The 72,089-nt window shown below is 39.5% G+C and overlaps 3 protein-coding genes across 6 annotated transcripts; all 3 read left to right on the plus strand.

The window, feature by feature from the left end:
- Nucleotides 1–22,730: 22,730 nt before the first annotated feature.
- LOC115017202 (zinc finger protein 703-like) lies at nt 22,731–27,160 on the plus strand. The gene is made up of 2 exons (XM_029445471.1): nt 22,731–23,321; nt 24,314–27,160. Exons 1-2 carry the CDS (start codon nt 23,091–23,093, stop codon nt 25,829–25,831), a joined length of 1,749 nt encoding a protein of 582 aa, XP_029301331.1. The 5' UTR covers nt 22,731–23,090; the 3' UTR covers nt 25,832–27,160.
- Nucleotides 27,161–40,050: 12,890 nt separating this feature from the next.
- Nucleotides 40,051–48,386, plus strand: LOC115016674 (GRAM domain-containing protein 2B-like). Of its 2 annotated transcripts, none has more exons than XM_029444618.1 (14): nt 40,051–40,282; nt 40,625–40,738; nt 41,636–41,723; nt 41,820–41,889; nt 41,960–42,063; nt 42,136–42,231; nt 42,308–42,379; nt 44,202–44,282; nt 44,455–44,566; nt 44,901–45,020; nt 45,933–46,005; nt 46,141–46,245; nt 46,379–46,463; nt 47,471–48,386. In XM_029444618.1, the coding sequence occupies exons 1-14, from the start codon at nt 40,194–40,196 to the stop codon at nt 47,507–47,509; spliced, it is 1,248 nt and encodes a 415-aa protein (XP_029300478.1). In that variant the 5' UTR covers nt 40,051–40,193; the 3' UTR covers nt 47,510–48,386. The 2 variants fall into 2 exon arrangements, with proteins under 2 accessions (XP_029300478.1, XP_029300480.1); XM_029444620.1 differs by lacking the exon at nt 40,051–40,282 and adding an exon at nt 40,368–40,437.
- Nucleotides 48,387–51,114: 2,728 nt separating this feature from the next.
- LOC115016852 (TNF receptor-associated factor 2-like) lies at nt 51,115–57,112 on the plus strand. Of its 3 annotated transcripts, XM_029444924.1 has the most exons (12): nt 51,115–51,316; nt 51,391–51,530; nt 51,840–52,049; nt 52,666–52,765; nt 53,327–53,425; nt 53,636–53,797; nt 53,912–53,986; nt 54,610–54,684; nt 55,080–55,652; nt 56,356–56,533; nt 56,631–56,779; nt 56,865–57,112. In XM_029444924.1, the coding sequence occupies exons 3-12, from the start codon at nt 51,862–51,864 to the stop codon at nt 57,081–57,083; spliced, it is 1,818 nt and encodes a 605-aa protein (XP_029300784.1). In that variant the 5' UTR covers nt 51,115–51,316; nt 51,391–51,530; nt 51,840–51,861; the 3' UTR covers nt 57,084–57,112. The 3 variants fall into 3 exon arrangements, with proteins under 3 accessions (XP_029300784.1, XP_029300782.1, XP_029300785.1); XM_029444922.1 differs by lacking the exon at nt 51,391–51,530; XM_029444925.1 differs by lacking the exon at nt 51,391–51,530 and having other exon boundaries at nt 52,687–52,765.
- Nucleotides 57,113–72,089: the final 14,977 nt, after the last annotated feature.

The raw sequence follows: 72,089 nt of genomic DNA on the forward strand, positions 1-72,089 counted from the left end.
AGACAAGCATGCAGCGTTACATACATGAAATCTGCTACAACACCAGTTTGAGTTCATAGCTCAAAGCGAAAGTATGACACTGGCAGCAGCTTGCAGAGTGACAGAAAGCAAGAAGAACAGGAGTGGAGAAGCCTTTTGTGATTTTGAAAGCTTCTTTCATCGCAATCCTCTCTCATCAAAGCTCTTCAAACCTATTTCACCCTGCTCGCTTCTCTCCCCGATTCCTGTCTTGGAATTTCGGAGGATAACCTTTGAAGAGGAGCTCCGCAGTGAGGACAACAAGGAGGAACATCTTTCTGTCAGCGCCGCCGTGATGGGAAAGGCTTTAAGCCATGCAGCGGTTTTCTTTTAAGAGATTCCTGTAGCGTAATTAATTCAGAGTCGTCTTATCTGCTGGAATATAAAGACGGATAACGCAGACGTGGGACACTGTCAGCGTCTGTCTAGGCCGACTTGTCTATCCGTCTGTCTGAGGGTGCTGAACCGTGATTGTTTGGGCTGATTTGAGCCAGATGATCCTCATTGTCACACCCTAAACTGAATCCTCACATGAACATGCCCCGAGGGTGCAGGGAGCAATTTAAAGACTGTGGCCTGTCTCTCAACTCAAAGGGGAGGCTTCACATGATGAGCCAAGGCCTCTCACACCTTAAAGGGAGGAGGAGGCGGGTGATGGGAGAGGGAAATGTCAAAGAGGAATGAGACAACAGAAGCAAACACTCGGTGAAGATAGAATATTATAACATCTTTCTCCCTTAGTCTCAATATGAACATGTAGATACCCTATCATTAATATCTTCGACATGATTCCCCTTCATTTATATCAGCGACGATTGTGACGTGGCTCAGTGCACGTGGGTGTCGTTCTTGCAGGTGGTTGCGAGCGCTAACTAGCTAGCTTAGTTAGCAAGGTGCAGCTGTAATTCACGTTAACTGTGATTAATTAAGATGCTTATTTTGGCTCCTTTAGTGTGTTTTACTACGAGCAAACCTTTCGTGATGCTGTGCTCGCGACCAGTGGAGGAGAGAGAAAGCACGTTTAAGGCACTTCCCCACTGGCTTCACTTCTCGGACCCCGAGTTCAATGTTTACGTGCAGCACTTCAGGTTTAACATTGAACCATCAGTACAACGATTAAGAGCGGTGGAAGAAAATATAGGTAGATATGAAGACGCTTTAAAGACGTACATGTTTCGGTGCAAGTAATGGCAACATACATTATAAACGGAAGCTTTTCGGTCACGCTGAAACATTTCCGAATGCGTCTGTGGTCTGTTTTGTTGGTTGTTGCATTGAAAATAACTCAGAACTAACTTTAGCAAGCTTTAGCTTCTCAATGGTGGACGCCTCAGGCTGAATTTATACATCTACACCCGTGACGTCCTCTTTTTACTCTTATCTTTGAACACTAATACTGCGGATAAACAGTGCAGATATTAGCTGTCTGAAATGAGTCCATTCTTTCCCTCCCTCCCTCTCTCTCTCTCGCTCTCTTTGTTTTCTGTTCATTTTGCTGCCTGTGCACAAACATGTCTGCTGTCTGCCTGCCTGCCTGGCAGCCAGCAGGTTTGAGGCCTATATTTAATCACCACAAGGCTTAACTCCCTCCGTCAGTGACGGCTCATTTGACGTGGCGGCCCTGGGCTTCTCTCTCCTGTGCCAAATACAATAACTCCTCTCTTTCGTTACCCTGCTGTATGTTATAATTTCGCTATTTTTCAATGTCACGGCCGGGCCTTTTGAAGAGTTTTTATTGAATTTCCTGCTGGACCCTGCTGCCGGGGCCATTTCTTTTCACTGTCACCAAGCTTTTCTCTGTGAAACCCTGCTCTCTTGGCATTTCTTCTTCTTCCTCCTATTTAAAAACAGTAAAATTAGAGCATAATTTCATCATACATTAAGTACAGTGTTTCATTGTCACCCCCGTGAATGTAATAATTTTCAGCTCGGTGCCAAGAAAGCAGAAAATCCCCTTCAAATGTGCTATTAAAGGTTTTTTATATTATATATTTATACCTTTTGTAAAGGCAACATCTCTAGAATGAAGAGAAGCGTTGGAGGGAAACGGGTTTCTATCTTTGCATTCACTCTTGTTCTTTCATTGTTTTCTCGTTTTCAAGGACATTTAAAAATTAGGGCATCGTTTCATCATACACGGTGTTTCATTGTCCCCACCGCGAATTAAAGAAAGAGTGCTCAGCATGCAGAAACTCCTCTGCACATTTACTCTAAAAGGGTTGTAACATTAAATCCTGCAGTTTCTAGAATGAAAATCTCTCTTTGTATTTTGTATATTCTAGTTTTTCTCCATTAGAGCATCATTTCATCTTGAACTGAGCGCCCAGCATGCAGAAAATCCCCTCGCATACGTACTACTAACAGTTCTTGTTACCCATCTGTCTCCTCGGGGCAATATTATCCAACCCTCCTCAGTTACATGTGTTCACAATTCTTAAGCATTATAAATCTTCTTGCCGAGTTGTCATGAGGGTCTTGAAAGCATTAAAATGCCTGTTGTTTGACCAAATGGAAAGAGAGTATATTCAAACAATACTTCACTCTTCCTGTCTCCGAGTTCACAGAAGTTAATGCGTTTGGCAGTAGCAGATGCCGTCCTCCCTTCTGAGTTGTGTGAGAGAATGTCACCCAAGTCTAATCAAATTATGACTGTTATAGCAAATGTCAAACCTTCACTTTAAGTTTAAGCCCCTCTACTGCTGACGCTTCGTGCACTTTCCTGCTCCCTTTTCTGTTGTGATGAACCAGAGATAAGATCTCAATGAGCGCATGTGTGGGAGCTCTCTGATGATGTGCAGTGGTGGAAGAAGGGTTAAGATTCTTCACAGTGAAGATACTTTGCAAAATGTACTTAAAATATCACAGTTAAAAGTAGTTTTCCTGTTATACCTGATGTTTTTGTATTCATTTTACAGCTGCGTTTATGTGTTTTTTGCGTTTCTACTCCTGTTAGATGTTCACCGTGCTGTTTTTAACTTCTTTATATACTTTTTTTGGGAAGTTTAATCTACAGCAATGCATCATATTCTATAAGATATATGTTTGTAGCGTCGCCGCCCTGTGAGAACCACGTATCTCGTAAAATACTTTTACGATCTCAGAAGAACAGCCCTGTTTTTAAGCTTTGTCACGATGCGTTTTCCAGCTGAAGCTTTTTAAAGAGTTTATTTAGCTTAAGAAGTAGGAGAATGTTTTCAACCCATAAAGAAACGCTTGATCCTTCAGTTTATCACGAGCGCTCCGGAGATGTTTCCACTGGACAGGGAGGGTACGGGACATTTGTACGTTAAATTTGTAGCGCTTGGATAAATGTACTTAGTTACATCCCTCCACTGATAATGTGGCGATGGATCATATGGTTAAATCAGTGTGTGTGCGTCAGCTCTTGTGACCTCTTAATATCGCATCACATGTCTGATCTTATTCTTGTCTGCCATCTGAACTCCTGTCATGTGCTGCTTTTGCCAATCTGTCACACTTAATCTGAGCGGAAAGAAAAACTTAAAGAGGAGAGCCTCCAGTGCCCCGGGAACGCTTGGGGTTGGAAGGAAAGAGAAAAAAAAAAGAGCGGAGAAACAAAAGAAGAAGAAGGAGGAGAAAATCTCAACAGCGTAGCATTTCAGGGGCATGAATGGCATCAATGATTCGCTGAGGGGGATAAATGGGTTGAGAGAAAGATGAGAGAACAATGTGTCTGTTGTTCTTTAATCTGGAGTAAATCATCTGTCTCTCTCTCTGTCAGGTGTTGAGCTCTGCTCTCATCACACAATGCTTCAAGGGTTCGCCCGGTACAGTGCTGTCCTAATGATTTACTCTCTGCCTTCATCTCATCTTCCTCTTCAGCTGAGGTGGAAGAAGAAGAAGAAGAGTAAAAACACTTAGTGTAGAAAGTCCTGCATTCAAACGTAAAAGTATTGGCATCAACATATACTTTTTTCATGATATAGATGAGGTCACTTATAGAAATACTCATTATGCAGATAATGTATATTACATTATTGGATTAGAATTATAGATGCATGAATGCAATGCTTTAATGTTGCAGCTGGTAAAGGTGGAGTTATTTGTTTACTATTTATATATATTTAAACCTTTATTTGTTGATTATATTTTGCATTGTTGAATTAAATCCACAAAGTGTAGTGCAGTAAAAAGTACAGCACTTTGCTTGTAGTGGAGTAGAAGTACAAAGTAGCAGGAAATGGAAATATTCAAGGAGAGTACAAGTACTTGATACCTCAGTGTAGAAATACTTTCCTCTCCTCCACTGCTTCTCCGTCTGCTTTGGTTGCTTTCCTGAGATCTGAAGCGAAATATTTCTCAGTTTTACGCTTGTTAAATTGACGATTGTGGTTATTTTCAACAGATATTTGAGGTCTAATCATCATCCAAACATCCACGACAACAATCATCTTAACTCTTCTCACTGGTTTAGATTTGTGTCCTTGGAAGATCATGAGTCAAACATGTTAAGATTTAAGTTGTTTCAGACAGACCCGTTCCTCTAACGCCAACCATGAGCCGGCTTTGTGTTTCCATCTGCCAGATGGGACAGCTGCTCGGGGTGCAGCCGAGCTTCTCCTCCGGGTGAAAAGTTCATCTACAAAGTGCCAAAGCTACATGTGGTTACCTGAAGTTCATTACCCAGCATTTATAAAACATACACACACATGTAGGTGTTTTATCAAATCCTCTTTCTCCCAATGATGATCTTATAAGAATAGAAGTTTGTAAACTGGACCTCAGAAACTCAAATCAACTTTGCATGTAAATCCAGATGAGTGAGATTAATGGCTTTACAAACAGTTGTGAAGCAGAACACATGGTGCCGTTCCCCGGGGGCTATTGCTGCACACAGTGCGTTACTGAGCAGCTGAAGTCTGTTTTACATTTGATTTCAATTAAAGGACTTGATGATTCGACATTTTGGAAAATTTGTTATATGAGAAGATCGTTACCACTCAGTCCATTTGTCTGTACAGTTCATTTGAAGATATGGCCGCTTGGCTTAGCATAAAGACGGGAACCAACGGGGAAACGGCGCTAGCCTGGCTCTGCCTGGACAAGGGATACACCACGCCACAAACATTGTTTTTAGAGCTGCGGCGATTAGTCGAATGAAAATCATCATCGACAAATATTATGATAATCAATTCATCTTTTGAGGAATCTTTAATAGAAAGATGGCCGAGTTCCGTGTCCGTAACAGCGAGCCATTTTAGCGGCACGTAGAGAAATTGTCTCGCATGTTTTGCGTCGTCTGATCAGCTCTTTTGATTTACTTTCATAGACGCGAACGGATATCCGATCGATCGGAGCACCCTAACCGGTAGATTTTGTTGCATTTTGACAGAAGCAGCTGTTTCCCCTTGTTTCCAGTCTCTATGCTAAGCTAAGCTAAGCTAAGCTAACTAGCTGCTGCTAATACTGAACAGACAGAGCTGTATTTTCCCAAAATGTCCACGTACTCCTTTGCACATGAGGAAGTATTTCAGCATTTACAACATTGATCTAAGAAACAAAATGCCGGCTGCGTCTGAAAAGTCATATCAGTGTTTCTTCCCGTCAACCACGTTAATTCCCAACTTTACAAGGAGATGGATTTATAAACACCCTCAAATGTTTCTCTGTTCAAAACCCCCAATGAAATGTTTTATTAGAGGAGCTGAAGTTTCTACAAAAACTGAGAACATGTGGCAGGATGTGCAGCGGCTCTCTGTTCGACCTGAGCTGTTGGCATCGGCTTTAATATGTCAAATTAAAACCATGAGTGCTGTTGACAGGACACCATTGACCCTCTTGTACCATCCAACTGAGGCCATTTTCCACCCACCTTTACTGCATTTTTATGACATAATTTTCCTTCCTGACAATTTCCATCCACTTGGCGTTGAAAACGTCCGGAATCGTAACATGTTGTGACCAGATAATGGAGGGTTCACGGGGAGAAGTCAGTCAGTTCAGGCAGCAGTCGAGTTCTGTCTGTGGCACTTAATTACTTTTATTATTCTGCACTTTGCCTAATGGCTGCTGCAGCTCAGTCTGTCGCCGATCATTCGTCATGAGGATTAACACTTTTTAATGTTGTTCTGTTACAGGTGGGCTGTGTTTCTTTATTACCCTGCTCTGCTGGAGTACAAACATGTGTTTAGATGAGAGTCGATAAATATGTCCTTTGAATAAACCGTGAACTTATTGTCACTTCATACTGTCTTCTGTAAGGATAGTTTAATATATAGCACAGTCTTATTATATATATATATATATATATATATATATATATATATATATACTGTATATAAATATCTTTCTTTTTCTGTTATATTTTTATTTTGTATTATTATTATTTTATTTCATTAATAAGTCTTGATTATTTATATATATTATCTTCTTTTTTTAAATTTATTAAAAAAAAAAATTAAACATGAAAGAAAACAAAAATCAGTAAATAAATAAAATAAATAAAAATACTTTTAAGATACGATACCTCAACCACATATACATAGAAGTGATATTTACCCTTTTAATATATATGTATATACATATACACACACACCTGCCTATAGTAATCTGTACAGAAACTCCAGTCCTCAGATGAATGTAGTTAAGTAGAAGTATAAGCAGGTGTGCCTGGATGTGTGTGTGTGTGTGTGTGTGTGTGTGTGTGTGTGTGTGTGTGTGCCTGGATGTGTGTGTGTGTGTGTGTGTGTGTGTGTGTGTGTGTGTGTGTGTGGCTAGTTTAGGACCGTGTGTGTTCGCCTCTCCTGTGTGGGCGTCGATACTTCGGCCTCCTGTCGCTGAAGAACACTTCACAGAACTCCATCAAAGAGAAAACAGAGGAGCGGAGAGGGAGAAGCGAGGGAGGGTGGAGGCATCAAAGGCCCATTCTTCCCACTGTTTCCACATGCTGCAACATCCCAGTGGTAACAGCTGACAAGCCCCTCCATAAACAGTCTGCTCAGATCCTGCCAGCAGGATGCACCCATTCAAAAACATTTTGCTCCCCGGGCTTTGTTTGTTGAAGTGCTGCCCGGACAGCAGGGCAGCATGAAGGGAGAAAGAGTCAAAACAGAGAGAGCACAGGAATTAAGAAGTTCATTGTGTAGCTGTTCGGTCCACAACTTTCCTGTTTTGGTTCACTCTCACCGCTCTCATGGTGCTGTTTTCGACTTTTCTCAGCACCAAACAGCAGGCGGACACAGTTTTACCCTTTTTCCAATCAAAATAAACGCTTATTCGTAGGTTTTTTGGGGGTTGAAGCCGCTGAAAATACGCGATAGACTCCTTTTCTATTGTCAGTAGACAAGTGTGCCTTTTTCCTGATGTGTCACTATGGAAGTCACGCTTGAGCAGAGCAGCACCGTAAGCCGGGTTAGTTAACATGGAAAATGTTACGGCGGTTACTTTTTCAGTCTCTCTTTTAAACTCTCAAACCAGAGTTGTGATTGTGGGAACAGTGGAAAGACTCACAGAGAGTCTGGCGGCTTTGAAGACACTATTTTAATTGTTTTGTACGTTAATAAACGATAATAATTGTCCAAATCCCTGTCGATTTTATTTATAATATATTCACTTTTAAAGGGAAAAGGGACGAAAAGTTGTGTGTCCACCCGGGAATAAAAATGCAGAATGTAACCTGAAGACAAAAGCCGAACGTTAGTGTGTTTCATGCCTGGTGGGTACGAGGCTTTAGAGACAAGCTGGTGAACATAGTGGAGCATTTAGCAGCTGAAGAGCCAGATATTTCCCTCAGGAGTTGCTAGAGACGAAAACACGACTCCAAACGAATGATAATGTAACTGCATAACTGCTGGATGTGTAAACAAGTTCACCATATGAAGCTTAAAAGGGGGATGATACAAATCACCTGTGAGCTTCTTCATCCCTCTGCACCCTGTTTGTCCTCCTCTGCTTTCTAAACTATCGAACAAACACAAAGTCTTTTCTGTCCTCACCTCGTCTTCAATGTTGCCTCTTTGCAAAGCAACGCAGCTGAAAGAGCGGAGAGATTTGGGGCGTGCATATTTGCTGTCTGGCCCACCGATGATCTCCAGAGAGACGTACAATGTTTTCTTGTCAAAAAGACCAAAGAGAGCAGAGAGACTTCATTTCCAGATGTCTCTCCGATGAGTGTAAACACCATGAAAGTCTGCGCTTCATTTCACCCCTGTGAGTGAAAGGTGTGACTTGACTTACACTCTTCTTCCTCTCTCCACATCAAAGGTGTTATTCAAAAATGTGCTTTCCAGTTTTGAGCAATACCTCCAGTCGGTGTGTGTCAACATGTTTCTGCTGTCTTTGTTTTCATTTCTTACCCTCCTCCTGTTCCCTTGTGTGTCCTTCTTTTGTCGGGGCTTGCGTCGTGTCTTTGTTTTGCCTCGGGTTGAGCGGCTGAGCAGGAGGTGGAAGTGCATTTACTTGAGTACAATTTCAAAGAACTTGTACTTGAATATTTCCATTTTATGCAACTTTATACTTCGACTCTAGCTTTAACTACATGAAAGAGGCAAATGTTGTGCTTTGTCCTCCATTAATACACATTAACGCAGCAGTGATACTGATCCAAAAACATCAGATGTGACATTTTAACCCAGAATGACGACATTTTGCTGATACACACTTTCTACTTAAGTGAAGTTTTGAGTGCAGGACTTTCACCTGTGATGTGTTTTCACAGCGTAGTATCAGAACTTCCACTTTCTTTAACCACCAGTCCGGCGTCTCTGTGTGTTTGTGTCCCTGTCGCACTTCAAAGATCAAAAACGGCAAACATGACAGACTGAGCTGCATTCCTCTCAGGTGATGACAGCGATAATCCACAGGCAGTCTGGATTCAGCCGAGCATAGATGATAAGGTTGGAGTGACACACTGACACACACGCTGGCACACATTACCTGAAACCCTCCCATTCGCCTCAGGCCCTGTGTAGAAAAAAAATGTGGGTCATGGGTGAAGACTACACACACACACACACACACACACACACTTATATGTGACACGTCTGCAGCTCTAATCCTCCCTGTTAGACTTTGTGACAACATGATGGACAGATAGAGGGAGGATGGGGGGGAAGTGGCGTTCAATGTTAAGTGGCAGGGTGACAGCAAAATCACAGTCCTTAGGCAACACACACACACGCACACACACACACACACGGCTGTGGCAAAACAATAATCAATCAATCCCCTCAACGCGTCGCACTCTGACTGGGAGCATCTCACCAGCGCACACAGACTCACAGAAACCAGTGAAACAAATCTCCACGTAGCGGTAATTCATAGTTGTTTCTTATATACGTTAAATAAATCTATGAAAAGTGTCAACATTTTACACATTTTACACATATACACCTCAAATTACAAAAAACATATTTTTAAGGATGACTGTTGTCCTCACCCTCCTGCGAGTCACTTTCTGGAACCGGTAGCCAACTGGGAATGATAAAAACCTTTCCAGTAAAGCACCAGTGCTGCTCCCTTATACCTTGAGCACTCTCCACATGGGCTGACGGCGCCAGAGGCGACACCCCTCCCTCATTTGTCGCTCTGTCGAAAAGATGGCTGCCGCTCTGATACTGGTGCTGGTGGGGATATAAAACAGAAGGCTTTGGATCCTGCATGGAGCAGTTCTGAAACAATCGTTGCCTCTGTTCATGGGAAAAACACAGAAATGTCTTTCATTTAATCCACAGCTCGTAAATTTATCTGGAGTCCGATTCACAAGATTATAGGTCAAAACAAGGATTGATAGTTACAGTTTGTGAGGTCAACATTAAGTTTCCTACTCGCCTACAATAGCTTTTATTTTGTTCTCTCAATTATACACATGGAACAGAACTTGAAGTGGCATCATGTATTATTACCTCATGTTGACAGCTTAATGTTTCAATTTCCGTAATAAAAAAAAATGTCAGAACAGAAAGAAATGTGGAAAGGAAAAATTTGAATAGTCAAATAGGACACACACACACACACACACACACACACACACCACACATGCATAATACAACCCTCTCTTGTTGTATCTTGCCTCCCCCTCCTCCCATCAGCGCTTCTCTTCCTGCCAAATCATTTCTACCAAATCCATTTTGATACGACATCACAGCGCCCCGCAAAGTGAAGATAATCCTTGACATTTTTATCATGCACCCTCCTTTTATTTAGTCTGCGCTCTCTCTGCTTGCCTGTCTTGTTTGCTGATAAAATCTGCCAGCCGATGCAAGCCTTGGCGGATCACACATCAAAAAGGGTCCGTTTTCACTCCCGGAGGGTGACGGAGTGTCAAAATAATATCCCTCTGTGTGTGCTCTGGGTGGCAGCCTAATTTAAAAACTTCATTTGATGATTGTAGCCATTTACATGATGTTCTCTAAGCTCACTGTAATGCCTGGACCCCCCCTCTTGTTCTGATTTACTACATGACAAAAACTATACAAAAAAAGAAAATGAATGACTATAAAAGATAAAGGTCGGTGATACAGTGACACGATGTTCTGCACAGGGCGTGAGGTCGTTAACTAACTGTAGAAGCTCAATGCAGCCAAGAAAAATAAAATAATGCAACACGAAGAAGTTTGACAAGTTATTGTAACGTATGGAGGACCACAGGTGTCATTCATAAAGCATCTATTAGTTTATATCTAGCTATATCTAGTCAATAAAAGCGGGAATTAATCAATCATTTTACATCAATATATAAAAATGTTTTGTTTAAATGTGCAATAAAAAAAAATATATATTAATATGTCAAATTCAAAGATAAATAAATAACTAAATAAATGAACAGTACAGGTGTTGATAGGAAGTTGGAAGTGAATTATGTAATTTCCTTTTCATTTCATCATTTACGAGACACTCTTGGTCCTCGCCAACGGTCAAATGTGGAAAAATAATGAAAACTGGGGGTGTAATAAGATATCTGAATAGCTAGAAGTCAAAACTTTGACTTGACCATGTGTGTTTTATATTTTTAGCTTGCATCAACTCTTTTCTTTCTTTCCCTTGCGGATATTGTCTTCCATAAGTAACAAAGGAGAAATATTACAGTTGAACTCATTGATGAAATGTTCTTGTCTTTCCTCCATTTTGTCCATATAATGTTGTTTGTGCGTGAAGAGTTGTGAACTATGTGACTTATGTTGCACCACTGTGATCCTTTGAAATAGGCGATAGATTTACACAACAATAATTCTCCTTGGCTCAAGCTTCAATAAAGAGTGTGAGTGCGACTGTAACAGACTGTGACGAGGCTTAAAGAGAGGCGACATAGGGACGAAAAAAGCCAAAGATATGGCCAAAAATCCACTCGGAGCAGTTGTGACATTCTGAATGGATGATTAATCTCATCTGTACAGGTTGATAAAAAAAAAGCCCCTTTATCCAAAAAGATATATTTTAGTTTTTGCCTGCCGGGCCTCTGTTTTCCAACGTTCGGGGCTTTCCTGTAATAAGGCAGAAATCTTTCCCAACTGGTTCCTGTGGAACGAACAGCCCCGGCCAGGCAACGGTTTTGATTTTAACAGCAGCGAGCACAAACACTATAAATTTACACTCACAAGAGAGAGTTTTTTAATAGGCACTCGACTTTGCAAAGGCAATAACTCTCTCAGTCTTACTTTCTCTCTCTGAAATGCCTCCCACTGTTTGCTGAGGTAGCTGAGGCAGCTGGCAGTGCTCAGTACTCGACCTGACAAGGTGCTTTGAAATACCAATCACTGAGTTTATACAACAGGGAGGGCTTGTAAATGTGTCGAGTGGGGAAATATACAATGCCATACTTTCTGGTAAAGAAGGAGTTATGGTCTCAGCAGTGTGTATAGCTTACAGGTGATATAAAATATGCTCAATCTTATTTTGAAACCCATTCATCACGGATGACAGCGGAGGAAAGTGCTTTTAGTCCTGTTATTCTTGTGACAATCTGCGGTAACCTCTTGCCGACACTGCACACACATATATACACAAATGCACATGGATACATGAGACACTGAAAACTGAGGCTGGATGTGGCCATGCTGTAAGTCATTTACTGCACCATTTGGCAGGAAGAGAGGAGAAAACTTGCACTTTTACCCACAAAATAACACCTTAGTTTAAGTGTTTTTACCACATGTGTCAGGCTTCTCTTTGCTTGCCAGCAACCTTTGATTTTTTCTGCTGAAATGCTAGCTAAAAGACTGCGGCTAAAGCGTCTCTGGCTGACTTAAAATTAGTAAAAGAATCCCATAAAAGAGTCTTAAAAACGCACTTCATGCTACATGCTATAATGCTAACAGATGGAGGCTATTGTTGAGATGCTAATGTTCCTCTAAACGCAGTGGACGTGCCAAATCAGTACAGCTTTTGATCTAATGTAACCTGTAACCTCACAACAAAACATCACGTAAAGCTAGTTGCGCTCCTTAGCCTTGGCATGAAACACTAAGTTACTACTAAGTAACGCAAACTAGTTAGTCATGCTAACTTTTGCAGCTTATTGTTGCAGTCGTGCAATGACGGCTAAATTGAAAGAACAGATAAACTTCACGTTATTCGGATTCAGGAGTCCAACTTTTTTCCAAATATGGTTATTCCTGTCTTGTAGTTACATATTGTAAATAGTCTAAATTAGCTTTGTGCTACGTATTTGGAGTGAAACCAGAAGCAAACAGTGTATTGCTCCCTAACCTCTTACGCTCTTAGGGCGCTATGTCTTTCAGAGGCTGTATCAGGCTCAGTTTTAAAGTAAGACTGGAGGTACTGGTATCATATGAAAGGTGTCCATTGGTACCATGTCATGCTGGCTTGTTGCCTAATTGACGCTCATAAATTGGGATAACTTTCTGAGTAGTTTCCAGAAGAGGAGTGCTCGCCATCCAATTGGCGAAACATGCTGTGAAACTAAATCACAGCATGGATTTCTCTATGGTGTTCCTCAAGGTCTCAGTCTTAGGTCTTACCAAATCTGTTTAACAATGGAAATAAACCAATAAATTGCTGCAGCAACTCATAAGACATAATAAGCAATGGGGATGACCATCGTACACTTCAATCATAACGTTCTAAGCCCTCATGCACGCTAACATTTCAACATTTTAAAAGGCGCCTAACCAAAACACAATGTTTAGTTCAGATTTATGGTCTAGAAAAACTTGACACCTAGTGCTGAGCTGCATCTCAAATTATCTCCAGGTTCCCAGCTTTCAGATGATTTATACCATTTCTCTGTTGCATTTATCAGCTAGCTTTATCTCCCCCTAAAGATCCGCTGTCGTTCCCTAAAAAAGACAAAAAGTAGGTTTATGGTAGGGATGGGTGAGGTGGAAGATGTTAAATAAGATAAATCAATTGTATTAGTGTTAATATCAGATTTATTTACGTTGTTCACACATAACACATTAAAGTGGAATCTTCTTACCAGAGTTTCTCTGAGCAGAAGTTATCAATGAGTCAACACCCTACACGGATTTGAGTTACAGAGAGCCAGTGGTAGTGAAATAGCGGGAGTTGAAGAGTGGAAAAACAGTAATCCATGCTTCAAGGATATCAGGAGTAAATCTGTATTTATGATTCTGTGGAAAATCGTGTCATTATCTCACCCTCTAAAGTTCGTTGTTCATTTGGAGCTGGAGGGGAAACTGTCCTACTTCAGCAGAAATCTGAGGTCAGCGCAGAAAATATTTCACGACGTGTCAGAGCGCTCTGCACATGGTGAATAATGTTCAACATGACACCGTAATGCTTGTTCAGGTGAAAAACGGTTCCCTCTGCAACTTTCTGGGGCAGCGGTAATAATATTCCATTACGAGGGTGGGAGGTGGAGGTGGTGTGTGTGAAATATGGCGCTACTTCACATTCATGTATTCATCCTGGAGCGATAAATTAGACCCCAGACATTTCAATCTTAACTTCCTAAATAGAGCACTTTGTCATCACAAACTAAAGGAGAGGCCTGTTGGGTGATCAACAGAATAATTCATGACTTTTTGAGCATTACAAACACGGTGACGTGCATGATCTTCAGAATTAACCGTAGCACATACCGTAAATAATCACCCTACGCAACAAGAAGAGGCAACGCTGCTTTAATTTGAAGTAATTCCTCAACCCCTCCAACTCTGAACAATGCAGCTGAGCAGTAACTACATCTTTTATCTTGATCTTTGCAGTCAAATATTAAGCATTAAGATAAATTAGGCTGGTGCAGCCGGGTGATGGCCGTTGATTTACTTACACAATAATGGCCTTTTAATCGAGCTCCTTCGTAACATCAAAGCCTGACAAGTGGTTTGACAACAGCGCTTTCTCCTTCCCCTTCTGTGACTGACAGGCACAAAATGGCCGCCCTCATCCCGCTCAGTTTCCTTCAACTGTCACGACTGCACGCAAGATTGACACCGGACACCTTTTGCCGAAGGGACGTATTCTATGTCTGACAGATTTAGAAATTAAAGTGCTTATCCCTTCTGAAAACCCAGAGTTACTGCAGGGAAGTTTGATTTTATTCAGCGCAACATGTGCGCTCTTGGTTTGATTTATTTGCAAAGACAGAAATACAAATAAAGAAAGCAATCTCATTTACCACCTTCCAGTGTTGCCATAGTGTGTTAAACCACAAGTCAAGTGTTATGACAGACTTTGTCTGCTTTCCTGGCATGTCTTGAGGGAGAGCAGAGGAGGCGTGCGGTGTGTGCTGAGCGATGACAGATGTGGGACGACGGCTGAAATGCATCTTCTCCTTCTGTAATGGTGTGTTTTTGGGTAGAAATGGTTTCTGCTGACCTGTGATTATGCAGCTCTGTGCACGCAGGAACACAGCCTATGTTTGGTGTAGCTCACATTTGGGTTTCTAAATGGATGCGTGGAGTCATTCCTGACATTTACGAATGAGGGTTGTGCTGAGGGTTAAGTAAATAAAGCCATCAAAGTGGGGAGCATGCGAGGAGAGTCGCCTTCACTGCTTCCCCTCTGCTGCTCTTTTTAAATAACCAACAGGGTTTTCTATCAATGTAACTTATTGAACAGGGTGAATCAATGCGTGACATAGTTCCTGGTCCATTGCTCTGTTACAGCTAACTGCTTCTTCTTTGATTTTATAGACAGCTTCAGGATTAATGGGGATCCAGCATGAGAGCAATCGACTTCTTTGTCGCCCTTTTTTCTCATTATCAACACTGGGAATCTGTCCTGGAATACAAAATGGCTCTAAAAGGACACTTTTAACAGTGAACTGTGGGACATCGCTGGTCTTCCTTTATCAGTGCTGTGAAAAAAGTCACATTCTAGAAACGGTGTAGCTCCCCGTTAACCATTTCTCAACATATAAAATGATAATTTCCTCGAATTAAGGTCGGTGCCACGGGTATCCTAAAGAGCAACATAAACATAATACAGAAACCATATTGCCTTGCCTGTTAACATAGACCTTTAGCCCCCAAACACCTCTTCTCAATCCCTAAATGTACTCACTATTGTGCAACTTCTTAAAGCTTATTCGAAATGTCTCTCTACCACAAAGGTCTTTAATTTGATTGGTTTGTGTTATCCATCCGGACGTGTTGTTTGGTTTATCATAACTCTTTCATAAACCCTTTTGGTGTGATCTCCCAAACCATGTGAGCAAGACGGACAACAGCTTTAGATAAATCTGCGGCATAAGCTCTGACAAATGTGATAAGCCTGGCCTCCGCTTTGCATCTGTCGAAGTGTTTCAAACAGAGGGGAAATCAATGGTAAATGATTGCCGAGCTACTGTGTGGAGTGAAGGCTAGAGGGAGCAATGGAAAGGTTTGTTTAGCGCCTCCAGGGCTGTGCAGTCACAATCAATTTCCCTGCAGCAGTCAAGCAAAGGTTCACTAGATCTCTCCAACACCCTGAACACAAGCAAAAATAGAAAATACTTTTTGTAAGTGTGGATATGGAATATATATTTCTTGTAAACTTTCCATCCCGGCATCGACACGTAGGCAGTTTACAATGATAAACTGTACTTTTAGCAACAACAAAAACTCCTTAAATTGTGACGTGAGAGGCTTCACATTTCTAGACATCAACCATTTTATTGTTTTTCTGCTGAAATGTCGCTTTCACTTAATGGGGACATACATTATTTAATGCTGAACGGTTGGGGCTAAAGCTACATTTCAGCGTCCAGAGATGCTAACGTTCCTCTAAACTCTGATATAGTAGTAGTAGTGTGTGTGTGTGTGTGTGTGTGTGTGTGTGTGTGTGTGTGTGTGTGTGTGTGTGTGTGTGTGTGTGTGTGTGCGTGTTGTCTGGCCACAGCTAATCTTGCATACTACTGAGTCCTTTAGCCTAATATGTTTTGTGCTCATGTATAACTGGATGCTCAAGGACCTCTCGTGGTTTTTTGAAGGGCATTTCCTGTAAGATCTGCAAGAAAGGTTTGTCCTCAGTTTGAACCAGAGCATCTGCAGATTAATTGCACACCTGATAAGTTATGATTCACCAAAGTTAGGCACGATACGAGATGAAGAAATACCAGTTCTTGTTATCTTCGCCGCCATCTTGAGGGAGCCAGGAGGGACAACTGAGTGAGATCCAACTCTTCTTTGTGTGCGAGAAGAGAGGGAGACACACCTGGTGTTGATCTGCACCCTGAGTGCACTTTTCTGGGTTTATAATGTAACCTGTAAGCCAACAGATTAATGTTATGTAGTGCTAGTTATGCTCCTTGGCTTCTGTAGTAATGCTAGGTTACTGCTAGTAAGCTAGTTAGCCGGATATGCTAACGTGTGCTGCCTATGTTAGACCAGACAAACACAATCCTTCACGTTTTTGCTCTTGTTTTCTAGGTTGTTATAAAAAGAAAAGACACCACCCTTCTGAGTTGTACTGTAACTAATAACATGTGATTAAATCAAAGATTGTATTAAAACAATTTCGGCTTTTAAAAGCAGTAAAAACAAGGAGCATTTCTTTTCACGGTAGCCAGCAGGCAGCTTTCAGCTTTTTGGAATAAGATCCTCTCGTAAAAGCCAAATCTAGAGGGGTGTGAAAAACTATCTTTGATGTCAGATGAAATTTCACAGAAAAGCACAGTACAATCTGATTGCAGGCTGGCATCCTCTGGCAGTCTGATCTCTCCGGATCATTCCACCCACAGGGCATGCAAAATGCGTCTGTGCTACTGAGAAAGTGTGTGTGTTTGTGTGTGTGTGTGTTTGTGTGTGTTGGATGAGTAATGATTTAAATATTTGAGGGTAAGTTGATTGTACAGGTGGACAGACTTAATCATTGGACAAATTCTGTTTCACACTGCACTGTATCTGGATTAAGGGATTAAAAAGCGTGTTTAATTGCTCTCGGTGAGATGCTAATGTTAGCATGTCCGGATAACTAGCTTACTTTTTACATTAGTATCCTAGCATTGCTTCCAAATCTTAAAAAGCATATCATCCCATGTTATCTTGTTGGATTAAAGGTTAAATTAGAACAATTCAGGACCTAAACATCCACTCTGCTGCCACTATATAAGAGATTAAACCAACGTTATGAGTTCTGTCCACACCACATCCAAATGACCAACATTTAAAATGTATTTGTATGCCTCCACGCTGGCGATAGCGTACCATTCTCGTGAACGCAATATCTCAGAAACGCTTGGAGGCAATCTTCTTCAGATTTGGCACAAACATCCAGTTTGACTCGAGGATGAATTGATTTGATTTTGGTGGTCAACGGTCAACAGTCAAGTTCACTGTGACCGCACAAAGCACATTTTTGTCCAAAACTCAAGATTCACACAAATGTCTAATCGGATAAAGTGATGACACATTGGACAGACATGGATTTAAACTGCAATTTAACTGGTTGCTGGAAGCAAACAAGGAGATAAATCTAGTTATTTATAATTCTGTGCCATAAATAGCTAACCTTAAATACAAAAACAACTACTCCTCATGTAGCGAGGATGCTAACATTTAGCAATCAAGTGCATATTTAAGATGCATTTACAGGGTTCTTGTTTTAAAACAAATTAGATGGATCTGTGCAGTAATCAAAGGTTGTCTGGTAGAATTGAGAAGTCTGCTTTTGTTTACTTTAGTGTGAAATCAAAGATCTCTATTCAAATATTAGGCTACTACAGCTTTTGCCAAACTGCCACAGTTATTGTTGTAAACGGCATATTCATCATGCTGTAATGGAAAGTTTGACAGGCGTAGCAGGAGCACAGGGTTTGGCAAAGAGTGTAGACTTACATAAGGCAGGAGTGTTTCAGGAGCAGCTCTCAGTCTCATTTTTGGAATAGAAGACCAAAAGGTGCAGTAAGGACACATCCGGGGTTTCGGGCTCCATAAATGTCTTACTCTCCATTTCCACAGGATTATTAAATGACTTCAAAGAGAAGAAAGGACCCACTATCAATCACTGTGTGCATTTTAGCACAGCACAAACACCATGGCTGTCTAAGTAGAGGACTCTTTAAGAGGTTTTAGTCCATGTCTCATATGTGGTTCCATTGTTTTCCCATGTGTTGCCGCTTTGATTATGTTTTTAAGATAAGGGAACAAGAGGAAACCCGTCTCAAATTAGGCAACAACAGGAAACAGTAATCACTCACAGAGACTGTGTAACTGCTTGTTAATGACCAACTTCAAGGCCCGTCACGAGAAGTTAAAGAGAAGAGCCTTATTGTTTACTGTGGCCTTTTTCCTCAAAGTTCAACCTCCTTTTTTCTTTTCCCCCCCCCACCACAGACCTTACTGCGGCTAATATTCATCATGAAGAGATCCACACCTGTATGCTGTTTCACTTTGGATAGGAGTTTCCAAACCAAGAACCAGGAAAACCCTGTTTGCAGTTAGTGTAAAAAAGGGTTAATGTTAAACGACGGACCTACAGAGATGTATCGCCTGATGCTGCAGTTCGACTCGGCATCTTTAGCATCTTTTAGCATCTTTTAGCATCTTTAGCATCTTTCAGCTCTTTGTTTCGGTTTTCATTTTGTCCTGCAAAAAGAGTTCTGATATATCGACCGTATGTCAAGCAACAAATGGCATAAAACGTTGTGTGTTGACAAGGAAGAAGAATGCGCAGCACAAAAATAGACGATAACTCTGCCCATCATGAGTCCGACCATGTTATCGATTGAGACTATAAATAAGGCTAATCTTCAAGAGCATAAAAAGGCCTTCGGGTAACATTGCGAGAGAGCGCATTTGTCCTTGGCGAAGGTCTGAGCTCTCTGATTGCCCTTCTAGTTCATTATGTTTTTATGTGAGGGGGACTTGAACAAGCAGCCTGCTTTCTCTCTTTGTGACTTTATGTTGCAGATCGATGCATACAGACTTTAGTGTCTGTCTTTCCCCTGAACCAGCTTCTTAATCTATGGAACAATTTACTAAAACACTCTCATGTAGGGAAAGGAAACACAGATTTACAAATCTGCAAGATAATCACAGGTAAATGCTGTCATATACAGATGTATTGATGCATTTAATGTATTTGTTTTAATTGTTTATGCACTTTGTAGATCAGTGCCTGTATACCAACAACTCGTGTACTGTGCCAACACTTAATAAGGCAAACCAGCACTCCTGCTGTTTCTGTTTCCCCCCCTAAAGCCACACAAGCACTCTCCTCTACAGTGGTGCAGACTGACCTTGTTTCCTAATGAGATGGTGCACCCACTCTCTGCTTCTTATCACAAATGGGACATTGATGGATGGCTGAGAGTGGCTGTTTCTTCAGTTTAGGGCATGGCGACAGTTACTTTAACCTTTTTTTGTTTTTTTAAACAGTGCAGATTTCAGATTGTTCACGAGGCCTGTAAGGATTGTAAAAAAGGGAATTTTCAAAATAAACTGCATGTGCTTTTACATAACAGTTAATTTATTACCCTTTCCTTATATTTACATGTGAACCATTGCTTTTGAAGATTAAGGAAGACCCTGCAGGATACGTACAAATATCTGTTAGCTAATTCACATTATGCAGCCTTTTGCCCACAGGTTGTGAGGGATTAGGAATGATTTCGCACTCAATTGAGGCGGCAAAGGATTCAGAGAATCAAAGCTCTTCAGACTGAGACTATTTTGGGCTGCTGCTAATAGTTCTTGTCAGCCGTAATTTTTAAGTACTTTAACCAATTCATTGTATAATTAGGTTAACAAAATTAGCTCATTGCAAAGTCAGTCAGCAGGCGGTAATGCAATAAAGTTATTAACATTCCAGATTCATAAAACCATTAATATAGAAGCGATCTGTCTTTATCACATTCTTCTTCCTCCGGTATAAATCGCATAAATTAATAAAAGAAAATAGACTCTAGTGACATGTTCTTTATACTTTATTGATTTGTTCTTTTTTTAATGGTCGGAGCAATAGCCACAAGACAAATGATCTGTTGAACAAAACATTTTATAAAATAACAAAGTGTTTTTGAATCTGGATGCAGCATTTTAAAGAATCCCTAGGTGTGGGCTACAACATTTTTTCAGCCTATATTTGTTTACATTTTGGCAAATTGGCACCGTTAAAAGTATGCCGAATTAGCTATTAGCACTTCCTGTTTCCAATGTGCCCATGTATGTACGGACATCAATCATTGGATTACTTTGATAATGAAGAAAACTTTCAAATGTGATGATTCTCAGGCAGGTTCTGGAGTTATAAGAGATGTCTGGGGTCGCAGGGGTTCAGGAAGTGGAGTTGTTGCTCCCCAATCAGAAGGTTGATGGTTCGATCCCCGGCCTCTACGGTCAAAATGTCAAAATGTCCATGGGCAAGATGCTGAACCCCAAATTGCTCCCAATGGTGTGTGTGTGTGTGTGTGAGAGAGAGACTGTGCAAGTGACATATGAATTCTGTCTTTTTTTGTTGCAAATGTACTGAATCGCTTTGCCAGATTCTACAACTATTCAAACTACCTCTGTATCTCTTGCTTATTGTGTGTGTGTGTGTGTGTGTGTGTGTGTGTGTGTGTGTGTGTGTGTGTGTGTGTGTGTGTGTCCTAATGAGCAGGCACTTTGTATGGAAGCCTTTGTCTGAGTTACAGTGAATGGGTAAATGCAATCCATTTACCATCTTCTTTCTATGATTTTAAAGCGGATGTATAGATGTTTGTTTGCGATAATAATATAATTGGAAAGTGTAAATTCCACTGAATCTAAAACTATGTGCATCATGTCTGTGTGTTCAGATTTGACGTAGGTATGACTCAGAGAAGAACTACACATGTTGATGCGATGAAACACAAGCAGCTGAACTGGTAAACCCCTTGCGGTGTTTGCCCTGTACTCATCTACTTGTTGACAACTGGGTGAAGAATGACTCATGTGACTATATGACTTATTTCCACTGCTCACTGACTTTGTTCTCTGCACCATTACACTCACAAAAGTGCATTTTTAGTTTTAATAAGGGGTTTATGCACCGCTTCCCAGTATGCTCTTAGATCTACGTTTCATGAGCTGGAAATTATACCATCTGACATTTTCAGCAAAGTTTAGTTTCCGTTTAAACCTTTGAGTTTAGATGAACGTGTACCAAACGTCAGAGATTGAATCTTATGATTCAACGATTGCTCCTGAAACCTCGTGTGAGATCAGATCTCTTCTCTTAGTCATGGATGACAACATTTTGGGTACATATCCAACAATTAGACGCTTTTTTTTTGTTTGTGCATCTGCTGATCGACCACACGATCTAGTACAACTCTGGCTTACAGATAAATCTTTCCAGAAATTTAAACCGTATAATTGTCCAGTTTATTAATACACAAAAGATGGACAAAGATTATTTTGCCCGTTTTGGCCTTTGCATAAAATTTAAATTAATGGGTCATTTCTTTTTGGGACAGTTACTAGTTGTATAAAGATAAACACGCGTTGCCTGGCTCGACCTAGGCTCATGAACTAAATGCATGATGACAGATCATTTATGCAGAAAATCCCCACGAATAAAAATATAATAAATCTCACATTATTTTCCTCATAACAAACAAGTTCATGATACAAAGCCATCAGTATCAAAACCATCTTGTTTCATATTTAATGCTTAAATTAAACCCTTTAAACCCCAGTTATGTAAGATTTCACTGTTATATTTCTCAGAGTGCACACTGACTTAGGCTATAGTAAATACAGTGGTGCAATGTAACCACGTACATTTACTAGGTACTCGTACTTTACTTAAGTATTTCTTCCCTTTTCTGCTACTTTTACTTTTACTTTTACTTTTTGGGAGGGAAATATTGTGTGTATTCTACTTTTCTAGTTACTTTGTTGAATTAAAAAGCATAAGTTATATGATATGTTGCAGTACTTTAATCTACGCAGTAGTAAACAAAACATCTAAAAGTTGACACTAAAATACTCTTGATTTGTTAGTGATATAAATATACAAATATAATACTCTATAACACATATTACTTTTACTTTTGGTACATTTTGCTGATAATACTTCTGTACTTTTACTAAAGTATTATTTTAAATGTGGGACTTTTACTTAAGTTTGCATGCAGGACTTTTACTTGTAACCGAGTAGTTTATACTGTAGTATTTCTGCATTTACTTAAGTAAATACTCTGAATACTTCCTCCAGCACTATATCAAAGGCAGGTGGAAGGATTGTCACTCTGAGCATGCCTCGCTCCGCCTTCACGCGCGTCCCTCCCCGCCTTCACGCGCGTCCCTCCCCGCCCATCTCATCACTGATGCGGCCACCCAGCGGACACTTTGAAGTCCTGCCTGTTGTGATCAGTGAGCTGCTGAAGTCCGGACCGAAAACCCGCAGTGGGACGTTTCCTCTCCAACACTTTGGAATATATCTCGTAAACTCTGGTATTTTACGCCTTTACAGAAGGGACATTGTCACATTTGCGCACTGCTACTCACACAGAGGACTTCTTTTTGTTTGTTTTTTGGTTTGAAATTGGGAGTATAGGAGCCGTGTCGTGAAGATGAAGATGCTTCAAACGAACTGAGAGCTTTTCTCCGTCCTTCGGGACATTTGAGGACAGTGTTTTTTTTGTTTTGTGGGACGCGACCGAATGGATTACATGTATAACCTGTAAACACTTGTTTTGAAAAGTAACGCACATCCACTTAAAGCGCTGCGCCTTTATACCAATGAAATATCTCCCTTCAGGATCAGTAAGTAACCGTATCGAGCTCAGTGAGACCAGCGACCGTCCAAAGTCTCGTCCCGGTGCTGTGGTCTCTTTGTTGACCCCTCTGGACCCACTTCGGCAGGCAAAGCGGCTTCCCATCCGAGTTATCAAGATGTTGACTGCGCACACTGGACACTTGCTACACCCGGAATATTTACAGCCTCTGACCCCCGCACCAGTGAGCATTGAGGTATTTATTTGTCTTTATCACCAACTATTCCTGCACTGCAGTGTGGCGCAAAATCTAATGCACAGTCATCCACTGTGATCACTGCAAAGACAAACCCTAAAGAGAATCAAATCCAACAAACAAATGCTAAACCTTGTCATATTTCATAGGCTATGTGATCTTTAAATATATTCAAGTAATGACAACTTAGTTATATCTTTTAATTAGAGCTGGAGCGATAAGTTGATTAACTGTAGAGTCAATAATAAGCAACTTTTTTGGCAATAAAGTCATTGTTTTCACTGGTGTTCGCTGCGCTAATGTGAGGATTTGTAGCTGTTATTTGTCATTTATGATAGTTGACTTTTTATTTTGACCTTATAGACTGGGTCAGACAACAAATAAAACAATGTAGGGCTGCAATAACGATTATTTTTATTATCGATTAATCATTAAGCGTATGAAATGTCATAACGCTCACCACCACTGCCCAGAGCCCAAAGTGTGTCATCAAATGTCTTCTTTTGTTGAACCGAAAGTCCAAAATATCACAGATAAAGTGTGTTTTTGACATAGTGAAAACAGCAAATCATCTCTTTTGAGAAGCTTGAAACTCGACGAAAAACGATCGATTATTAAAATAGTTGCAGATAATTTTTCTGTCGATCAACTAATCGTTTGAGCTCTTAAAGCAGCAATGTGAAGTCGGCCCTTTGGATTCCAGGAAATCCAAATATGTTTGAAAAACATATTTGAAAATGTTCTGTCATTTTATAGACAAAACCATTTAATTAAGAAAATAATTGTCAGGTTAATCGCTAATTACTGTAATCGTTAGTTGCAGCCCAAATTCAAATTAAGTACATATTAGCAGTTTACAGGCCTACAGACTGTTGATTGGTTCATGTTGTTGCACTCTTTTTCTTTGTATGAAAACCTAATTGTCTCTGGGCACAATACAGTAAAAAAGAAAAGAAATCAAAGAGCTAATCAGAATCTATATTTTGTTGTAGCTGGATGCCAAGAAGAGCCCACTGGCCCTGCTGGCACAGACCTGCTCTCAGATTGGTAAACCAGACCCTCCGTCCTCCTCAAAGCTCGGCTCCTCCAGCAGCCAGGGGGACAAGGAGCCCAGCAGTCGGTCATCCAGCTCCAGCCTGAAGCACGGGGAGCACCGCCCCTCTCTGGAGGACAAGTGTAGCTTCAAGCCCTACAACAAAGGCAATGGAGACAGTCGCAGAGACGGAGTTACCAGCAGCAGCTCCAAGAGCAGCAGCAGCAGCAGCAGCAGCAGCAGCAGCGATAAAGTCGGGTTCAGGGTACCCAGCAATAATGTCACCACTAATGGAAATTCCACCAACGGCCAGCAGTCCTATCCGCCCCACGCTGCTTCACCCAGCTCCAGAGCCAGCAGCAGCACCCCACCAGGACACACCCAGCAGCCTCACAAACTGAGCCAGTCTCCTGGTGGACAGTCACACCCCCGGACTCCTAGTGGAGAAACTGCACATGAGCAGAGCAGTCCCACCAGCACGAGCAGCAATAATCCCAAAAAAGACGCCGACAAGACCAACTCGGACAGTCCACACGATGCAAACTCCAGCCACGTTCGAGCCAGCGCAAACTGCAGTAACAGCAGCTCTGACGGTGGTTCCAACCATGAGGGAAGTAAAGCAGAGTCTGCCCACCCTAACCTCGGCCCTGGACGCATTACACCCATTTCTCCTTATAAGACAAGCCAACAACTCTTCCCCCTGCCCTCCTCTAATATGGGCTACCATGGATCTGTAGTGGGGGCTTACGCAGGCTATCCGTCTCAGTTTGTTCCCGGGATGGATCCGACTAAGTCGAGCCTCGGCATGGGAGTTCCAGGAAAGCACCCGGGTGCCTCCCCTCCTGCCTTCATGCAGAGTTTATGCAGGGACCCCTACTGTCTAAGCTATCCGAGTGTATCCCATCTCGGCGGGAGCAACTGCAACTCCTGCATCCACGACCCATCCGCCACCCTCAAATCAAACTTCCCATTGGTGTACCCCTCCCACCCGCTGCACTCCCTCCACCAAAGCTCAATGTCGTCCAGCGTGTCCTCCTCCCTCTCACATCCCCTCTACACATACGGCTTCATGCTCCCCAACGACCCCCTTCCTCACGCCTGTAACTGGGTCTCAGCCGTGGGGCCGTGCGACAAACGCTTCTCCACGTCTGACGAGCTCCTGGCTCACCTCCGCACACACACAGCCATGCCTATGGGGATGGACAGTAAGCTGCTCTCTGTTTCCTCCTCTGGACCTGCCAACTGCCACCTTCATCTCCCCCACCAGAGCAGTCCAGGCTCCATGCCCAGCTCCCTCTCCCTCAGGGCGCCCCACAGCCTGGGCTTAGCTCGCTATCACCCCTATAATAAGGTCCATCTTCCCCCTGGACCCTCCTCCATCTCCCTGCACTCTCTGCCCACCGCAGGCCCGTACTACCCTCATTACGCTCTCTACAGTCAAAGACTCGGATCTGCGTCTGCTCTGGGCTACCAGTGACACACCATCCGGTCACATGTTTAAAGGAGTAGTTAGACATTGTGGGAAATATGATTATTTGCTTTCTGGTGGAAGGTTGGATGGGTAAACTTATACAACCTCATACCTTTCTCTTGACTATGAAACTACAGCCAGGTTAGCTTAGCTTAGCTCAAAGACTGGAAACGGAGGGAATCCACTAGCCTGGCTTTGTACAAAGGTAGCAAAATCTACCAGCGCCTCTAAATCTCAGAGGTTTCCAGGAAAATGGGAAGTTTTGGCTCCTAGCAAAGACATAGTCCAGCACATAAGAACTCATAAAACAGCCACGTTTTGTACGTATTAAATATCATTTTGATTAGCAAGCTTCAGAGGTGCTGCTGGACAGAGCCAGCTAGCTGTTTTCCCCCTTTGTCAAATCTTTTTTGCTAAGCTAGGCTAACCAGTTGCTGCATGTTGCTTCATATTACGAAGACAAATAAAAAAGTGGTATCACTCTTCTCATCTAACTTTGCTGCCAGAAAGCCAATAAACATATGTTCCTAAACGTTGAACTATTACTTAAAGCTTTTACTTAATTGCGGCAAGTTGCTGCTTCCCCTGATTTAAGACTGGATTCAAGTGGAACTCGGATATGGGAGTACAAGTCCTGGATTTTGACTTGAGTGCATCTTCACACTTTCTTTATACATTATATATGAGATTTGGTGTTTCTAATCGGGCTCCTCTCTTTAAGATCAGAGGACACATGTGGCTCTTGCATGTCTGCACATTGCTTGGATACTTTTGCAACAGAAATGACTGCCCTTGGATGACTTTTGCCGCCCCGTGGGCTCGGCAAATTGATGGTTGGATGCTGTGTAATAGCTCTTGGATGTTCAGGGTTCTCGCTGCAAATGATAATGATTTAGTGCGGAAAAATGTAGTGTGGCAGGGACGGCAATAAGCTGCAGCCGTGGGCTGATGCAAGTCTGGCCACAGTCGCTTTCTCCCTGCAAGAGATGCATGTAAGCTTGACACAGCATACACGGTTTATTCAGCCCCATGGTTTGTGATGATTTGTTTTGGTTCCTTATGTTTTGTTTATTCCTACTGAGAAGTTTTATTTATTTTTACTGGGAATCTGGCTTTCATGTTTACCATATAAATCTATTCTCATTTTACAATCCTCTTAGCAGACATGTTGGAAGCCCAGATGACAGATGTCAAATATGTCTTAAAATCTTCTTTGAGAATGAATGTTGAAATCTCTCTCTCTCTCTCTCTCTCTCTCTCTCTCTCTCCTCTCTCTCTCTCTCTCTCTCTCTCTCTCTGTCTCTCTCTGTCTCTCTCTCTCTCTCTCTGTCTCTCTCCCTCTCTCTCTCTCTCTCTTTCTGTCTCTCTCTCTCTCTCTCTCTCCTCTCTGTCTCTCTCTCTCTCCCTCTCTCTCTCCTCTCTCTCTCTGTCTCTCTCTCTCTCTCTCTCTCTCTCTCTCTCTCTCTCTCTCTCTGTCTCTCTCTCTCTCTCTCTCTGTCTCTCTCTCTCTGTGTCTCTCTCTCTCTCTGTCTTTCTCTCTGTGTCTCTCTCTGTTTCTCTCTCTCTCTCTGTCTCTCTATCTCTCTCTGTCTCTCTCTGTCTGTGTCTCTCTCTCTCTCTCTGTGTCTCTCTCTGTTTCTCTCTCTCTCTCTGTCTCTCTCTCTCTCTCCCTCTCTCTCTTTCTCTCTCTCTCTCTCTCTCTCTCTCTCTCTCTGTCTCTGTCTCTCTCTCTCTCTCTCTCTCTCTCTCTCTCTCTCTCTCTCTCTCTCTCTCTCTCTCTCTCTCTCTCTCTCTCTCTTCTCTCTCTCTCTCTTTCTCTTTCTGAACTCCTCAGCTTCTTGATTATTTTTTTTTATTTCCACAGCAAATCAATAAAAATGAGATGTGATATTTTTTATGTAAAAACTGGAACACCTTGTGGTGGTATCCAGTTAAAGGGGAGGTCATATTTTGTTAAATAAATCACACTGAAGATGTATATTCTGTTGTCTTCATTTCTACGGTTCTGGTCTGATATTGTCAGTTTTTCATCATTTCAATCATTTTACATATACAGCGTGAGTGAGTTTAAAATCACTATTTTAAAGTTCAGTTGCTTTAAAAAGGTAAAAAGGTTTGTTGACTTCTTCACTTTTTAATTTGCCTTTTTTTTCATTAAAACTAGTTTAGAGAGGACGTTCCCTGTTGCAAATAATCCACACACAAAACACAATCGGATGTTTTTACAAGTAATATTCCTTGAATTACAACACAAAACAAGGTACAAACAAGAACTTCTCTGTCTAGCAGTGCTTGTAACACGTGTTTAGATCCTTTACTTGAGTAAAAGTACCAATACAAGTAAAAGTCTTGCATTCAAAACCTTATTTAAAGGTATAATACGCAGCATTTTCCTAAAAAATAAAATAATGTAAAGACTCATACAAAAAGAATCCCTCTCAATCCTCACGAACGACAAGTGTGTGTGTGTGTGTGTGTGTGGCGTTGTCTGTCTGCGGAGACCCTGCCCTGTGCCTTTAATCTTTTATTTTCTTCTTCTTTTGCCGTGTTCTAGAAGTTTCTGGGCGTCAACAAAGAGCCTTTGGGCCTCATGTGACAGCCAACAGCCCTGTTTTCAACTTTGTGACGATACATTTCCAGCTGATCCACGAGGGTTTTTAAAGAGTTTAGGTGAATAAGGAGGGGAATTGTCTCTAAACATAAAGGAACACTTCATCAATCAGTTTATCACACAAATGCAAATTTAAAAAAAGTACAATATTTGCCCCTAAGATGTTGTGGAGTAGATTTATAAAACTTACCACTTACTTAAACGTAGCGGTTCCACCACTTCTCTCTCGCTCTCTCTCTGTGTTCTTGACATCTCTGTATACCTCTGACCTAAGGTTAGAACAAGAGGTGAAGTAGTGAAAGGAAGATGTGAACTTTCGTCAGTATACATGTCAGCCTGGCTTTGAGTGGATTTGTACCAGTGGCTATTTTTACTGTGAAAGTAATCATATGATTGATGACTTTAGGTGTGCTTTACTTCCGTGTCGACAGTGCAGCTTATGAGCAGAGCACAGGGATCCAGCTCACATTCTTATGTTCTGCAGTAAGTGCAGTGTCACCTTAAAGCAACAGCATCCTTATTTAATGCTCATTGATTTAGACCGACGGTGTGTTTTACAAAAATGGTGAAAAGTCTGACCTATCAGGATGTGATAGATACAAACTGTAGGATCCTGATAAGCATCGGAGCATCAGAGCCAAGATGAAGTCCTGAAAGTCGCTCAAGTTACCACATGATTGGCGGCGGTAATATGTCATTTCCTAGCAACATGAGACTGTGACACCCTTGGCGAAGTATAGATGACCCACGCTGGTCACTCACGACTCTGACAACGGGACCCACAGGGGTCAAAGCAGCCGGTCCACGCTGTAACAAGAGAAAGCGCTCTTGTTTCAGTGGTCTGAGATGCTGTGGTGGGGTGTCTGAGTTCGGCGGGAGGGCATGAGATCCTCCTGTAGGCCCACTCTGGAGGTTTCACGTTGCCAGATATGTCCCAGAAAACAGACACTTAAGTTTATTAAGTGTAAGAAAGGAATCGGCTGCTCATACATTTGCTTTTCAAATATATGTTTACTGCACTAACGGCCGTAGTGGGGAGTATAGTGTTGGATTGGGATGCCACCTATTGGTGACCAACGAAACCTGTCATCTGAGTTTAATCAGGAAACATCATGATGGAGGGAAAGAGCAGCGGAGTGTCGTTTTATCATTTCATTTGATTCTTTCCTTGTATAATGTATTGTTTGAATATAATCTAATCGCTTTATTTAAAAGCTTTTATTCGCACCATGGGTCCTACAGGTGTGTTTTGCCAACATAAATATCAGGCTACAATCAAACATTGTTTACAGTCCAATTAGCAACTTGAGACGCGAGAATGGAGACGGAGTTGAGAGACGATGAGAGTCTACGATCAGTTTACCCTTTAATTAACCGTTTCTTTTTTAGTGAATAAAAAGCTAAATCATCGTCAGACGACGGGTTTCTAGATCGCATTTCGGCCAATGTCTTACGTCTCTTGTGCTCGCCACTCGGACTGTTTACCTGCGTGCAACCGAAGCCCGCTCAAACGTGATTGGTCAATACTGCTCGGACTACAAATGGAAACACAGACTCTTCATTTGATCAGGATCAGACAGTAAATCAAAACATTACTACCTTGTGTAGGGTCAAACATTAGGCTACCAAGGCGCTCCCAAAAGAAAGTTATTATTGAAGAGAAATGTCACTCGTTGGACCCCTGTGGTGCAGTAAATATCTTTTAATTCATTAATTATCAAGACGATCGACAGAGAATATTTCTTTGTGTGTTTGTTTGATAAGTAAGTTGCGCTCTCACTTAAAACATTCTTTATTATTAACAGTTTTTCCTAGAAATTAAACTAATTCACCTAAATATTTATAGTCCTCAAGGTCCGCTTACTCGCTTTTTTGCTGGAGCTTTCGACTGGAAGTCATGGTCCAGAAAAACCTAGCAAATTAAATGTATTGAAAATGAGTCTTTATCTTAATAGATAATGAAAACAATAAGATTCAAGGACTACCTGTTTGCTTCCCCCAGAGCTTTCAACTGGATGTCACGGTCCATAAAGAAAACTAGTAAGTGGTCCTTGAGTTAAGATTATTTCCAATGTCAAGAATGAACTTTCACCCTCAAAATAATACACTTCTTTTGTGCTTCATTTCCACAATCCAGGAATTACAAGTTATGCAAAAACCAACAAACACACGAAGAATCCCAACGAACTAATGAAGCATCTAACTTTCTCGTTCCAATCCGCTGACATGACGTCACCTTAATCCGCAGCTGCTTTCATAATGTTAAAATCCAGGCGGTGAGACACAAAACACTGTTTCATCATTCACAGCTACTAAATCACGGCGTCCTGAGGCTCAGGGCATCTGTTGAAAGCTGATTCCTTATCAGCCTTACAGCATGCTTTTGGGGAACATCTGGAGTTTCTGAGGACTTTGGCACAGTACGCGCTGGAAAGCACACAAAGAACGCTAATTTAGCAGAACGTGTTGACAGTTTCACTGTAGGCCAGGTGATCTATTGCAGCATGAAATGTGCTTTTGAAATGAATTTGCTTCTCATGAAGGAAACCAGAGAAATATGTCTTTGATTGATTTGAATTAGAAACTGACGTTTAAAAAAAATGACAGAAAAACATTTTTCATTCTTAAACTAAATTGAGCGTGTAAGTTAAATGAACAGTTACTGTTGCTACGCCTGTCAATCAAAGCACATGTGCAGTTTGCAATAATAATAATAATAATAATGGTGAAATCCTTAGTAGCCTAATATTTGAAACAATGAGTCCTAACAAAGCTAAAGTTAGCGCCATTAGTCGGTTGAAATCACGACTTTTTAAGGTTAAAAATAGGGTCTTAAATCTTCACTTGAAGTCTACGAACATGCTAAAATACTCAAGCTAAGACTAAAAGGTAACATCCTGACCAGGTAATGAAAAAGAAAGCACATTATTGTTCTTGTTTTGCTGTGTAGAGATAGTTACTCTTGTCTTTATTTGAACATATCCTTGCTTAACGTTAGCTTACACACTTTTTTTTCAAACGGCATGTTTCCATTTGACGGTAACAAGAGAAGAAGGCTTTTAGGATTTGGACTAACCGCTCACGTTAGGTTAAACTCCGATAGCATCCAGGACTGCGTGTGGAAGAGTGGAAACACAGTGAGGCACGTATTCACAAAAGGATGGTGGGGCTTTTGCGGCCGCTAAACCTGCACAAATAAACCGATAAAAACCGGTGTTATTCTTAAAGCACCCGCAGATGGGTGTAACACTTCCCTTACTGTGCTGCCCGCACATCGTCGGTCAGGGCTTGTAGCGGGCCGTCTGGAAATCTCATTTTGCTTTTTCTCTCTGCCGTTGTTCTGCCTACAGCTACAAAGACAACATTTACACTTTGCCACATGGATAAGTGCAATCAGACTTAAAAAAGAAGGAAAAAAAGGGTAAATTGCACTCAGCTGCAAAACTTAATGGCCGTGTTTGCGCTGTAATAAATGAATGCAGATAGCGAGTTGCAAGTTGTGCGCAATTCATGGAGCTATTAGCAGCCGCGATCCATTATTTGTAAATTCGCCCTCGATGTGTTATCGGAACCTGAAACCCCACCAAATGTAATTAGTTAAATGTTTCTTGGCCTTGGAAGTAACGCTAGTTAGCTAATGGTTGCATCTTGTGTTTTTTAACTTTTGTCCATTCTTGGATTGTTAGTTTGTTTATTTAAAGTCCCGTTGTGCCTGTGGCAACTGTCACACAAATACAACCACAACAAAAAGACCTTACAATTAAAGACAGACATTTAGGAACAAAGTGCTGCACACCAACATCTCCAGCAATCAATCAAACAATCAATTCCTACCCTTCTTTGCACTTTTAATCTTTTGTTTTGGGTTTAGGACAAGCTAAATAAACAGACGAGAGCCCTTCACATTCTTTAAATGCTGAATATCCCTCTCACTACAGCCTCGTGCTCACAAATACAAAACTTTTAAACGTCTGCTTCCAGGCGTGAAGCTATGAATGTACAGATGATTGTTTCAGAGGCTTTAGAGAACAGACAGTTATGGTTTCTGAATGGAAATATGTTCTTGTTCGAGAGCACACACACACACACACACGCACACGCACACACACACACACACACACACCACACACACACACACACACACACACGCACACACACACACACACAATGTTACTTTTCCAGCTTTCTTCTGTAAATCTTCTTTTTAACCTTTTAGTGATTCAACACACACACACACACACACACACACACGCACACACACACACACACACACACACACACACACACACACACACACACACACACATCCTGTCTGTTCCACGTTAGTGGCAGAGATCAGGTCTGCTGGTTAGACTAAACAACAGCATTTGAGTGGATTTTCTGTCCCTCATTAATCATCCTGACAGCCTGAAAAACAACATTTCCTCCTTAATGACTGTATTTGAGTAATCATGTCTGCTTATTTCCATGCAAGCATCTCTTTCTCACTCTGGTTTGCATTTTCTCTCTTTTCTTCATGCTGCTCCATGTGTATGTGTATTTTGGAGTCTTTTTCTTATGACCTCCCAAGTCTGTGGCGTGGCATCTGCTCTGGGTCACGCTGGCCAATTACATTCATGAAGAGGGTGAAAAACCAAAAGAAATGAGGGAATGTGACCGTGAGGATCCAGATGCGGAAGGCAAAGGATGGTGTTACCCCCCACCCCCCCAACCGCCCCGCCGCATGTGGCTAACCCAGCAGCCCCCGCTGGCCTCCAGGCCTACGCTGGTCGCTGCCAAAGCACGTTTTTTCCGTTAAGCACTGGGTCTGTGATGCATGAGAGCTGACAACTGAGCTAGGAGCCCTTCAGAGCACAGCCAGATCAAAACCATCTGGGGCCATGCACATTAGCAAAGAAACCATAATTGCGTTTGCCCTCTTGTACACCACTAAACTCCCTCTGTCGACTTTTTTTTTTAACAACACACATGAGGAGAAAGAGGTGGTGGAAGAAGATCTTTTACTTAAGTTAAAACACAGAGTAGAAACCCTGCATTCACAAATGTGCAGAAATAATAGAATCAAAATACCAGAAGAAAAAGTACTCTTTATGCAGAATGTCTCATTTCAGACCATGTTATATTATATTAAATAAGAGTAAAAAGTGCAATATTTCCCTGAGAAATGTAGTGGAGTATAGAAGTAAAGTACGACACTTGAATAAATGTACTTAGGGATGGATTTGACTTTAAAGAAATAAAAGCACCTTGCAGTGTGCAGACTAATGAGGTAATGTATTTAACATTGTAGTGGATGAACATATTGTTTGCAGCTCAAAGTGTTGTTCTGTAAGCGAACATTTTCTCCCCGTCTGTGGGTGGATGTCAGTTATGGGTTTATGGTTGTTGTTTTTTTAAACATCAGTATAGCATTGGCTGACATCTGTGTCCTCTTTATTTTTGGACCACTTGAAAAAGCCCTCATAGTAGGATGATGGATGAACTGATAAAGTTGGAGAGAAGACAAAATGAAAGCGGAGGAGTTTATTTCTGGGAAGCAGAAGTCTGCTATCTGTAACTCACAGACAATCCAGACGAAGTTTAAAGGCAGATGTTTGTAATTTGTGATTTAGTGAAATTGTTTCTTGCATTAAAATTATTATCTGTGAGATTCCTCCGTCTTTTCTCTTGGCACTGATTCGGGCTGATTGAGAGGTTAAAGGCTTGTCATGTGAGGAAGGAGCAGCTCCACAGTCTGTCGTCATTAATCACTGGAGCTGTCAAGCTTCACCCAGGACTCTCTCAGACCAACCGGGCGGACCCAGGCCTCACCTCCAAGAACAATACCCAGACATTTATATATATATATATATATATATATATATATATATACCAGCAAAATATGTCCTCTACACTCTGGGTTTAATTTAGAGTGCTAAATAAATAAGCGCTATGGTAACAAAGAGATTATATATATATATATAACCTTTATTTTACAATCAAGTCGCATTTAGATTAAAAACCAAATAGCAATAGTTTTTATATAATAATTCTATATTTGCTCTTATTTTACATTTTAATTTCTCTAATTGTATTTTTTGTTTTGTTTTTTCACAGTCATTTCTCATATTCTTGTATTTTTGTGTATTTGTGTTTTTTGTACTTTTATTATAGTTTTTAGTCAATATTTGTTCTTATTTCTACATTTTAATTTACCTTACTGTCTTTATGTATGCACCATTATACCCCAAAGCAAATTCCTTGTATGTGAAAAACAATTCTGATTCTGAAACATACATAATTTAGGCAGTAATATTAGTCACGTGTTAATTAGTTAATTGAAGCAGCTCGCTTTCACCACTACCTTTATTCTGCAAAGCGATATAAGTTAAAGCTCGGCCTGCAGTCGTGCAACAGGCTTGTTTTCCCAGCGTATCTACTAATAGAAGTTAATTTAAACTGAAGCCTTTTGGGAAGTTTTTCTGTGAAGGATGAACAGAGGAAACGTGGGTGGGAATAGTGAATAAGTCACCTCCACCCCCTCCCTTAACAAGTCGCCTCTGAGCAGGACATTTGGCTCCCAGTTTCTTTATCGGTAGTGCTGGGCCTCTCTGCGGTGTGGAACTAATACAACTGAATGCAAACAGCATGAATAATGAGTCAGGTTTGGGGGGCGGGGGGAAGAAACAAATGAGGGTAATAATTGTAAAGGAATAAATCACAGATATTGGCTGCAGGAATGAGTAATGACATAAGAGACTATGAAAATGATTGGGGTGGAGGCTTATGTTTCACTTTTTAAGTCTACAGCCATGCTAAGAGAGGCCGCTTTGAGCTAAATGCTAACAATGACCATGCTAAAATGCTTTTTATACCTATGCATTGTTTTAACTAATATTGTATTCTTCCTATGTAGCTTGTTGAGCGCACTGCATGTTGTTGTACATGTACAATGACAATAAAAGTATTTGGTTTTCTTCTTTAGCAGGTAAGATGTATCGTCGTTTAGCGTGTTAGCATGCTAACATTAGCAAACTAGCAGTACAGCTGAGGCTGATGGGAATGTCATTAGTTTTGTAGGTATTTGGTTATAAAATGTTTTTTTAAGAATATTTTTAATTTAATCTTATTGTTGGATACAGATACACATATACAGAGACACATATACAGATACACATATACAGAGACACATTGGTATATGAAATCTTATTTTCCCATTTCTCTCAATAACAACATTACAGCTGCTTTAGACAATTCTAATTATTTGGAGGATTTATACACATCAATAGGAAATACACATATTAAGCTAAAAGTGTTCCAGGATTAATATTGATAATCTTTCATCCCACACCTTCCACAACAGTAAAGATCACAAAAGTTATTACAACTCTTGCTCAGGGGAACATGAATGTACACCAAATTTCCAACCCTGTCGCATGAAACGTATTTTCTCCTGGATTACAATCTCAGTTTTGTGCTTGATGTTGTTTGTTATTGAAGTTATGGATGTAAATTAAAATAAAATGACTTTTGGTTTCACACGGGACGCTGGCCTCCTGGTGAAGGTCCTGTTGGTTTACCCGCTCATCCACCTCGTCCTTTCCCCTACGTGGACTTCCCTGGACTTTGATTAGAAACGTATTTGTGATACGTCAAAAACAAAGAAAATACCTTTCCCTCTAAATTTAATTGACAATACAGGTCAATTGTATGGGAATGTTATTTTTAGGAGACCATTCTGCAAATGTTATGTCAAAGTCATGAGCGTTAATCTTCTGGGGAACATGAATGTCTGTAATTTCATAGCAATCCATAAGAGAGTTGTTGAGTTATTGTCTGGACGTGGTGGAGCCATGCTGCTCGTGAGGCTGACATTTATTTTTTTTATCAATGTCAGACTAGTTGTGTTCACTGGCTCAAACGAAAAGCATAAACCTGCACGAGGAGCGTTACGGTTGGTCAGGAGGAGGAAGTGGTGTCTGACAGCACAAATGACTGACACAAGCAGTGAGGGAGTTGGACAGATGAGAGCCACAGGCGCTGGGTGTAGAGGGAGGGGGGGATACGAGGGTCAACACATCGCCTGTGCATTGAGTGTGGCCCAGCAGCTGTATGCATAGGGGAGCCTTGGCCTCCTGCTCTACATGTCAGGGGCCGTGATTAATGACCTGCTGGCCTTGCTCTTTACCCCCCCCCCCCCCCTCCCCCCCACCTCCTTCTCCTCCGTACAGAAGTCACTGCAGCCTCTACTCATTTAGCTAATGGACACAGCCATGCAGAGGTTACATAAGAGTGCACATACATGTGAAATGAAAGCAATTTCCTTCTTACAAAACACCACTCTCTTTCTCCAGGCTCTATGTCATTTCAGGCCGATAATTTCTTAGATTACAGTGTGCCTGTGCAGTGTCTGACAGGCTGGGGAGGGTGCCCGTGCCGTGCCTGTGTACTGGTTCCCAGCTTGTCAGGCAGCTGTCGAGGAGTGATTTATGACCACGAGACTCCAACCTGTCTTCGCTGCCAGTTCAGTATTGTTACAACTGACAGCTAATGAGGCCAGACATGCTTTCAAGCAGAGCACTTAACAGGACTTCAATCTTCCCCCGTCACGAGTACCATTTTTGCACTCTCTCTCTCTCTCTCCGCACAGCACCCTCCTTTCTCTATGCCTGCCTTGTTCTCTGTCTTTCTGTGCTGGAATATCTGACAGGCACTGAAAAGGGCTTCTGCCTACCAAAGGAGATATTTCAAGGGAGCAGAAAGAATCCCATAGTTCACATTTAATCTAATAATTAACCCCTTTTTACCAGGTTTTTTAGGGAGTAGTTATAGAAAATATACGTCTTCTCGCACGCAGAGAGTAAGATGAGAAGAAAGATACCACTCTCGTTTCTGTACGTAAACATTAAGCTGCAGCCAGGAGAGGGTTAGCGTAGCTTAGCATAAAGACTGGAAGCAGGGGGAAACAGCTAGCCTGGCTCTGTCCAAACAAACAATAACAACATCCATCTCCCAGCACCTCTAAAGCTCTTTCAGTATTTCAAATGAATGCTTTATAATACTTTATACTTAAACTCCACTTCATTTTATTATATTTCACTTAATTAGTTTGACACCTAAAGTTACTTTACAGATTAAAATGTTTGTAAAGTCAAATAAATGTGTGATTTGGTACAACGTCACGGGAAATAGTTATGTCCTTGAAATAAACTTATTATATTTATCATCATCATTTTTATTTTTTACTGACAAAAAAACAGATTTAGAATTAATTTGATTTAATTCATTTCAATTGTACCAATTTGGCACTTATTTATTTCCAGGACACATTTAAGATATTATGAGGACATTTGAAGCATTGTTACAGATGGAAACACTTTATTAAGAAGTTATCTTAATGCATCAAAAATAATAATTTATTATATAATAATATACATCTCTGTCAGGGGCATAATGTGTTGATATGTTGCTAATGCTGTCTTCATTTATTTCTACCTTTAAACGAGTACTTTTAAATTGTGGAATCGTAATTTTCACCTAAGTAAGATAAGATAATATTTATGTTATCGTCCCCAAAGGAGGATTTTGCTTTGGCAATATTGCCACAAAGAGCTGCAATAAATGTAATACAATACGTAGTAAACATTAAACCATAATACATAATGCAGAAAACTAAATGCACCAGTGCCTGTTTCTGATGAACTACAAAAGCAACGATTAACATGTTTTCGTGTGTGTTTTACACGTTGGAAGCAAACAAAAGATCTGAAGTACTGGTGTTTACACTTTTCTTTTTGATTAAACAAATTAAGTGTTAATAAGTGAGCTGGATAGCGCTGTTTCCCCCTGTTCCCAGTCTTTATGCTAAACTAAGATAATCCAGGCTCTAGCAATACTTTTGGGAATGACATAATCACAACATGTATTTATTTTCAGAGCATTGAAACTTTTATTTTGACATTCAGTATATCTCGATCAAGTGGACATTCACATCTCCATTAAAACAATAATTGTCTGTTTTGACTCTAATTATAGCGTCTGAAATTTATGTCACTACAACCCTGTCACATTTATTTGGAGACGTGAACTAGTAAACAAACTCTCCATGTCTCCCTGCTCTCCCTTTTCTGTGAATAAGCAGGCAGTTTATAACGGAGCTTTCCGACCTTTGACCCCTTGTTCCTTGTCAGCCATGATTAATGGCAGGCTAACTAGCTGCTAGCTTGCATTGTCTCCTGGATACTTAATGAACTCTGACAAGTCTTTTCCTCCCTCAGCTGATGTTTTCATTAAATGCTGCAACAGTGACGCCTGGAGGCCTATGAAAGGAATCAGAATTTGATTTATTGCAAAGTATAAAAGGAATCTGCTTTGGTGTGTAAAGATGCATAAACACAGTAACAGAAATTAAATTGTTAAGATAAGAGCACAAAAAGAGAGAAATATATTTTAAAAAACTAAGGTTGCAAAGGTTCACAGTACGGAGAATGAGGAAGAGTTTGTAGAGATATAGTCACACAGATGTGTGTAAATTGTAACGCACGTGTTAATGTAACACATCGTGTCTATGGGAGGAGACAAATACCGACGACACCGCATCATACACGTGTTTCATAACATCTAAATAACAATATAGGTGTACATGTTTTAGATGCTTAATACTTATTTTATATTCCGTCAAACTTCCCTTCTTTTGCTCTATCCTCAACTTCTGCTGTAGATATTACAAAACACCCAAAATGTGTAATAAAGAAAAGAGCAGACGACGTCCCTGAAGAGCCCCAACAGACACTACTACACAAACCACAGGTTCATCAACAATACACTGAATTTTATCATCTTATATTTTTCAAACCTTAATAAGAATAGCATCTATGGTTGTCAAATAAATGTAGTGGAGTAGAAAGTACAATATTCCCCTCTGAGATTGGACATAACGATAAAATGGATGTTAGTACAAATACCTCAAGAGGTGGAAGAAGGTTTAGAAGTGGGAGTATTGTGCAGAAAAGTGCAAATGTTCTGCATTTAAAGTTGTAATACACAACTACAGTATTAGAATAAAAATAAACTTGGTACCAAAAGTAAAAGTCCTCATTATGAAGAATGGCCCACATCAGAATAACATATAATATTATTGGATTATGTACACATTCCTTCTTTATGGATTATAAGTGTACATCATTTTAATGTTGATTATGTTTTGTATTATTAACCTGAATCTGTAAAGTGGAGTAAGCAGCAGAACATGGAAATACTCAAGTAAAGTACCTCAAAATAGTACTTTAGTCCAGTAATGTAATCCATTATTGTATTTTGCTGATAGCACGTCTGCACTGAATAGTCACGTGAGGGTGCAGACATGCTGCCCCCTGCTGGACGTCCCTCGCAACTACACTCTGTTATAAGTTTTAAGTTTGACACTTGCAGGAAGTTGACTAACAACAAAAAGAACATTTGGAACCAGCTACTCAAAGTTTGTTGGACTCTTTCAACCTTATGAAAAGTTTCCCTGTTTCCCTATTTTCTGCAAGCTCCCCCCCCCCCACACACACACACACACGATTGAATCCGCCTCTGCAGCAGGAGTCTTCTTCTTCCCTCTTGTTCCTGATGTTGTTCCCTGCCGCTCCCTCCCCCTATCCCGGCTCCTCCTCTGCCGGCCGACCTCCTCGGTGCACCGAGCCGTTTTCCAAAAGAAAACTTTGTGTGCCGGCTTCCTGAAACTTCCGTGGAGCCGATGGAGGGAGACGCGTAAGATATGAAATATAAAACAACATGGTACTGATGACCGAGCAGGCGGACAGACCTCTGACGCCGTTATCCCCAGCGGAGCAACTTTCCTACTCCCGAGGGAATCGGTCGACGTAAGTCTGGATAAGATGGAGAGGAAGGGCCCGCGTTGCCTTCCAGGCCTAATGCATTGTGGTTATTTGCATTCATGTCCTGCATTTTTACATTTAAAAGAATACTCACTCTTAATGGATTCTTGCAGCGTACGTGGCACCGAGAAGCAGATATGGTTAATGTGCACCTATTTATATTATGTTCTAGTTTTTCATTATAACTTGTGCGTTGCTCTTTTGAATTGCTCTTTGGCGTTTTGTGTGCAATACTTGCAGATATGTTGCATGTTTATACACGTTTGACAGTGTTGTGTAAGTGATTTATGTGCAGAAAAAGAGAATAGCCCTGTGTGATGTGTGCAGGGCTGATGTGGATCATGGAGGAGAGAGGAAGCATGGAGGGTCCCCTGCAAACCCTCAGTGTGTGGAGTCAGAGGCAGACCCCCCAGAGAGCAGGAAGAAACCAGCCAGCATGAGGTGAAGAACATTTTATATTGTCCTCTGAGTGTCTGCTCATATTTAAACCTGATTTATCAGCCAAAACTCTGTTGTTTACGTCATTCTTCAAGCAAAAACAATGCAAGAGTTGATGTTTTATATCACTTTAAATAGAATATATTAAAGTTTTGGACTGTTGGTCGGACAAAGCAAGACCTTTGAAGACTTCACTTTAGACTTTTTTGACTTTTTTACAACAACTAATTGAGAAAATAATTGGTAGATTTTTATTTTCTATTTATTCAATCCATTATTTAAACTTATTGTGAGCGTGTGTACGACATGTACACATATAATAATACCATACAGTTTAAGCATGGACACACACACAAGTCAAACATTACTTTCTCATGACTTGTGGAGTTGCACATTTGTGGGTTTTATAATAGTTATTTGTAGAAAACAACTAAATATAAATATTTTGAAGTGTTAAAACAACTTCATGTAGATTCTTTGAGTCTAGATTAAATCTTTCTCGTTTTTGGATTGTTTCACATTAACACGTGGCCTTTATGGCACAAATGTTAATATATAATCATCTTTAGTGATATATTAAAAGCTTAAATGATTAATTTGCAACACTCTGAAGAAAAACAAAGAATATAAGTCAAATTAAATCATATCACAGCTTAAATATCACTGTAATTCCACCTGACTGCTGAGTACCTGCATGAAATGCTGTTTACATGTTGTTGTGTAAGCAGTCTTTATATAACCACAGCTGACAGCGTGCAAAGCCAAATGAAGGACATAATACATTCTGTGAGCGTCACAACACAAGTGTGTATCACGAGTTATAGCACTAAAAGCTGATATACCCCAACTGTCCTCCTCAGGTGTCGCATTGACGTTAACACTGGACTTTTTATTTGTCAGATTGAAACCTGTGGAGCTGCTTTCACCAGTGCTGACTCCGAATGACTGTGAAACAAAGTTTGAAAGGAAGAAATCCCAGCCCAGCCCCGTACGTACACATCTAATCTAATCACCAAACTCTTAACAAATTTGACACGTTTTTTGCAGTTTCAAAATAAAATGTCTTATTCTGTTTTGTTTTTAGTTATCAAAGACAAACGTGCATTATCATAAGTTATTCAAGGAGATCAGCAAAGATGAGCTCCTCAAACAAAGTAAGTTTCACATTCTCCTTTCACATAGAGAAGCAAAGGAACTGTTCTTACGTGTTGTTTGTGCCCACAGGCTACACGTGTGCCCTGCAGAGAGACATTTTGTATCAGGGCAAAATGTTCGTGTCTGATAACTGGGTCTGTTTCCACTCCAAAGTCTTTGGCAGAGATACAAAGGTATGATATTGTAAGTGTGATGCAGTTCATGTTTAATGGCTGAATTCTGTAACACGGTGGTGTGTTCTCCAGATTTCAATCCCTGCGGTTACTGTGACGTTTATCAAAAAAACTAAAACGGCGTTATTAGTGCCAAACGCTCTGGTGATCGAAACAACAATTGATCAGGTAAGAATGCAGTTTTGTTTTTACCCTTTTTAACACAAACATGAAAGTGATTCTGAATTAAGATGATGTTTTCCAGCATGTGTTCGTGTCCTTCCTCTCTCGAAACTCCACCTACAAAATCCTGAAGTCCATCTGCATTCATTTAGAGGTAAATATCATCTTCTTTAAAACTAATATTGTATTCAGTTCTATCGATTTTGGATTTTTCTGAAACATTTTATTGTGGTGGGATCATCTGGTGAAGTCTGGTATTGTTATTATTAAACAGTAAATTGAATATCTTTGTTTGGTTGCAGTTTGAAGGCTTACTCTTTAGCTGTAGGAAATAACACATATAATAACAATAACACACAAATATTTTGACATTTGGGGAAATACACTTATCTGTTTTCATGTCAGCCTTTTGCAATTATGCACCAAAGCTATGGAACACTTTACCTGCAGACATTAGGGAGGCAAGCTCGCTCAGTATCTTCAACAGTAAGCTAAAAACATATCTCTTTACTTAGCCTTTTAATGGTGATATTTTATATCTCTTTAATGCTGCTACTTTATGCCACTTTAAACTCATTTAAATGCTTTTATTAAAGCTGCTATTTTATCTCTTAACTATTAGCCTTTTCCACTTTTACTATTTTGCTATTTAATACTATTTTTAATGCTATTTACTATTTTTATTCTGCTATTTACTATTTTTATTCTGCTATTTAATACTATTTTTAATGCTATTTACTATTTTTATTCTGCTATTTAATACTATTTTTAATGCTATTTACTATTTTTATTCTGCTATTTTAATACTATTTTTAATACTATTTTTTAATGCTATTTACTATTTTTATTCTGCTATTTAATACTATTTTTAATACTATTTTTATTCTGCTGTTTAATACTATTTTTAATACTATTTTTAATGCTATTTACTATTTTTATTCTGCTATTTAATACTATTTTTAATACTATTTTTAATGCTATTTCACATTTACATCAACATTGTGATTATTGTACTGTAAATGTATAATGTTGTACTAATGTTTATGTTTTTGCTGTGAAGCACTTTGAGCTGCAATTCTTGTATGAAAGGTGCTATACAAATAAAGCTTATTATTATTATTATTGTTATTATTATTATTATTATTGTTATTATTATTATTATTATTATGAGATGAAAAGAGTTTGTACAACTCTCATATTTGTACACTAAATATCAGGCTACCGCCAGCACCCGGCTAGCTTAGCTTAGCACAAAGGCTGTGAACCGGGTGAAACCGCTTGCCTGGCTCTATCCACAGGCACATCTACTTCGTTAAAGAGGGTCAAACAATCCTTTGTTTGTTACCTCCCCAGCAGCAAACAGCCGACAGACACAGTTAGAGACGAGCTGGTGAACACGGTGGAGCATTTAGCGCAGGGGTGTCAAACTCATGTTAGTTCAGCGGCCACATGCAGCACAATGTGATCTCAAGTGGGCCGGAGCAGTGACATCACAGCATAATAACCTGTAAATAACCACAACTCACAATGTTTCCCTTCGTTTTAGTGCAAAAAAGTACAAATACATTCTGAAAATGTTCTTTTACAAAACATTATGAACAACCTGACATTGCTTAAGAAACAAAGGAGCAATTTGCACAATATTATCAGTTTATCATTTACACATGTGTGTTACAACGTACAGATCACAGTGTATCTACAAAGGTACAAAACATTTAGTCACAGGTATCTGGAACAGTATTTTACTTTATGATCAAAACAACACATTTTTACACTTTGCAAAGTCATCCCGCGGGCCGGACTGGACCCTCTGGCGGGCCGGTTTTGGCCCCCGGGCCGCATGTTTGACTCCCCTGATTTAGCGGTTTAAGAAAGTGGTGGAGAACAGAGCTAAAAGAGACACAAAAACAAAACTTCCTTTAAAAAACGAAAGATATTTTCTTCTACATACTGATGTGTGTACTCTGTCGTTCCAGCTGGATAAGACTTGTAGCAGCTCCGTTATTTCCTCCTGTGAAAACAGCGTCAGAGGGAAATGCCCATCGTCGCTTCCTCTGGTCAGTCAGGGGTCTGTTTGTCCAGTTTTATGGGATGTTTTTGTACAGGATGTAGTTCGTGTTTCATATGTTCCACTGTGCTCAAAGATCTACAGAAATACCCTCTTCTCGTGTTATACAATACCCTCTCTGTATGTGATACCCATTGTGTATTATATTACGTGCACGGCAGGACTTTTCTGCAGACTTCTCGGACCTCGATGGGATTGTGCAACAAAGACGTCAGGAGATGATGAAGAGCAGCAGCTCCTGGTCTCAAACTCCAGATTATGACAACATAACTGGTGAGTGCTCGCTCCTCATCCCTTTATGTGAACTTCTACCTTTTACAAAGCTACTGTACACTTACATTAATCTAGTGTACACACACTATTGTAGTGTTTTTTCCTCACACCAAATGTGCTTAGGGTGTCGGGTGTCACTGCGGCTCCGACAGTCTTAAGTTTGCAAATAGCGGAAGAGAAGCAAAGTGACATTTGAGCCATTGAGGCTATGCTTTGCTCCCATTTTACAAGCAAACATAGAGCAATTGTTGATCTTTAAAGACGTTATTGTGTCTATTAATAATATTTACTCAGGCAGCCAGACTCACGGGTTCCTTTCTGTTTATTTGAGCAGACTTCAGCAGCCTCCCGGACACATTTCTGTGTAGTGCGGTGAAGAGCCGAGAGGTTTCAGTCCACGCTGACGTTCACCTTCAGACTCCAAGCCAAACGCACGGAGCGGCCCCGAAGAACGGTAGTTAAACACGGGATCCCTCTTGACTTAAAAGCAGCTTTGATAACACTTTTGGGATTTGTGGAAACATCAGTTATAAACCAAATATAGGAATAGTTTGGGATGATCTGAAGCTACCACCAGCAGCTGGTTAGCTTATCTTAGCATAAACACTGGAAACATCCTGACTGTCAGATATAAACCCCCCCTGGTAAACCCCATGTTGTTTTTACACTTGCATAAACAGGATATAATGTGTTAAAGTAATGAGCTTTAGAGATGCTGGTATGGGGATGTTGTTACCTTTGGACAGAGCCAGTCTAGCTGGTTCCCTCTGCTTCCAGGCTTTATGCTACGCTACGCTATTTGTATTTGTATAGCACCTTTCATACAAGAAATGAAAAGTACTACACAGGGAAAATAGACATAGAATGAACATAAAAGCAGGGATATATATGCCATGATTAAAGTCAAATAAGATGTCAAATATAAACAGTAAAAAATAAAATAAGAATAAATTAAATTAAATAGAATGCATAACATAAGATAGAAAATAAAACCCACTGAAAAATAATAATAATAATAATAAAAAAACAATATATATATTTATTATTATTATACAGATGACAAAATAATAAATAAAAAACAAATAATAATCAATAAATAGCTTTAAAAAATATTATTTATTTTGTGGTTAATAATATGCTCAAACAAATGAAATATGATTTAAACATATAGCTTATGCTGCATTGTGTTTGGATAAACACTCATGCATTTAATACTTGTTTGATATGCAGCGTACAGACATCAGAGTCGTATCAATATTCTCATCTAATGCATGAAAACAAAAAGCATATTTCCCAAAATGTTCCTTTTAATGTTGCAGCTCATTTATTTGTTTCCGTAAATATTTCTCTTTGTTTTTCCTTGTAGGGTCGACTAAGCTCAAAGACAAATCCTCACAGCCCCTGTCGTTACACACCATCCTCCTCATCTATTTGTTCTTGTGAGTAACGTCATGTGCGATACGACACTCTGAAAGGACAATTGTTCGATTTATTTCCATGATTTGGGCGTGTCAGCAGTCGTTCTGTGTGTCTGAATGTTTGATCCGTCACTGTGTTTGTGTGTCTCCTCACAGAGTTAGTGTTCTCGTCTTGTCCTCCTGTTACATGGCTTTCAAGATTGTGGCTCTTGAGCATCGTTTGAACTCCTTGGTGTCCATCGGCGAACACATTCGTAATGAGTAAGATCCAGACTCATGTTGTTATTAAGGTGTTTTTGGTGTCAGAGATGAAAAACAATGAACAAACGCTCTCGTAGTGCAGCATCACATGTTCATTTGGTTCATGACTTGTGACGTGCAAATGTTGTTGCAGAGACGCTGTGAGCCACAGGCCCCGGGATGAAGTGAATGCTGAAATGTATGGAGAACTGTCGTCTAACTTGTTCAAGCTGGAAAAGGTTTGCCAAGTTTTCATGCACGTGCACAGTAACAATGGTCACTGAGAAGGTCTGCTCCGTAGTTTAATATACATCATATATCAAAATGTTATAAATTGATTTGCATACAAGACAAACGTTTCGCACTGTTAAACCAAGAAGGGCGTGATTTCTGTTTTAAGTGCAGCTATTTACCGATATTCAAAGCGGTGAACAACACAGAGCACAAGGATCAATTCCTTTAAAAGAAATTATTAATCTGGCTACAGTAAATAAATAGTTCACCCTTATTTGATTTCTTGCGGCGAGTTATATGATGCACACTCTCGTGTCCTTACGACACAGCTAGAGACGGTTAGCTTAGCTTAGCATAAAAACAGCTAGCCTGGATCTACTCGATGACCTACCAGCACCTCTGAACTCACGAGTTAACGCGTTATATTTAGTTTAATGTGACGCCAGGCAGATTTTCTTGGTGTTTATTTGAATGGCATCCATTAAAATCACCTGCAGTTCCAGTCGTCTTTTTTTATAGAGGTATTTTTTATCAATGAGTCTCAATATGCTGACATTGAGGCTGTGGTGTTTGTGCTGCCGAGGCTGCTGTGTGTCCGTTCAGGTTTTGCTGAGCCGTGTGTTCAGTGATAAGAGTTCTGCTGAACCTGTTGATCCCTCTGTTGGCAGAGGTCCACTAATAAAACAACAGATTAATCCAGCAGGAATTACACAGGCTGTAATACAACCCCGGGTTGCATTAAAAGGTTAAACAAACGACATATAACATGTTCATTTGCGAGCTTCAGAGGTGCTAGTAGGCGACTTTTGTTACCTTCGGAAGGAGCCAGGCTAGCTGTTTCCCTCTGTTTCCAGTGTTTATGCTAAGCTAAGCTAACCAGCTGCTGGATGAAGCATCATATACACCGATACGAGAGTAATATCAATATCCTCTTCTAACTCTCGGCAAGTTCATAATAATGTCATGTTTTTAATTTGAGTCTGTTTTTAAGATGTCATGTTTTAAATCCTAGATTCAAAGAAGCCTGCGGAAGCTACTTGAAGAGACTTAAAAGAAGACTTTCGTCTGCCCGGACAGAAATTGTATTTTTTTTATTAGAGATGTTGGTTTATCACTGAAGATCAGCAGTGATCATATTTGGTAATAGATTTGTTGCCAAAGCACGGACAGCTCATACAGAAAGCTTTCTTGAAGCTGTGTGAACTTTTACTGAAATTGTGCAATAATAGCTTATTTTCCTCTTTCCACTCAGGACTATTTTATTACTTTTTCTTAACTAAATGTTATGCTGGAGGGTAACTGAAGTTTATTTTGCATTTCACAATAGAAATATTTTTCAAACATTTCTTAAAAGGTCAATCTTTGCTGTTTTTTAGAAGTTTTTTTGTTAGAATTAAGTTGTATGTATGTGTGTGTATATATAGATATGGATAGGGATGTTTGTACAACGACATTTATAGGAAAATTCTCTCTTACAGTGTGTAGTACCTAAAGATAGAAATGGGGCTGTCGGAGGCTTATGTACGGTGGCCCTGAAGGTCAAAACATGACATTTCACAAAACACACACAAAAAAATTAAAACACGACATTTCACAAAGAACTAAAACATTTTAAAAAAACACGGCATTTCACAAAACACATCAAGATTAACTCAAAGCAGAAACGGTCGGTACGCGTTGGACGATTCCTTGTTGCTGATTGGATGCACTCTCTTCTCTGTCAGGCTGCCACAAATGGAAATACTTCCTCATCATGCCTCGTGCCAGACTTTGTGGTATATGAACAGAATCAAACGACGGAAAAAGAAAAACCTGTCCCCGACAAAACGCCTGCCTGCATGAAGAAGAAGTATTTCCGTTTGTGGCGTCCAATCAGCGACAAGGAATCATTGTCCAATACGTACCTACCTTTTTCTAGATGTTTTTGTGTGTTTTTAAATGTTGTGTTTTGACCTTAAGGGCCACCGTACTTGAGTAGAGGTTTGCTAGGTGAAAACTAGGTATTTCTATTGTAAATAAGGCCCAATATGTACTTTTTAACGATGTAAATTGCAGGTTTATTCGCGTTATAACATTGATGAGCTTCTCAGATGATCATCATTATTATTTTTGAAATAGTCCTGCACATTTCCACAAAAACTTTTATTTTTGTTGCTGTTGTTTGTGTATTTAAAGACCTGTCAATCATTTCAGGAGCAATAGAAAAGAGAACTTGCGTTTCAACTATGGTGGTTTGTTTACATTTAGATCACAGACTGTGCCTTTACCTATCGTATGTATCACAGTCCTGAAATAAATGTCTCTCATACAGTTGAGCTGAATTTGTACTTTCTTTTTGGGAGCTGTCAGTCATCACTTATAAGCCACTAGATGTGTGTGATGGTGTCTGTTTGTTGTGTTCGGGACGTTACTGGCCATCAACTTCTTTAAAAAACATGGCGACCAAATGCCACTTTGAACACGCACTCAAGAGGAAGCTACAAGAATGGCGGACACAGAAAGAATGCAAATATAGCGCCGGGAAAACGCCCTGCGGCCAAAGCTTGCCAAGGAGGATGGGCCGACTGAATGTCGTGTTTACAAACCGCAACCGACAAATCCTACTCATTGTGCCTTTAAGTAAAAGTATATAATATCAGAAGAAATGTACTGAAAGTATCAAAAGTAAAAGTACTCCTTATACAGACTGCACCCACAGTCTTGCATATTGTTATATTGACGTGTTTCTGATGTTTAATTGATATAAATGCATCATATTTACTTTTAAATACTTTTAAAGGTGTGATACTTTTATGGTTTCTCACTACACCTCTTCTCAGGGCCGAGTGTAGACGTGCACTGTTAACTGTTATTACTTTATTGACTGTTAGGGCGTGATAATTATTCCTATTAATACAGGTGACATCATATAAGTACCAGCATTAACTTCACCCAATTTACAGCTGACGAGAGGACTAATCACAGGGATTGTGGGAGTGTCGGTACATTTACCCAAGTATTGTAATTAAAATACAAATTCAAGGTACTTCATGCCACTTTATATTTCTACTAGACATTTTAGAGGGAGATATTGATATTGTATATTGTGTTTTTAGACTAGCTACTACTATGTGCCATACAAAACTTTTAAAACATGATGCATTGTAAGAAATTAAATGACCCAACAGGTGTTTAAACAATTAGTCAATTATCCAGAAATGTATCAGTTCTGTTTGGATAAATGATTAATTGTTTTAAGACATGTTTCATGTAAAAAAGGCTGGAAACCGTTCATGGTTTCAGCTCCTCAAACGTAACTATTCAGCAGATTAATCCATCAATTGCAGCCAAATGAAAATGAATTAAAGGAGAAAACTGTGTAATCATTGATGCACAAGTAATAATTATCTAGTAATATACTATATAATGGTACATATATCATTAGATATGCAGTTCTCTGCATTGAGTACTTTTACTTTTGATACTTTAAGGACATTTTCCTGATAATAAACTATGTGACTGAATACTTCCTCCAGCACTGCTGGGTGTGCAGAGGATCTCATTTGCTGGTTTATTCTTTTTGTTCGTTTTGTAAATATTCGTGTGGTTGAATGTGAACACGTCTATTATTATGTTAAACAATCTTGAATTATAAACAACTAATCGCATAAATTGTCATGTAGTTTTCATGCCGTCAACTAATAATGTGAAATACAGCACGTGTGTAGATTTAAAGTACTTTGCATGGACACAATAACATATACATCTGTAAAATAAGTATATTTACTCAAGTAATGTACAATTTTTACAAGTATTTAGACTTCATGGTACTTTATACTTCTACTACACTACATGTCAGAGGAAAATATTGTACTTTTTACATAACTATATTTATCTGACAGCTTTAGTTACTTTGCAGATTCAGATTTGTATTACAAATTTAATCAGTTATCATGTATTATTATTATTATTATTATTATTATTATTATTATTATTATTATTATTATTATTATTATTATTATTGATTAGGACAAAACTTAATTGATTGATGTAGTATTGCTACTTTTATTTAAAGTAAAGGTTGTGAGTACTTCTTCCACAACTGTAAAGATCCTCCATTACAAGTAAAAGTAATATATTGTAAATGTAAGTATTATCAGGAAAATATACTTTAAGTATCAAAAGTAAAAGTACTCAATGCAGAGAACTGGCCCCTATGAGTGTATGTAATATATTTGATGATGTACTTTATATACTGTATGTACTATTATATAGTAAAGACAATACTTGTAAATACTTTATAAAGGGTTCCTTATTGTACCCTTTGTATAATATATATATATATATATATATATATATATATATATATATATATATATATATATATATATATATATATATATACATAAATATACTGTAGGCCTATATAGGTATAGTTATATCATTTCATACAAAAATACATATATATATATATTTATATAACATAAAAAGACAGATGCAAAAAGGAGCAACATTAAGAAACAAACGCATGCATTATAAAATCTGCTATCTGGATTTTTATTTCACAACAAAGCAAACCCGCCCACTCGTGAGTTTTGAACCAATGACACGTGCGCCTCCACATCTCGTCTGCCTATCAACCCGCGTGCAGCCCACTGCATGACGTAACACCCAGTCTGAAAGTGCAATGGCGATATTGGACAATAACAGCCATCGCTTTTGGGGGACCACATCTTTATTATGTGGCTAACGTTAAAGAAAACTAGCTGCGAAACCACATTTAATATCGGCACGCTGCGCGAGCGACTACCTGCTGCCAGGGGAGGTGATTTCACAGCCTCTGCACGCGATGACAGTTTAGACTAAAATAAAAACGCTGGTAAGTGCAAACTCTAGTGATTGCAACAGCGTTTGCAAAAAAGCTTTTTCCAGTTGGTAAATGGTTTCTTTCAGGCTGCAAGCTTCAGATTTCAAAGGGGCGTGGCGGCGTGCTGGGTACCACTTCTGACTAAAAGGATGCTGATAGCTTAGCAACAGCGACAAGGAAGCAGAGGAGAGACAATGGATGTGCGATTTGTCAGCATCGTTACTGGGTAGGACGAGCAGAGCGTGTATTGTTTGAGTGGAAAGAGAGGCAGCAGCATCAGTTTGTGCCAAGTCAACCACAAGAAGCAGCCATGAATGCAGACTCGAAATGTAAACAAAGGGTGTGGGCCTTTCAGCTGGCCTGTGAAAAGGAACCATGTTGATTATTAAAGCAGGATAAGATGTGTTAAAGGCTGTTAAAGTGAAATATTCCCCACTCTTCTTCTCTATAACTGTTGCAAGTCTTCTTCTTCTTCTTCTTCTTCTTCTTCTTCTTCTTCTTCTTCTTCTTCTTCTTCTTCTTCTTCCCCCTCCAGGTGTGACGTGTGAACAGACACCATGGCCACACAGGAGCCGTCCCCTCCCTCGTCCATGGAGAGCAATAAACCCGGCTTCCCCAAGAAGATCCTGGGCAACAAGCTGGAGGACAAACACCTGTGCAACTGCTGCCACAACATACTCAGACGACCGTTTCAAGCCCAGTGTGGACATCGCTTCTGTTCCTACTGCTTCAACATGACTGTCAGGTGAGGCCAGAGTGTGTACCATGTGTGTTTTTAGGGGTTATCTGCAGTGTGTAAGAAGTCAAAGTAGCGATATCACAGTACTGCAAGTAAAAGACATGCATTCACAAATTTACTTAAGTAAAAGTACCGAAATATTAGCATCAAAATACACCGAAAGTACAAAAAGTACTGGTTATGCAGAATGAGCCGTTTCACAATAATATATATTATATTATTGTATTTTGGGAGTATCTGCATTGGTGGAAGAAATACTCTGTTACAGGTAAAAGTACATAAGCATTGAAATATACTTAAAGTAACTTAAAGTATTATGCAGAAGGACCCATTTCAGAATCATGTATATTATATTATCGGATTGTTTCTGCATGAAAAGTAATTTTAACTCCTTTATTTACTGCTGTGTAGCTTAATCTATAATAAGACATAATAATTAATTTATTGATTATATTGTGTATTTATAATCTGAATAAGAAAAGAAACTAGTACTATTAGTATTAATGCAGTAAAAAGTGCAATATAAGTATAAAGAAACCTCACAATTGTACTTAAATACAGTAATTGAGTAACTATACTTTTCACCACTGGGTATCTGATGTTTTAATTTACATTTTTATAGTATAATGTTTTTTTATTGCAGTAATGGACCCCAGAAATGCAGTGCCTGTATTAAAGAGGATATCTTTGAGGATCCTACATCGCTTTTGAAACAAGGATGTGTGAGTATCAACACATTTCTCTTGAGTTGGATTTTTTTGTTGAATTTCTTGATATGATTTGGATGCATAATCATAATCGTTATTTGATGAATCGTTTTGTCTAAAACAAAATCAGAATATAGTGAAATATTCCGAAAGATATGCATAAAAATCATCGTCATTAGAATATGCATGTAAATAATACTAATAACTTTATCTAAATCGTCAAACACAGTAAAACAAGGAATAAAAACATGCATTTAAGTGTTTACAGTGGAAGAAGCACGTGCATATTTTACTTTAGTAAAGGTAGTAATACCGCAGTGTAGGAATACTCCTGCAAAAATCTTACTTAAGTAAAATGACATAAGTATTAGCATCAGAATATATCAGTGAGCTGCAGTAGCTTTATTTGTGAGCAGATATGCAGGATCTTCTCAATGCACTCTTAAAAACAAAAGTAAACATACAGCGCTAAAGGAACTTTTGAATATCTTTCTTGAACATAAATAATCTCTAAAATGAAACGAGGGAAGGTGGAGAATCGTTGCAGTGTGACGGCAGAGCCTTTTGTTTTTTCAGGCTTTTCCTGACAACGCAGTTCGAAGAGAAGTTGAAAACCTTTCAGCGATTTGTATCCATGAAAATTGCACTTGGAAAGGCAGCATTAAAGAGTATGAGGTGAGGAGACATTTGACCTACTTTCAGAATTCCTTTTTTCTTTATATTTCTGTTTGACATTTTGTTTTTAGATGGTCCCAAAATGTGTTTTTGCTGATCTGTCTATGTACTGTTTACTACATGTTGCTAGCTTAGCTTATCTTGCTTTGAATGCACAGAGACAGTGAAGGCACCACGCAGGTTAACAACTTAAAACTATACTTTTTACAGCTGAGCCACGAGGGAAAGTGTGACTTCATGATCATCCCCTGCCCTTCCTGTAAAGAACGAATTCGCTTCAATGAACAGGAGCGCCATAATGAGCGAGAGTGCCCGGAGAGAACACTCAACTGCAAGTACTGCAAGGAGCCATTTCACTTCAAAAACATCAAGGTTAGAAATCATTTATTTAGACTTTGCTAAGATGCTCGGCTTGTCTGAGTTGCCGCAGCGCATCGCAGAAGCTCTTTGTGTGTGTGTGTGGAAAACATTGTCTTTTTGTTTCAGGCACATGATGAGATCTGTCCCAAGTACCCGATGATCTGTGAAGGCTGTGCCAAGAAGAAAATACCCAGAGAAAAGGTGAAACTGTTCCCGACGTGCAGACGAGATGGAAACATTTTGTTGCAGGATAAAGGTCGCAGTCCCACGGAGCTACTTATTACCAGATTGTGCCTCTCGTGTGTTGTCATTACATTCAAGTCACATAGCTGGGGATTTAGTTTTCCTGAAAACCTTGTACGGTACTTGGAAATCTTTGAAGGTATTTCCACAATCCTCAAAGACTCTTGAAACCATCTGGAAGAAAAGATAATCTGTCAAGATAGAAAGATAAAAAAAGATTTTATGTTCTCACTCCATTTCCTTTCCAGCCAGAAATTACATAAGACTGTGCTATATAAGGGTGGTGTTAAAAACATAATACAAAGAAACAGCTAACATAGGGTACCTTCGTTTGGATTAGAAAAGAAAACCTATAAATAAATATTTATACAGAAAATCTTTTCATCCAGATGCTTTTAGGATTCTGTAAATATCTTCTAACAGCTATAAATGTTGTTCATCGACCTTCTGGGTTCTTCAAAGATCGGGCTTAGCTCTGTGGACACGGATGTAACAATAATACATGAGAAGCACTAGTAGCTACTAGTAGCTACTAGTAGCTCCTATGCTAACATTTCTCATTTTTAATGTTTATTTTTCAGTATGTGGATCACATTAAGTTCTGCAGCAAATTCAGAACTCCGTGTCGATTTCATGTCGTGGGATGTGATATGTCTGTAAGTAGCCTGATTGATAATAACTTTTATACACACACACACACACACACACACACACATTTTTCATGCAATAATGCCAGAAAATGCTGTTCTCAGCCTCTCAAATATGGAGATTTCCTGCTTTTCTCTGTTTTATATGTTATTATCTGAATATCTTGGGTTTGCGACTGACAAAACAAGAAGTTGAATAACATCACCTCAGACTCTGAGAAACCTTTTCACAATTTTCTGACATTTTATAGACCAAATAATTAATCTAGAAGACAATCAGCAAATGAATCGATAATGAAAATAATCGCCAATTGCAGCCCTGGACCCCCCCAGTCCAAATAAACTATCCGACTGCATGCATGTACTTCTATTTAACTTTCCTCCTGTCGCCTCCCTTTTTGTAGGTGGAAAAGGAAAAGATTCATGACCATGAGCGCACCTATGCCTACGAGCACCTCAATCTGTTGCTGCACTACATTATGGGCATGAAAGTGAGCATGGAGGGCCTGCAGCCCCAGGGATTGGAAGTAGCCGGACATAAACTGGTGGAATTGCAACATTCCCTCAGGGAGCTTGAGGCCAGAGTCTCTCAGCTTAGCACCACCTCCTCTGGGCCTCCCGTGCAGGGAGCCGCCGCCGCCGCCTCCTCCTCATCCTCCAGCTCCGGCCCCCCCGGTCCACCCGCTTCAGCTCCTCTCCTTCCACCTCCCACCCTGGCTCCCACTCTGTCTGTGTCTACCTCCTTCACGCCCCTGCCCAGCTCGGTGGGTGCGGCGCTGGAGCTCCAGCTCCACAGCGAGAAGACCAAAGTGGTGGAGCTGGGTCGCAGGTGTACGGAGCTCGAAGTTAAATCCGGCACGTTTGAAAATGTGGTGTGTGTCCTGAACAGAGAGGTGGAGCGGTTTGCCACCACCATGGAAGCCAGCAACCGTCAGCACAAACTGGACCAGGACAAGATCGAGGCTCTGAGTAACAAGGTAGGACTGGAACTGCGAGTTTACATAACAAAATCACTTCTGGAAGTCATCATGTAGATGGATAGTATGATGATTCACATAGTTTTAGATTCCGTTTTACTTCCACATTATCTCTGATCATTACAAATAAACATCTATGAATCTGCTTGTTCCTTATAACTTCAGAACTTGCCTGAGAATCTTCACGTTTTTAAGTTTTATTCAGTATCAAAGTAATGCAGTGATAGTTGTCTGTACATCCATGGGTACATTGTACACAGGAACTGCTAATAGGTCATTCGGCACACTTCTCATGATGCCATTTTGCCAAAATGTTAACAAAAATGGGCTAAAAACACACGATTTAAGTTGTAGCCCACGTTGCTACTCAATGAATCCATAGTGGCATTACACTTCCTGTTTACATCCACCAATATGGGATGGTAGTTCCAAAACTTAGACCCTCATTACCAGGTTCATCAACATAGTTCTATATTCCTGGAGCACCGACACGCTCCTCCATTCATCATTCATCATTCATATACAGATATTTGTGTTGTATTGAAATATTGACAAATAAACTCAAGAATTGCAATGTTTTCCCCATAAAACTGTCCTTAACACGTACAACTCGCATGCAAAGTGGTGGCCTTTCTGAGCAACTGTAAAATAAAAATACAGTATATGTTAAAGCACAATGTGTGTGTGTGTGTGTGTTTTCCAGGTGCGACAGCTGGAGAGGACAGTGGGGCTGAAGGACTTAACGGTGGCTGAGATGGAGGGCCGACTGAGGGAAATGTCAGCCACAACCTTTGATGGCGTCTTTGTCTGGAGGATCTCTGATTTTGCCAAAAAGAGACAGGATGCCATCGCAGGTCGAGCCCCTGCCATGTTTTCACCAGGTAAAGTCTATTATTACAGAGTAGAAAGCTTCATTCTGGACCCAATCTGAATCCGACCCGTAGAAAGCTGAATTTCTTTTCCCTTTGTTGCTTCCAGCCTTCTATACCAGTAAGTACGGCTATAAGATGTGTCTGCGGATCTATCTGAATGGAGATGGGACAGGGCGTGGCAGCCACTTGTCCTTGTTCTTTGTGGTGATGAGGGGACTGAGCGACGCTCTGCTCAAATGGCCTTTCAACCAGAAGGTAAAAGACAAAGAAAGATATTTTGTTTGGTAACAGACTGCTGTTTCGCTGCGTGTAACATCTCTCTCATTTGTCTTACTTCCAGGTAACTCTGATGCTGCTGGACCAGAGCAACAGGGAGCACATCATCGACGCCTTTCGACCCGATGTCACGTCATCTTCCTTCCAGCGACCGGTGAGCGAGATGAACATCGCCAGCGGCTGTCCGCTCTTCTGCCCGCTCTCCAAGCTCGATGCCAAGAACTCATACATCCGCGACGACACCATCTTCATCAAGGCGATCGTGGACCTCACCGGCCTCTAGGCGGCCTCACCGGGTGGTACAGTTTGGCAACCAGGCAGCTCTTTGACCATTTAAGGCTTAATTTTGGCTCAGTCGTGGTCCCTTTAGGGCTCTGTTCAGGCATCTCACTGTCCCCTGCAGCTTTAGGGAGACAAACATGCTTGCAACTGTATGCTACATGTGGCTGCAGTCTGCTCCGTCCAGACGGCACTGGCATTGTCATATCCAGGTGATCTCCATGCGAGTACTACCGTCATTGCTGTACATTTCGGGTGCAAAACCTTTTTTTCTTTCGACGTCACAACACCTGTCCCACGGTGGATAAAAAGTCACTTCAGTTGTGCACATACGTTTTCAGTTAAAGCACACAGACGCGAGCGCCAGCGCAGGTTGGTCAGTGCAGTGTTGAGAAGAAGCTGAGATGTCAAAGTGAACAGTTATGATGGAGTGGAAAGCATCTTCTTCTTTTCATCTCCTACGTTTGGAGAGACGTTACAGAACATGCAGAGTGTGTTAGAGCATTGGAGGATTGTAGACTACAGATAGTTCATGTGATCATTCTGATGATTTATAATAGAGTTAGAGCATGGCTTGGTGCAGTTTTTGCTTTTTCTTGCAGATTGTGGATATTGTGAGCTTCTCAATTCCAGTGTCGAGTGAATTTGCATAGACAAACGTGGAGTTATGTTATGAATAAGATTACAGGCGTTTGTTTGCCTTTTTTTTTGCGCAAAGTGCATGCCGCTGGCGTTTTTAAGTATAAAATGGCTCCTTATTTTGACTGAGCTTTATGAAAGGTTTCCTCGTTTGTTGTTAAACTTGTTAGTGAATTAGCCATCCGTGATGGTGGACATTGCCTGCATGTCTTTGGAACCAGGCTATTTACATGTAAAGTTAGTGTTGCGTATTTGTTCCTATTAGGGGTTGGTGGTTCTGATTGGTGGTTTGGTACATCTGTGGAAGATACAGTGGAGTTACCAAGGAGTCAGGGCAGCTTGCCAGTCAAGCCTGAGGCATACCACTCTGACAAACATACATAGCTGGAGTTTTCTCCCAGGATATGCTCACTAGCTCACATCTCAACACATAGTACTGTGCCCCCACCACAGACTGAGGTTAACACAGATTCCACAAAAAGAAGGAATTGTTCGTTCCTTGTTTTCTGTCCATACAAGTATACAGTGCATATGTGTTTCTGCTGCTCTTAAGATAGAATACTGATGTGAATCTAATATATATATATATATAATATATATATTATGTCGGTGCAAATATACATGAGTTCAATGTATGTGGAGGCTGAGAGGCTGAAATAAGAAATGAAAGCCGGAGATTGTAATATTTTGTTGTAGGTCACGGGCCATTATTGACATTATTTATTGCAGATTGATGTTCAGTGCAGCTCCAGATAACTAAGATTTTAAATGTGCTCTCACCAATTTCCAATAAGGCACCATAGAAATCTACATTATATCTGTTCAAACATGTACTTTTTCTACGTGTCCACCAGAGATTGCTGTTCTACTTACTTAGCATGCATGCTGAGGTTCTTAAGGTTCACGCTGGCCTGTTTGAAAACCAGTCTCGACCTGTATTGAAACCTCTCTGTGCATGGGAGGCTTCAATTCATTTTCACTATGGAGTTTCACCTTGGTTTGCTCTGTGAGCCACGTGTGAAAGCATTTATTTGTATTTGTTTGGAAGAAGATAATCATAGAATAGTTATTATGTTATACCTGCCGCTGCGTCTGTTCAACGGAAGCAGCTGCCTATATTCATAGCAATTTATAAATATGTATTGTTCATATCATAATGTTAAAATAATCTATATATCAATGTTAATATACACAAGATGTTATAATAAACATAGTATTACTGAATACCTTATTAATTCTATATCTATATACCACCTTTTGTTTGTCAAGATGGTTTGAACAGGCCAGGACGACCTCTGTGCAGTAAGGACTTATGATTCCTTCTAGAGTGCAATATATGATTATGTCTGTTAGATTTGACGACCTCGGCTTTAAGGGTTTACAGAGGTCATACTCGACTTATTTGTTTACATTACCCATTACCGCGCTGAAGAACTGCAACCCATTTTGAACTTTTCAAAGAAAGAAAATGGTGCTTTCCTTGTCATTAAGCATACTTGATAATATCACTAACATAGGACTCTGTAGCCAGGAAGGTTCATGAAGCTAACTGGCTACGTGAGGTGTTTTAGAAAGACCATTTTAATGTTTGAGTATTTCATGCTATAAGTGGGTTTTTAGTCCTGACTTTGAAAAAACTGAGCGTGTAACAAGTAGGATGAGTGTTCTTGTAATGTGCCAAAATCAAATATTACCTCTGTATACTAACATTGTTGTATTTGCAAGTTATACTTTATGTTCTATGCTAAAATATGGTGCCAAATATGTTTATATTTCAGTTTGTACGGCGCGTGTGTGCGTGTGTGTGTGCCATTTTAATATGATGCATGGGTCACTACTTCTGTAAGCACCAGAGGAGATAATTAATAGTCCCATGATACAAACCCTCCCAAGGTTTTATGAATGTAAGCTTTCATTTGTTTTTGTTTTTCTAAAAACAAAACAGCAGTTCTGTACATGTGATGCAGTTGACTTGAACCAACTTTATTTGTGCACTTTGTATTGTTTGTTTGTCCAAACAGGGTATTTCATTGAGTGATTTATATTACCTTTAAAAATCAGAGCCATATATATATATATATATATATATATATATATATATATATATATATATTCTGATGTTGATAATATTGATGTATTATAAAAAAGACATGCAGTATGTAATAAAGTTTGCTGGTTTCAGCTTGATTGCTTTAAACTTATTTCTTTATATTATATAAGCGTACCAGTGCAACAATCTAAAAATATTCCATTACACATCCAAAAGTCCTCGTTTCATACATATATAAGCAGTGTGTTACTGCTTGAGGTGGAGCTAGTTTTAAACACATTTAGGTAGTAAGTGGTTCCCACCCTTGGGGTCAAGCCCCTCCTAAGGGTTACAATATACATTTGAGATGATGAATGCGAAGTTTGGAAGCTCTTATACATACATGTATATTCATTTTTTGGAGTTTTCTCTAATCTTTAGTGTTTTTGTGAAATATTGGATAATTTTACCTCTGAATAAAACTTCTGAGTAAAGTGCAAGTACCTCATAATTGTAAGTTACTTCCCACCTTTGCTCACGAGAGGGTGCTGTGGATCCCTTAATGAATGGCCCTGCTCTGAATGTAGTTACACGCTAAACTAGAACTAAGAACCAGGGAAACGGGGATCATTGTTCCTTTATGGGCTGAGTCATTTAGTCATTTACAGTAATCTGCAATTTCAGACGAACTAAATAAAGACCTTCAATTACTGGTCGTGAACTATTTCAAGTGGGCAGTTTGACCCTCAACACAACGCTGTGCATTGTACACAGCCGAGTGCTGACTGGCTCATTTAAAAGAGAGATTAAAGTGTTTCCTTCAACTTCTTAAATGTACAAAGGAAATATTGTATAACACATGAACTGAACTTTTGGGGTAAAATAGAATAATTATGTTCCTTTTTTGCATTATTGGATTTGGTCAGACGCAGAGTGCAGAGGAGTGTTGAGGAAGGAAACTGACAGAATAGTGGTTACCTTACAGGATGTGGTCGATGAGCACAAGTTGACATTTGTTCAGAATAAGATTTTCTCATGACCTCACTCTTTTGGCAATGGAAAATATAACTTTTCTCTTTTTTTTTTTGCAACCCTGTGCAGCCCAAAACTCTTTATGTATATTTAATCAATCATTTCCATTTATAACATTTAATAAAATGCAATGCAATACAATCTGCTTTATATTGAAATGAAAAAATCTGTTAAATAATGAACAAAGATAACAAGAGAATCAACACGGGGTTTATAGAAACAACAAATAAAGTAAGTTACATTTTTTACTTTTTACTCCACCTAATTTATTTAACATCTAAAATTGCTAGTTGCTGTGTAGATTCAGACTTCATATACAAAACATATGAACATCAACATTACAATGCTGCTCAACCTGCACACAATTTATTCATGTGTGTCGGTAGGCCAACATATGTAAGTAATAATAACAATGCAACATCATTAATAATCCAATTATAAGGTGCATTTACTTTTGAAACCTTAAAGTACATTGTTCAGATAATAAATATGTACCTTTACTTAAGTAGAATTTTAAAAGCAGCTATTATTTGTAATAAATAATTTCCTTTTAAGAGATCTGAGTATTTCTTCCACCACTGGAAATAAAAATAATAATAATATAATAATAATAATAATAATAATTAATATCTTAGTAAATGTAAAATAATTAGTATTAATAAATATAAATATAGATTTATTACCCAGTGCGGTGTTACACTGATTCACACATGATTCCATACCCCACAGACTGGAACATAAATCGAACGCACCCTTCTCAATGGCGCGGTTTATTTAATCCTCGAGTCTCACCTGTATGGACGTTATACTCACCTGAAGAGTGAAGTGCAGCCACTTGAATATATTAGTTAATTGGAAAGCTCCATTAGCCGCCAACAGTTCAACATCCCTGACAGTTTAAAGATGGAGTAATCGTCTTCATGGGCCGCAGTGTCGTTAGCCCAGTTTTTTCGCGGGCTATTAGCATAACGTAGTTAGCTTAGCTTCGGCCGCCATAACGCACTTCATAGCGGATAACGTTACCTGAGTTTTCCTGCCGCCACTGGAGACCCCTGCGTAGCTTCACCAAGCTAAGTATTTTCAGCTTTTCTTTGCGCGCTGTTTAGTTTAGTTTGTGTGCTAGCATAACATTACAGGTGGTATGTGCTAGCATAACATTACAGGTGGTATGTGCTAGCATAACATTACAGGTGGTATGTGCTAGCATAACATTACAGGTGGTATGTGCTAGCATAACATTACAGGTGGTATGTGCTAGCATAACATTACAGGTGGTATGTGCTAGCATGATGCTGGATCTTTACCTACATACCTTCAAATATAGTTACAATACTTATGTACTTTACTGTATCTCCAATGCTACTTTATACTTCTACTGTACACATATTGTACTTTTTGCTTCACTACATTTATCTGACAGCTGTAGTTACTAAGTTACTTCACATTATTTCTATGTTTTACTTTATTTATACTTTACTTTAATATTAGCTACTTCTCCTTTTTAATTATTTTAATTAATTTGTTTTTAAAATAATGTTGAGGTTTGGACTGTTGACTGGATGGACAACACAAGCATTGTGAAGGTGTCACTTTTGGCTCTGGGTAATTGTGAGTGACTACCTTTTTATAAGGTTATAATTATTCACCTATTTCAGAAAGGTGTTGATTCAACTTTATGGTTTCTTTGGAGGCTGTAGTTTGTGCCTTTTTTATTGAATTGTATTGTGTTATACTAGTTTTTATTTATTTAAAAAACATTGTTTGTGCCTTAACCATAGCCGTTTCCCATTAGAAGTTCAAGGTTTTCATTTCGAAACACTTTTGTAAGAAAATGCTCATGTGTTTTGTTTCTGGAAGACAAGATGTTAGTAAGCTTTCACAGTGGAGCAGGCATGGGATAAACATTTTCATCCTCTTTCCAACACTCAAATCTGGACTACTGCTGAGTGGAACAGATGACACACTCCTGCTGCACACGTCTATCTGGTTCACCTCCTGTGTTGATAAATTAATCTCCACAGAGATGTTCCAGTGTTGTTCTCTCGTTTGGAGGATACTTAGAATACTGTTTGGAGCATATGGTCCATGCATTTATGTGTCTCATTTGGCTTTCGTATCATAGTTCACACACAAGAAAAGATGGGTTTCTGGCACCTTTTGGAGCTGGAACTGCTAACAAGAGTGGAAATTCCTCTTTAGTACTCATGCAAACCTGTGATATGAGTTGTCCTTGTGTGCTTCTCTAACAAAACGTGGACCCACACAGGGTTCCTGCCAGAAAAGTTGTTAGTACCGTCGGACAAATGTCTTTGTGGGCAAAAGTTGGACTAGTCTTAAGCTAGTCCACCTTAAAAGTCAGTCCACCTTAAGTGAGCCTGGGCAGTTGCACCTTCACTTTTATCAGAAGGTGGCGAAGCAATTGGCGAGAACAGAAATTGGCTTGGGCCTTGATAACCTAAACTGTACACACACTTAACTGCTATAACGTTACTGCTAACTCACCGTCACACACACGCTCACACTCTTATCTTTTTCGACTCGCTATTGGACACAACCTACGCATTAAGCTAATTTTCAAAGTTGTTTGCTACTTATAAATCATTTTTCTTTAAAAAAACATCTGAAAAATACATTTAACAAAAACGTCCCTGATGCTTAGGCCCTGCAGGGAGTCAACTTAAGCCGGAGATAGCCAAAAGTCTAAATCATTTTACTGGTCAATAAGTGAAAGCATCCGCACACAAATCAGTGCGGTTCTCCTTAAATTACAAAGCGGTAATACGTACATAAACCAGACCCTGAGAATGACGGCGGCGGAAAAAGCCTGAACACCTCACCACTTTTGGATTGCTCTCTTTAAAGTCAGACATTAAGCACTGATGCAAGCGGTGTCCTCAGACTAAACAACCAAAGTAATGAATGTGTTGTTTGGTTTCATGGAAACGTACTGCGGCTTTGTGCCTATGTGGGGTTACAGGAATTTTGATCCAGTGTCAGCATAGAGGTATTTATTTATCTTTATTTGTAGATATTTATTTCAGACTTTCAGACAATCTCTGTAAAGGGTAAAGGTCAACTGTTGTACATGAATTTGTCTCGTCTATAAATGTTGAACTAATCTCGGCAGATTCTTCACAACGTCTGCTCTCTTGAATAAAAAGTTTACTCTCTAATCCAAAATGAATTGTACATTTAGTTTAGGGCTGCAACAAACGATGTTTATTTTATTATTTTACAATGATATTAAACTATTAATTAAGGTTTGGTTGAATTGACACCAAATGTCCCTTTTTCAAGAGTTGTAATTATTAATGTATAATATAGATAATTATGGAATTTGTTTTTTGCGTTTTGACGTTACCGATGATGATTTATATTTTAAAAAAACAGGCAAGATTTTGGTATTTTCTTGTACTTTTCTTTCACACTTTTTGTCTTCCCAGAGATTAAGGTCTGACAGGAGTTACTCATATAGTCATATATCCAGTAGCAACAGCTGATGATGTCACCATTTTGAAGACTTTGCGTAATGCAACTTTAACCAGACGAGAAGCTGGGACACTCATCTCATTCCCCAGATATGTGGCTGTTTGAAAGATCGTGGCTGGACTGTGCTTATAAAGTTAATGAAGTGTATTCATTTCAAATGAGTTGATCTGCAGGAAGGAACAGGTTTTTTGTAGGAGAGGAATGTGGATGATGTGTTGGGTGTTCGTCCACCACTTTGGTCCAGACTGAATCATCTCAACAACTACTTGATGGATTGCCTTACATTTCTTTACAAGGATTCACAGTACACAGAGGATGCCTTGATGATTCGCTGACTTTTCCTGTAGCGCCAACGAGATCAAATTTTCACCTATTCAGTGAAATATCCCAACATCCACAAGATGGATTGGCAATTGGATTGTAGTCTCTCTCCTCCTCCAAGGTCTTCCTCATTTTACCTTGTTGGGCACTTAACGGCGTTATAGGCAAAGGTGGTATTAGAAATTTAACGCACGTTGCCATCGCTATTAACTTGACACAACTGCTCCGCGCACGCTGCCAAACCAAAACACAAAGTACCGTTTTTACGGCTGAGATTGGCTAGTTATGTCGCAAACACATTTCTGTAAAGGGACCCTCATTTTTAATATTGTAAATGACTTGTAAAGGTCAAAACGTGTTATTTCAACCAAAACTATAATGGAATAATATTTCCTACTTCAGCTTTAAGTATCCTCTGTTATCTAAACATTAATTGCACTGTCATGGCTGACGTAAGTTGCCCTTGTCCCCCTTGAGATGAAGACGTATTTTCATAATAACCGTAATAGCATGCCTGGTCTCCTATGTTTGTTGGCAGTCAGTCAAAAGGGGATTAGAAGGAACACCTGCAGTTCCTCTGTTTATTTAGTCTTCATACTTCTAAAAGTTATATTCCAAGACCTTGTCTTTAAAAGCATAGAACACTGTAGTGCCAGGAAGCACTGCACTCAACTAAAAACAGCCTCACTATCAGAATAGTGTTGGACATTAATGTGTCTAGAGAAAACCAGCAACTACAGAAGTTGAGTCAACAAATCCACAACCAAGTCTTAATATGTTGGGAGTTCGTGGTGGTTCAAGCTGCAAACAATTCCAAGTGGATTTTACAGGAGCCACAGTTTCCATTTCTGTGTCCTGGATGCTGTTTTACTGCTTGAACTTCATCCAATTGAGATGTGGCTGGAGTTTTGTAGCATGACTCAAGACAATGAAAACCCCTCGGCTGTTGTGCTATTTGTGTACGTGTGAAAATCAACCGATAATCAAGATTTATTGATACGAGAATCATGACATATACACCTCCAGTGTTGTATAGTATCATTGTATATCGTGAATCAACATTCATAAATCGCAAAGCTCCCTGAACGTAATATTTCCCGACCCTGCAAGGACTCGCGTCACCGGCAGGAAATCCCGCAGCATGCGCTCCTGCTGAAAGGACGAGAGAGGAGAGGAGACGCACCTCAAGGCCTCCAGTCCATAGCTCTTCAACGCACTGTGACACTGATTGGCTGACTAAATACTGGTTCGAATCAAAATGAGGTCACTCCCTCGGGTCTTGTCAATACATAATTAAAAAGACAGACACGCTTCTCTTGTACTTTGCACAGAATGAACCACTGTGATGTGGCAGGGGCCTGTGCTACAGTATAAGGTAGTTCACAAGTCTTGTGTTAAAACCATTTAATTTATCTTTGGGAAATTTGTATAACACATGTAATTGTGAAACTTAACTACACACATTTCTTCTTCCACAGTATCCCAGACATTCAGTTAATTAAATAATAATTACTCATTAAAACTAAAGTACAAAAAGCTAAATAATGAAGCTCCTGCTGGACGTTTCACAGACGTCTGATGTCTCATGCTGTGAAGCAAAACTTATTAAACAAACTAACTGTTAACCTTATTTCATGATCCTCATGGTCACATATGTGTGACTGTAATGTTAGTAATTAAAGTATCTGGAGACAGATGGCAAATTAATGCTATGGGTCAAGAACGCCACATTACTGGTTGGGTGTTTTAAAGCATGTCAGTGCAGTTTAATTTAGGTCAATGAGACTTGCCTCTACCGCATGACACGATCTGCTTGTTTCCTCTTTCCACTCTGTTAGCATCTGTCAAATAATGTGGTAATTGCTTTGCAGAATCAGATTGAGCCTCCGATCAATAGTGTTTTGCAGGAATCAAATAACGGAGGAATTTAAATTTGATTGAATTATCTGAATAATTTACATTTTAAGAGTAATGACCTGCAAATAATCTTCGTAGAATTCACATATTCTTTAAATTAGCCATATCGTTATCTCCACAATAGTCGTCATCTTCTGAAATAAATTACCTTCGGCGATCGGATTATGTTTTATTAGTGTTCTCTTGGATCAAGTAGTCTTGTTCAACAACTTCCTGACTGTCTGAGATCTTGCAGGGCCTCCCGGGTCCTCCTTGTTCTTTTTGGAAAGACTCCTGGAGAAAAGAGGCGAATGTTTATAGTTTGAGCTTTTATATCCATTACACAGTTAATGAGGTTGCTACAGGACATCCAGACAGAGAGAGATATATACCAGTAGATTGATAAATGTCTACAGTGGGCTAGAAAACCTTCTGTCCAGGTGTTGCGGTGGACAAACAAAACAAATTAGTGCATATATACCATTTAATAAAGTGTTTTTAAGATTGTAAAACAACCTTGTAAAACAGCTGGTACAACATTACTTACAAGCGGTCACCTATTGGAACATATCGACAACCTCACACACTGTTTTTATTGCAGTGTATTACTAAAGAGGCTGACTAAATCACTAAATCAAGTACACATTGTATCTTGCATATTAACCTCCATCACTATCCCAAATAAGGCACCTTTTTTATAAGGGATTATAAATTGTAGAACATTGCCTTAATATCAATTTACTGTTGCTTTAGATCAGTTATCAGCCATTAATGGGATACCCTTTTGGGTTGCCAGGTTGTGAAAAATCCCTGTTATTTATCCTTCTCCAGCATGCTATTGTCTATGAAAGGTTTTGTGCATAATGGTGACCAAAATCTATTGATGGACAAGTTTTGGACAAGCAACATTATTATAGTAATTGTTATTACTTGAGAGGATGAACACCAGTCAAAGGAATTTAATTTACCCCAACCCAAAACAATCGCACAAAATCCTGAAATAAAGAGAAACTATCCAGTAATCCATCAAAATTGTCTCACGCTTGATCCTTCTGTAGTGATTATCTAATCCTACAACAATCTGATTCTTAAGATTGTTTTTGTAATGAGGCCTCGGCTTCCTTTAAAAAAAAACTTTGTTTACACTTCTCGCTTTGTGTGCCCTAATTTATTGCCTCTAAAAGGTAAACGTCTGGTGTTGCATCAAAAGTTATAAACTACAGTCGTTCATTTCAGTGCCAAAATACACATCTGCTATACAATACCAATGAATACTTCATGTGGGATAAGAAGTCTTGCAGAATAAACTCTGCTACTGCTGGCATCCAGCCATGGATGACTTATTTGAACAGCACAAAGAGCTCAGCATCATCTGCTACAATAGTGTTATTCTCAGCCAAAACATGCACAAGTATTATTGTTAGACTAAAAGTTTACGTATTAGCCAAAAATGCAGAGTAAGAGGACTTTGTCAGCAAGTTTAAAACACATTTGTACTCATGCTCTGTTAGAGGTTTCCCTGGAAACCAAATATTTAAATAAAATGGAAACAGCAGCCTCCCAGAGAGTTTTGATTGAATCAAGTCAACAAAGGGGCTTTGATGAGAAATCACTGACTGGATTACTTCAAAACAAGTGGAAACAAGTCTGGTGTAAAATAGAAAACTTTAGCGTAAATTGTGCATTTGGTCTCCAGTTGTTCCCACTATCTCGACATCAGTCACGTGACAACAAGCCCAATGAGAACATGCCGTTCTGCCTCTACTAATCCATTTTAACTGATGACCCGTTCAGATTTCTGCAGTGATTGAGCTGATTTTGACAAGTTAAGTTTCAAATGCCGTCTAAAATGGTAAAACAAATAAATATGTACTTGAGTAGTTACATATTGTGAGACTCTCAGTATTATATTGAATGTTATAATGATGTTATACAGTAAAGCAGAGTACCTGGAATCAGCATATGTTTGGTTTGATAAATAACTACAATTAATGCTGGTACATTTTTAACAAAATTGTAGCACTGACTGAGCTGTTGGTGATATTCTACGCCTCTCCATTATTAGCTGCGTTGATAAAGAACTCATTGGGAAGTATGATAGGCGTTATACACATGAGTCTCATGACCAATGCATGGAAATAAGATCCCAAGTGTTCCTTTTAGGAACATGAAGTAAACTGATGATACTCTGAGGTAACATTTAACATCCTCAGATTCCAAGAGAGGAAAACTGGTATAAAAAAAGCCCTGATTTACTTATCTCCCTGCCTCCAGATAAACCCCTGAGGTATAATAACATCCCTTTACAGTGAAAGACGGGGATTTCTTCTTAAAGTTACATAAGTGTTAAGCACTGGCAAACAAGCACAGAGGATTTCCCAAAAGCTTTTTTATGTTTGTCGGTACCAGAAACATCAATCAGTGGGCCAAAGATTAGCTTTCTAAGAATTCCTTTGGGGCAGCCTCCTAAGAAAACAGATCAAAGGCACGAAGAAGAGGGTATCCATGTCAGCTTTACCTCTGACCTGCGAACATGAATAGAATATTTACGACAGATTTTTATTTAACACGGGACCTCGTACTTTCAATGACTTCTCTTCGGGAACACAAGAGTTATGTGTTTTAATGTTATGCGGGTTGTAAGTTAAACCAAAGGTCAGTGGATGTTGTAAAAACACATTTTCTTTCCATGTTTTTTTGTCATAAATAGTTTTGACTATACCAAACCTTGTTATTGGATGACTTTTAACTCCTGTCTTCATGTCAAAAAACACAAAGTACACTCATTTAACCAATTGTTTATTTCCAAATGAAATAACACCCTTTAAAAAAGAAATGATATTATACTGCAGCATAATGCTTTGTCATGGTGGAAGCAATATGCGGCTGCAATATTGCAACCATAAATGTGTCCAAAATGTGATTAAATCCCTAGAAGTAGCAATATGGATTTTGTAAATGTCATTAAAAAGAAACAAGGCAAGTACTTTTTTATGATTTAATGAAAGATTAAATCAAATACATTTTAAAAGCTCTTTTAAAGTGGTCATAACCTTTAATGTCTGTACTTGACAATGTGCAAAAATCTATTAAAAAAAAGAAGTAAACTAATAAAATAAATAGGCTATCTGTTAAAAGTCTTCGCCGTTAACTCATGGAGACAGTAGATTATACAGAACGTTAGACATGTTTGGTAGTAAAACTTCCATCCAAGTGTAGGACAGCAGCGTTCAGACCGCAGTACCCAGACAAGCATGCCAGCTCTAATCCCTCAATGTCTGGAAGCACTGACCTCTTTTGTTCAGTTGATGGCTTATTACCGGTATTGATTTTGGCTCCTTTATTTTACAGACTTCCTGCAGGCAGGCAGATGACCCATGCACATATCAGCTACTGTTGGCTACACCAACAAACATTACACATTTGTTCTGCTTAAGATAAATTCATTGTTTACTTCTATATATTTTTTCCTTCTTTTTGCAACAGACCGTGTACTCCATTGATATGGATTACGTGTAATGCTTTTGGATTTAACTCTTTTTGTGGTCACCTTGTTGATGGAGGATTCTTCTTCTTCTCCAGTTGAGTTAACAAAGACCAACACGTCTTATTCTGTAAGTGCTAAGAAATTACTTGCTTGTTTAACGCTGATGTTTTAGGCTAATGGACAACATTTGTTTTATTTACTATAATCCTTGGTCTCCCTCGGCATTGATCTGTTAGAATAGATGTGCACAACATATGTGTATGGATATCCCCAGTGGTGGAATGTAGGCTAACTAGTTACATTTTACTCAAGTACTTTTATTAAGTTTAAGTTTAAGTACATGTTGCTCAAAACTATACTTTACTATTTCCATTTTCTGGTACTTTATAGTTCTACTCCACTACATTTATTTGACAAGCAAAAGTTAATGGTGACTTTGCAAAATCAGGTTATTAATATAAAATATAAATAAACTATGATGTTTTATTATGGAATAAACTAAAATAAAAGTAGTAATTCAAATGAGCAGCTGCAACATAAATGAATGATGCTTCCACGTTAATGGATCACTAATCATAATCCAGTGATATAATATATATTATGCATAAAAAGCCCTAATACTTTTACTTATGCTGCTGTTGGTATATTTTGATGATCCTCATGTGCTTTTACTTAACTACGGTTTTGAATGTTATTACAATGTGGTATTGTTTATTTTACTTAAGTCTTGGGATGGTTGGAAATACTATTTACTGTCTTATAAGTGTGTTTTAAATATTGTTGCTCTCTCTTGCAACATTTATTATTCCATCTACAGCAGGGGTGTCAAACTCATCTTAGTTCAGGGGCCACATACAGCCCAGTTTGATCTCAAGTGGGCCGGACTAGTAAAATCATAGCATAATAACCCATACTTAACGACACCATTTATCCATGTTTAAATCATTAGTGGAGGTTTTTGGATGATACACCCTATTTTAAGGTCTTTCTACAATAAACTAGAAACATAAAGACCAGAGGATAAGTTACCTTGCCTTACTTCCCTTGAACATATGCAATTTATACATTGTATAAACAACAAAAGTCACTGATTAATTACCCCCTTAAACTTGGCATCGTTTAGCCCTCACAAGTGCGTCAATATCAGGCCTACAATCCTGAGTAGCAGCTCATTTAAGAATCTCATTCAAGTGCTTGTGAGTCTTGAGTGCAGCTTTGTTTTGGTGATGTTCATTACAGAGAACACTTGTTCACGCAGGTAGGTGGTCCCAAACAAATGCAAAATACAGTGGAATGTCCAAAAACTATTTCCTCCATTAGCAGCCTGTACTTTCTCTCTGAATTTAGTCACAACACCTGTTTTTCTCCCGATCATTGATGGTGCGCCGTCTGTAGCCACACTGACAGCACGGCTCCAGTCCACTCCGACCCGCTCCAGCGCTTCAACGACAGCGCTAAAAATGTAATTCGCTGTAGTGGTGTCCATCATAGGTACCAACTCAAGGAACTCCTCTGTGACCGCTAAAGTGTCATCAACACCACGAATAAATATGGCCAGTTCAGCAACATCCGTAATGTCAGTGCTCTCATCAATTGCAACTGAAAATGCTACAAATGATTTCACGTTATTCTTCTTTTGGCTGTTTAACTCTAATCCTATCTGTCACAGTATTCCTCGTTAGGCTAATGTTAGCAAAAGCCTGTCTCTTCTCAGGGCACACGATTTCTGCCGCCTTCAGCATACATGTTTTTACAAACTCACCTTCAGAGTACAGCTTTGAGGCTGATGGTGGCGCCGAATATTGTATTCTTTGAACACAGAAACTAGCTGGGAACACACCAAGCACACGGGTGTTCCAGTTATCTCAGTGATAAAATAGGATGTGGTCCTTTTTTCCAGGAATATTCTGCACTCTGTCCACGTTTCTCTTTTTTGACTGAGACATTTGGAGATGAGGGTATCACAGAAGATCTTGACAGCAAAGACGTATGTTTGACACCCCTGATCTACAGTATACAATTATCTGAGTCAATTACCGTGTAATTGACCAATGCCAGCATCCATTATCCAATGTCCAGTATAATGATTCGTATTTAGGGTTAGTAGGATTATGTAA

This window comes from Cottoperca gobio, chromosome 12 (assembly GCF_900634415.1).
Source record: "Cottoperca gobio chromosome 12, fCotGob3.1, whole genome shotgun sequence".
Taxonomy (NCBI): domain Eukaryota; kingdom Metazoa; phylum Chordata; class Actinopteri; order Perciformes; family Bovichtidae; genus Cottoperca; species Cottoperca gobio.

Excerpts from the sequence above, each read along its gene's own strand:
- LOC115016674 (XM_029444618.1), top strand. The coding sequence starts at position 40,194 with ATGGTACTGATGACCGAGCAGGCGGACAGACCTCTGACGCCGTTATCC. Across the intron at positions 42,380-44,201 it reads CCATCTGCATTCATTTAGAG|CTGGATAAGACTTGTAGCAG; the intron begins GTAAATATCATC and ends CTGTCGTTCCAG. Across the intron at positions 46,246-46,378 it reads GGCGAACACATTCGTAATGA|AGACGCTGTGAGCCACAGGC; the intron begins GTAAGATCCAGA and ends ATGTTGTTGCAG.
- LOC115016852 (XM_029444924.1), top strand. The coding sequence starts at position 51,862 with ATGGCCACACAGGAGCCGTCCCCTCCCTCGTCCATGGAGAGCAATAAA. Across the intron at positions 52,766-53,326 it reads CGCTTTTGAAACAAGGATGT|GCTTTTCCTGACAACGCAGT; the intron begins GTGAGTATCAAC and ends TTGTTTTTTCAG. Across the intron at positions 56,780-56,864 it reads AATGGCCTTTCAACCAGAAG|GTAACTCTGATGCTGCTGGA; the intron begins GTAAAAGACAAA and ends TCTTACTTCCAG.
- LOC115017202 (XM_029445471.1), top strand. The coding sequence starts at position 23,091 with ATGAAATATCTCCCTTCAGGATCAGTAAGTAACCGTATCGAGCTCAGT. Across the intron at positions 23,322-24,313 it reads CCGCACCAGTGAGCATTGAG|CTGGATGCCAAGAAGAGCCC; the intron begins GTATTTATTTGT and ends ATTTTGTTGTAG.